Here is a 72,089-nt window from a genome sequence, read left to right on the forward strand (position 1 = left end):
TTCATTCATTATAAATGACTCAATTTTTGGAGAAATCATGCTGTGCATGATCATCTCCAGAACTTTTGCTGGTGTAGAGAGAACAGCTACCGGCCTGTAGTTTTCTACTGACGACTCTGTACCACTCTTATGAATTGGAGTCACCTTCGACATCTTCCATAATTCCGGAAAGATACCTGTCTCCATTGTAAGATTATATATATATGCAAGTGGGCCTTTGACAAAATCAACACACCCTTTTAAAAAAAATGTAGGGACGTTATCCGGTCCCAAAGAGCGCGTATTCTTAAGTTTTTTAATAAATCGAAACACGTCACCTTCATCAATTGGGAAGATGTCAACGGATTGGGCACCGCACGATCGTTTTCTTGACGTTGAGGCGACATCCAGATTCGGAATACTACTTGCGTAGACGGACCTGAAATGACCAGCAAATGCTTCTGCCATTCCATGTCCAGTCACCTCTTCGCCCTTCCAAGTCATCGAATTGGCAAATCCACCATCCTTTCTTAATGATTTTATATAATCCCAAAACGATTTAGGATTTTCGCGAATGCAATCCCTTACCGATTCCATATATGTTCGATAGGCCAGCCGAACAGCTTGTCTCACTCTCATACGATAAAGGCCAAACATTTTATAGTCATGCTGACCATGCTTAGCCTTCCAAGCTGTATGATAGTAGTGTTTGACTCTAATGTCTTTAATAATTTCCCGTGAAAACCACTTCGGATATCGTCTTCCACCTCGACATAGTGACTTCCTTGAAAAACATTTATTAAACACATTATATACAACATTATAAAAGTATTGTACCGCCTCATTCACATCAAAAATCTCACGCAACTCACTCCAATCTACTTCACTCATTAAAGAGTAAAGCAGCTTGAAATTTCCACCATCAAACTTCCATCCCCCACACCAGTTAGCTCCGTGTGAAGGAATTTCCGTTCGCAGCGGGCGAATCGTATGAAATACGTGTAAAAAAACCAATGTAGGGTGGTACACATCCTCTCGTATCAAAGGTAATGTACATCTCGAAATTGATAAAATAGCGTTACTGAAAATCCTATCCAGAAGTCCACCTTTAGAGTTAAGAATATCATTGTACTGGGAAAATCCAAAAACAGCACACAGAAATTCCAGTTCACTCTTGACCCTTTCACCGCTGCGCGCTGAGTTTAGGTTAAAATCTCCCATCACAATAACCCTCTTATCCCCAAATACGACGTTACTAGATAACATTTTTTCAACAAAAAGTTTATACGCCTCCACTTCACTTGCTGGAGGAAAATACACGACACAAACGTAGACAGTTTCTCCGTTACAGGTTAGTTTAACCCAAAGGTCCTCGTTAGAAGTCTCCAAAATACGAAAACGTTCGGCCTGCAACCCTTCCATATTTCTAACTCCCAGGAGGCAGCCTCCTCCCTGCCTGAGGCCTGTTCCGGAGTCTCGATCCCTTCTAAAGACAGCATAATCACTACCAAAATATTCACGACTGAAAACACTGCCATTAAACCACGTTTCAGTTAACGCTATGACGTCATAGTCGTCAGCTAACACGCCGTTCAAAAAATCCACAGATTTTGTCTTCAAGCCGCGAACATTCTGATAGTAAAAAAACAGTTTATCTGAACGGTGACTGTTCCGAAGTCAGCTAACCGGCAACCGTGGAGTTTCCACTCTCGACACCCATTCTTTTATGAATGAATGACGTGGCCAGTTATCCGCCTTCAAAACAGTGTCCGTGACATCAGAAGGGATACCTACCTTGAAGGATGCATAGTCCCCCCTTGATTTGATTTTCACGACTGTGAAATCAGCGGTACATAACTTATTTAAATAGGTTAAAACATCAGCCGTTGTTGTATCTCTGTGAAGCGGGCAGATGTGATACTGCTTCACAACAGTTTTTGTTCGTCCAGCGAGGTTTCCCCGAACCGCAACACGCCGCTTCCGTGCGACGGTGGCCCATCCATCAACAATCCTAGGCGTAGGTAAATCTTCAGCTGGTTTCGGTTGTGAGGCCTCAGGTGACGATGAGGAGTCCTCTTCTGGGGCGACTGCTGGGATAACCCCGAGTGCAGGATAATTTTCTTTTCCAGGACGCAATTGTTCTAACGCGGCATTTTTTGAATTTGCATCGATTTGTTGTTTCGTCGATGCTCGGCGCTTACTTTGCGCTCGCGTTTCAACAGTCGTTTTCGAACTTGCTGTACTAATTGGTTTCACCGTATCATCACTAATTACGGCGGACGTAATTGCTGGCGAAGTACACACTGTATTTACTCTATTTGAGTCACTGGGAGTTGATTTATTTAATTTAAATGAATTTATTTTGAGGAATTCCTCAATTCCCTCCACTTTATTCATAAGTTTTTCTACTTTATAGGATCAGCAAGTATATTAAAGTAATGCGGTAAATGTGTTCTATACCTACTACATGCAGATTGAATTTATAATGTTACATTATTAAAAATTCGATTAGAAAATAATAAATTTATTAATAAGAAAATTAAAAGGTAAGGTTGGTTCATTTGACAAAATAGGAACTAGGTATATACATATATATATATACAAACGATGTACCTATACAAAACATAACAATGTATACAAAAACGTCATACAATATAACACGACTCAATTATTTTCTTTTTTCTCCTTCAAGCCGCGCCAAAGCAAGTTTAATTGAAATTTCATCTCCACGCGCCATGAGTATAACTGAATACTGTTTGTACATAAACAATATAGCGTTAAATTTGATTCCATACATGCGTTTTAAATATATTTTAATTTTATCACAGTTTAGATTTTTAACAACAGTGTATTTTCTGATTTTTCATTTTCTAGAGAAATTTTAATTAAACGCTTGGATTTGATAATAATAATAATCTTTTATTTCCGATATGTTAATTTAACGCTTTTATTTTTTAATCAATCATAATAATATGTTCTATACTCGGGGAACAGGGTTAGAGTAAACGTGAAAATTTTAGGGGTAATACTTGAGACAGGAGCAAAAATGAAATCATTGAATAAATAAAATGGAGAGTCATAGGAGTAAACCGGGTGCTACTTTGGTAAAATGTAATATCCTCCCCGTCGTAAAAAAATCTGATGTAAGTATAATTAGTTGATCGGACTAATATTGACCTAAGGATCGGAGTGTTGGATTCTTACCAAGGCTGATAAGCGTACGCTCGATGTATTTGAAAGAAAGGTCCTGACCAAGATATATTATGTGCCCATACTTGAAAGTGAAAATAACTTGGAGCTCTACAACTTAAAAAAAAAAAAACTGTTTCTCTGCATTCTTAGATTTCGATTGGTAATCACTGAAGGCCATGCTGAATACCAAACCAGACGTTAGAATATATCCGACATACCTACCTATACTTCAACTGTTGAACTATGTCGATAACCATCAACTGGATGATACTAGTCCAAGGTAGGAGAATATGAAGCAAGTTTTGGAAGGAGTCTAGAACCAGGGTTGCCAATTTAGCGTTTTTCTTGCCAGATCTAGCTTGCAAAAATGCATCTGGCTTGGGGCGTTTTTACTAGCATTTTTGATGCTTCCAACAATATGCTGAAAATACGCTAGATATTTAGTTTATTTATTTTCATGCGCATCAAATTTTTGACACTATCAAATAACTACTTAATGCAGGTGGATCGATACCTATTTTAGTAGCATGAGGAAATAACATAATTTAACATATTGAAACAATAGGAGAGTTCGTGGCCTTATAGAGAAGTGGTATCATATAATTTAATGTGTGCTTAGGTATGTGACATCAGTTTGACGATTATCGGAATGACATGAAACTAAACTGACACAATATATAATAGATAGGCATTTGTTGTCAATTTTGAAAGATATTTCTGTTAAAATGTGTATTTTTTTACACCTATAGACATTTTTTATATGTTTGCACTTTTTTCGATACGCGAAAGAAAAGGTATTGACTTCGTTGGTAGAATAAGTAAATTTACGTGAAATTTTATTTTCATAAAATCTAGCATTTTTTCCTACCAAATAGCTTGTTTTCGTTCCCCATCTAGCATGTTTTTGTCAATAACAGTTGGCAACACTGGCTAGGACACGCGCTGGTTTTTTAGCCACTAATGATGGTTATAGGCCTAAAAATATAAATATATGACAAGCTATCTCTATGCATAAAATTTTGGATGTGAAAGGAATCGTGCAACAGACGAAATCCAGCCAGGGATGTACCGCCAGGACTTGAATAATTAGTCCCTAATCAAAAGGTATTATTATAATATTGAAGAGGTATTTACAGAATTATTAATCGCTAATTAGATAACTTATTTGAAACGTGTACAGATTTTTTTACCACACAAATATTAATAAATATTTCCCAACCACTTTCTTCATCGAAAAGTTTTTTTACGTTTTTAAAGTCAAGTAATTTTATTTTTAGGGTACATATTCTTCTTTATATAAGTATGTAAGTACATAATGTTATTTTTACTAAAAAATTATGGTGTAATGCACGCATTAGAAAAATATAATTTAAAAAATGTTCTAAACATGCACACCTGATGTACGTCCTAACCTAAGACGACGTTTGCGATAATAGTCTTTCAATCTAGGTAATAGTATTTTTAATGAGTCACTTAGAGAGATAGCTCGCATTATACAATTTTGTCATTTTTGAGTTAATAATACCAAGTGCTAAATGCATCAATCTATATCAAAAAAAAAAAAAAACCGTATAAAAATCAATTGCAAATACCATTAGGTATTGCGTGAATTCTATTGTGGAATCCATATTTCTTTCACTTGGCTGGGAATGCGGACTTCACATCTCACAATTCAGAATGAGTTTTATATAATATACATATATATATATATATATATATATATTTAAATAGTTCCAATCAACATAGTCATTTACTAAATACACACATGAGATTATTACGTTTTTTTGCGTTTTTATCCTTAATTTTTGAAATTGTGAGTTATGACTCCAGGCTACTCCTAATATTATAATCAATTGACTCGTTAATTTCTAAAATGACACCAGACACTGTATTACACTGTAATATGGAAGTCTATATCATTAAGTTCCATCAAGCAAAAAACATGGTTTAGTTTTTGTAAGAAACTATTTATAATATCTGTTCGCATTACGCCCAACGTGCTCCTTTCAATGCCACGAATATTTTTAGATTACTCTTACATAAAAGGTCCATATAATACATGCTTACATGAACACTGTAGCATAGGTACCTTATTTGAACATATTCCGCTTAAGGTACAATACTACTCGTCCAATGAAACGTGACTTATGAAGATACTATTCAAACGTCCAAATGCGCTCTATATAATATTATTATGTTGGTAACATTAAATGTTCTTATAAATACGATGTATTAAACAATACGAACTTACTGATGATATTTTATTTGTGACAAGTGTTTCCATTCAAAGGGTTTTTATCATTCATTTTTTTAATATTTACTTTTACACTGACATCAAAGTGAAATCAGCCAATATTTTTTTCGTAAAATTTCATCTACTCCTCGTAAGTACACAGGATAGTACGTGATTTTTTCCGCCAGCGTTGTGGACAAGTTTCATAAAAACGAACATTAGTTTCAATATTTGGTTAGTTAAAAAAGCAATCTCTATTAAATTGTCAGAGAAAATGCAATGCTCAATTTTTCATATCGTACTGATTCAAATACTGTCAAATAAAATACGAGTTGTTTGATAGTTTTAGCAAACAGTTTTATTTAATTAGTGTCCACTGAATAAATGTACGAATGTTCGATATGTAATATCGAAATTGCTAGAGCAAAAGAACTAGTTGCATTTTAAAACTTATATAAAGAACAAATAATTATTGTAAGAAATAATGATACTTATTGTTTTTGTCATATTATATTCTTCACATGGCCGATTATTATTAGCGGCACATTGTTAGGAGTAACGGTAGTAGCGCTAGATGACAGAAATGAAAATGGATTTAGATAATAATATGTAATGAATGATCTCTGTATAATTATCATTTATACCAATCACCGTATGACACAATAATTGATGTTACCAGTGTGTTTGAGACTTGCTAGAGTTATCTTACAATTAACTTGGTAGGTAGTGTGACACCCCCGTATGGTCCCCATTTGGGGATGTCTTTGTGTATCTGGAGACGCCCGAATCGGTATCAAAGCCAACAAATAATAAAGCGCTGATTACGAAAATAAATAATAATAAAAGAGCCCAGCCGGCAATGCCGTAAATTTTGTTAACCGTTGGAGATTTGCAACGTCGCTTTCTTTTCGACGACGGTTTCGTTGGAAAAAATCACGAGATGGCGCGCAGATCGCGACAAACAGAAAAATCGCGAGCACGCCGATTTCGTACGGATAAAATAAATTATTCAAAATCTAACCATATAGTATAATACCACGTTAAATAAACTCGCCGTTTTCCATCACAATTCCGGTGTCTTAATTATCCACCTTCATCCCAAATACAGACGATAAAAAAGAAAACAAAACACAAAGTGATAGTTGAGAAATTACATACCAAAATGGAGGGAAGTGATAGTAGGTACCATAATATTTTGAAAGAATGCTTCCAATTACATATTTTAATGCCATATACAGCAGTAGGTACTTATCTTTGCGGTCGTTTAGCAGTGGTGTTTTATCGCAATCTTACGTAAATCCATCTTATCTCTTCATGAGAAATACTGCGTTTTTTGATGTGAACGAAATACGAGAGCATTGTACCAGCTACCTACTATCTTAAAATTATACGTATTTTGTAAACAGCACGACTAGGAACTGTTTTTAAAGTTCGCAAATGTTTTACAGAGTCTACAAAATGAACGAAGACCTCAATTAAACATTTGTTGTAATGAATGCATTATTAAAATGACATTTGAAAGTGACAGATGAAGCAGCCATTTTGAATGACGTGTAACATTAGATTGCTTACGTCACAAACAGTGCTATACGCTATATGGTGGAAAATCGGTTAAATAGCTTATAAAGAATTTGGTAATCTCATTCATACGGCCCCTAGTTATTTATTATTTTCGAATTCAATGCACTAAACTGTTCGCAGTGCAAGTTGGTTCAACCAGCTATTAGGCCTATTGGACCGTCCGACGTGGTCGCCACAAAGGCCCATTCTATATAATTTAAAAAAAATTGCGTCGTTCTATTTCGGATGTGAAGATCTCTCCTCATATATTATAGTTTTTGTATGTCCGAATTGTTTTTATTTTGTTTAGCCTTGCATTATATATACCACTAAACTTCTTTATTGTATGTTAACTCTCCGTGCTTTTCAATCCCATATCATTTTTATTTAATTATGTCAATCAGTAAACTCAGTCAAAAGTCACTTGACTTGGGTATCTGCTCCTGAGGCATACCAGGCGTAAAAAGCTGCTGATGGTTCACACCAAACGTAGGGCTTCGTCACACGCTAGATTACGACCGAGTGTCGTGTGGGCGCGGGTTGGTTTGGAGGGGTCGTTGTTTATGTTGTTCTCAGTAAATGAAGATTTTCGTTAAAATTAATTAGCATACTTATTACTTCTTTCAATATGAAACAATTATCATGTTATACAGTTAACCATATTGCATTTGGAAAATGAGCAATAACTAGCACTACGATTGACATTCGGAAATTTCGTACCGCGGCGTAATATCTATAGTGGACCTTGATTCTTCACAAACGATCCTGCCAAAAATAATGGCGACTTCATCATAGAATATCATCTCTTGCATTGCGCACTTTTTAGTCCATGAAGGTGGTATTCTAGATCAGTACTTCTCAAACTGTTTCACATCACGGCTCCCTAAATCAGAAAAAAATAAATCCAAGGCTCCCCTCCCCAAAAATTTTAGTCTTTAGTGACCAACAGTACTTTATTTAACATTAAGTACAATATGTTTATTAAAAATAATAGAACATTTGATTTACTTGCTTGTAAAGCAAAAAATAACAAAAAAACAACTTCAAATGTATTACAGATAATTCCCTACAAGAAAAAAATTAATGGGAGGGGGTGATTGCATATTTTTTTCATATTAAATCAATATCCGGTACAATGTTTGAAATGCTAATTCGCAGGGTTTACTCCAAAGTCCAAAGTCTCCGTTGAAAGACACGACCTGTATTTATTCTTTATTACCAGTAGTGATGAAAATGCTGTTTCGCATAGGTATGTTGTCGCAGAAGGAATTATGATTAACAATGCTGCTTTTGCGATTGACGAATATTCTTGCTGTCACCTTATCCAAAATTCTGCAAGACTTCTTTCATTAAATTCGAATTCAGGAGAATTATCTGATCTGATATCAACCAAATTCTTCTTGAGTTGCCCGATTATATTTTAAAGATTTAGCTAATGGTGTTCTTATGCAATTATACTTTTGGTATTTATTTAAGTTTGGAAAATGGATATATGTTGAAAAATCGCTGTGATTCGACAGTGTTATACACTTTTAACTGAATTCGAGAGTGATAATATTTCATTGGTGGTAAGACACTCTCAATCAAGCATGAAAACATGTCAGTGCATCCTCGATTACCTTTTGACCACGAAGAAAGTTTTTTTTAGAAATCTTGAAGTTTGATATTCAGATTTAAAAATGTTGATATCTTTTCTCTGAAGAGAAAGATTCCATTCATTTACTAATCCGCCAAATATGAAGCAAACCACATCCATTTTTCATCACTAAGATCTGATTTTTTGTCATGAAGAAAGAGGTGAAGTTCTGAAGGTGAAGGCTATGTTCTGCAATTCTTATCCATATCGGATAAAGTATTGTGGTCGTGTAAAAAATCGACCTCGAGATTTTAACTAATTTGTATCAGGTATCGTCCAGTGATCACGTTATGATTTTTGTTTTATCAAATACTGAAATATTTCGCGACTCCCTGGCAGAAGCTCCACGGCCCTGGGGGGCCGTGCCCCCCAGTTTGAGAACTACTGTTCTAGATGTATTGATCTAATATCATAATAACACATTTTCGACATGACCTTTGGCTTGGCAGCTTCGATTGACAATGTTGAAGGAAAAATTAAGTAATACTTACCCTTTATTACGTTACGTTTGTTAGACATTTATTAACAAAACTTGTGTAGGTACTTGATTTAGTCATTGGTAGGTAATTCACTTGTTACAATGACTACTTAGTGGATTAGTTCGAAATTTACCTGTTAAAATATCACGACCTGTTAATGCTCGATAGTTGGCATGACAAAAAAAGCACAGGTGGTCACGACTCGAAAAAGGTTGGAATCTTTGGTGTATGGAGTCAAAATATAGAAATTAAAGAAGCGGATTGGAGGCTTTCAAGATATGTCTATATTTGCATACTATTAGGATTTCCCAGACTCCTTAAGTACATAACCAATCAGGAAAGTCAATAAACCGAGAGAACTTGTAGGTAGTTACCACAAACGCAGAGAAACTACATTTTTACAACGTTTTTCTTAGCTCGTATTCTTATTTGTCCGGTGGTTCTTTGTCCGGTACAAATCTTGCAATCGATTTTTAACTAACTTCCTAACTAGGTAGACATTTGAAACTTTTATAATATATCAGAACATGACGCCAATGGATTCTTTTAATACTTTTGGCCAGTGCTCGAAATGGAAAATTTCACGAACAGGAACGCTCGACAATTTTCCAAAAATGTGTGATATTAGATATAATAATATCTGTAACATAAAAATATCTTTTAGTTTTACATGATGTACTTTTTTCATCATCATCTTCTCCCAATACGCTATCGGCTATAACAATTAGTGGTAACATACAAATATAGTCATTTTAGTTTACGAAATCGTTTTCTAAAAAATACATTAATAATTATACAAATTAATATAAATAACTAAACGTATATGAATCTAATTGGAGTGGGAAAATTATTAAAATACATGAAAAAATAATAGACAAACTAATCACAATTTCCCATTGGTTTCTTTAGCAGTTTGAATATAAATATGCAACTAAGAGTGGATAGAAATATGAGTGAAGATACTTCGGCTTAAACAAAATACATGCCGCTTTTTTCAAAGTTCTGATTTTTCGTAAATTCGAAATATTTCGATTAAGGTAAACTATTTTTTAATCAAATTAAAATCCATCGTATACGAAAAAGCAAGGGCATGGTTTTTAATAAATTAATTAAAAAAATATCTAATACGCAAGTTTTACAAATGTAGCATTCTTTATTAAATATGAATCATTTTAAACAACCTCAGAAGTGTAGGTACATATTATTAGAAAAAAAAATATTTACATCATGTGGACATATAGGATAATTTATTCTAATAGGTTTCCAATGTTATAGAAATTGTTATATACAGGGAAATTTTTCATATATTTATCCCGTTGGATTCTGATTGATTTATTTAAATATTTTTATTTCGTATTGTACCTTAAACAATACAAAAAATTTTAACATGCATACGATGTTCACGAATATGTATCTATATTAATTATGGAATTATTTGATTTAAGTTATTAAATGTATTATTTTGTTAGTTTAACCATCAAAAACCCAGTCCATTCAAACCTAAAAATATCCATATAAAATTAAAACAATAAAAATATATGAGGAAATGTTTTTTTTTTTTGTCACTCAATGTAAAATATTATAATAGATTAGGATAAATAATTATTATCTGGCGATTCCATAACGTTGAGTAGGTAGGTAAAACAGCAAATACGTATGTTCTGGTCACAAGGGAAAGCATGACAGTATTTACTATTTAATATGAAATATTTTACCCCATTAGAAATTATTAAACAACAATTTAAGCTATTAAGTACCTACAAAGAGTTTTTAAACGATGTCAGAGCACAAGTTTTTCGGAAATTTAAAAATTTAGCAAAGCAGCTGCAATAGTTAGGTTTTTTCATGTATGCAATAATAATTATTTAGAACCCAACCCATCAACCTCGGTCGATCCAGTGCTGGATGAAGGCCTCCCTTATTTTATTCCATCTCTCTCGGTACCTACTTAGTTTTTCACTGCAAAGTATTTCCGATGAACTTTATCAATTCATCAATAATGTAAGAAATATATAAAATAAATTAGTGTAGAGCAGCAAAGCATGGGGGTTAGGTAATGGGAAACCAAAAAAACACAACTTAAAATGATTAAATTTGGAAAAATAAGGAGTCTAATTTTGTCGCTTCCTCTGATGAAAACGCTTATCATTGGCTGCATACAACTTAACCCAATGTTTACGGGCCGCACAAAATTGTGTTTTTGCTAATTACTTTTCAAATGCAAATTAACACGTTAATTACAAAATTAATTAAAAGGGCCCGTAAGCATTGGGTTAAATATTGATAAACGACCAATGAACGACCCCGATTGCATTATGAAATACAAAAACTATGAACGCGTCAAACCCATGTAAATTTTGCTAACATAATAATACGATAAATGGACAATTCGGTCAATTATGGTTGTCTCGATACAAAATTTAAAGTTTCATTACAAAAAACAATTGGCTAAGAATTTCAACCCTCGGTAGGACAGATATAGTATACCTATCTCGGTAGATACTTAGGTAGGGCACGTAGTTTTATTCACACTATTTTTACTATGTTATTTTTGTGCAATATTTAACAAATTAATTAAGTCATTTATAGAGTAAAGATAATACATGTATTTAATGTGTTTCATTTAAAAATTTAAAAGTTCCAGTGTGCATTATAACTATTACGTTATTAACTCACTATATTTAGGCATGTACCTTAACCTTAACTGTATTAAAATAATATGTATGAACTTGCAAAAAAATAAATATCTCGTTTTATAAATTAATACTACAGTAAATTTACATTCCAATGTAAAATACCTTCCAACTTTCCTTACAATCATAAAAACATTTTTTTTTCAAAATACATTATTGTCCCATAACGTGCGACAATGCAATAAATCTTACCCAGTGCATTTCTTTGTATACAATTTTATTGTTTTATCACCATTGACGCAACAGGGTCTATCTATTAGTGCATTCAATGCCAAATTCGTTGTAAACAGTATTGTCTTGAAAAAGGTTAGTTCTCAAATACGTTGTCTTACATTTACTTTATCACTATTTCAAAAAAACTTAAGTACATTATGTACGGGTCATAGAAAATTCAGTGGTTCTAAACCAGTAAAATTATTTTTTAATAAAAAAAATCTTATTTATGTTTTTGTACCTTTGTACCTATCAATTCATTTTCGTAAATTTTAAATCAAACCCGGAACGTAATAATATTAAGTATGACGCTTGAGGATTTTCCTAGACGACTCGCTGTCCGTCGGATATTTTACGAACCGGTACGCCATTTTCGAGGTTTTAACGAACAAGAACGCCATCCTTGGAAATCCCACGAACAGGAACGGCGCTCCGGGGCGTTCCGCTCCATTCCGAGCGCTGCTTTTGGCCATCTTTAAGTAGAATTGAATTCATTTTCAGTTACGGCCCCCCAGGGCCGTGGAGCTTTTGCCAGGGAGCCCCAAAATATTTCAGTATTTGAAAAAACAAAAATCATAACGTGATCACTGGACAATACCTGATACAAATTAGTTAAAATCTCGAGGTCGATTTTTTACACGACCACAATACTTTATCAGATATGGATAAGAATTGCAGAACTTAGTAATGAACTTCACCTCTTTCTTCATGACAAAAAATCAGATCTTTCTTCCCACTTTAGTGATGAAAAATGGATGTGTTTTGTATGAAAAGTTATTTCGACACCATTGTTCTAGCAACTAAATTATTAATATATACGTGCGTTACTATGTAAATCAATATGACATGTCAAAATGACAGCTAGTCAAGTCAAGTTTATATGATTCAACAAAAAATTTAAAAACGTTGTATATAAAAAGTTCTTTTTATCTTGTAAATATTCAACCTTATTGTAGGGAACGACCGGGGAGGGCAACTGAGGTGTAGGTAGAAAAATATAAACTTGGCTGCACCACCGTCAGATTTTCAAAACGTAAATGATCTGATGTCTACCCCACAACACGATATAAATATGTTCTGAACCTATCGCAATAATTGTATTAGTCTTTTTTCATAAATTGACTCTCCAATCCAGTCCAGTGTGAATCTTGACCATAGAGGTATTAAATAAAAAGAGTGGCAAGTAATCGGCTTTCTCATACAACTGAATGAAGCAAGCCAACAATAGCCGACAACTTACGAGAAATAGCGACGCGATAAAAAAAATGCAGGGCATTACGGAGGATTTACTTTAGTCATTATAACGTACCCATATAATATAATTTTAACGTGGAAATTTTGCCGCAAATTGATTACCAGCCTGCCTCGCCATACTTTTTCACCATACTTGCCTGCTTCACCATACTTTCATATAACCTGCCAGGGGCGGCTCTACCTTAAGGGTTCGTAGGGACCATCCCCACATCGTTATCATGTCAAAAATACACGTCAGATATTTTTATTATTGTCATAATATACCCACTAATTAGAAAATTAAATGAACTAGATATTTAATTTATTTTTTCCATCTAAACCTGTCGCAATTTTATAGAGATATTTATTATTATTATACAAATAAGTAAAGCGGTGATTGTAAATTATGTAATAACATAATGATGATTATGCGGTATTAAAATCATCAATTAAATTTAAAACATCCTATTTCACGGTGACTCATACCTATGTATAAATTAAGAAAGCTATGGCGTCTATTTTTCACTGACTGGGGGTGGGTCACTCAGTCCAATCCCATTGCCGCGATACAAATCTCGTTATACAAGAATGTTAATGTATCAGTGTTAGTATACGCATACTGGGGAGCGAATCAAAAGACCCCGTGAGGTAGGTGAGTAAAAACGCTCGTTGTTCAAAACTGGTAATGGTAAGTCTATAATATTTATTATCATTAATTAAGTTAATATTTTAAAGCACGTTTTTCAGATGTGATTAGGCAACGACTCAGATAATCATATTATTTATTCTGAAAAATTACACATTACCTCATTAATAAAATTATATTATTATTTGGTACATAATGTATATCTAATGTAGGTAGGTATGTATATTTATTAATTAATTGGTAAACCCCACCACCTATAACGTCGTCTAGCCGCCACTGTAACCTGCCGCCCCTAGATCTTGACCCTCTCTAGAAGAGTTACATGTAAACTGTACGTAAAACATTGATTCACCGACCGATCCACAGTTCGCCGTGAGCTTTCTTACCGGAAAAAGATGGCCGTATACTATACGGTCTCCAATTTTATTAGATTCAATATGAACATTAATTCAATTTTCATAGCTCATTTTGGCAAAATTTGTGAATTCAAGAATGAAAACCTGACCTAACTTAACAAATAATCCAGCATATCGGCTATTTTCAAAATTTGTTTGCTACTGGCTTTCTGTAAAGTGTAAACCAATAAGAACCGTGTTTTATTTAGACATGAATTTTATGTCAGTACTATACGACCCAAACAGGTTGGACGGTCTTTAATATACGACCATATATTTCCGATTCAACATTTCGCAGTGAAATGTGATACGGCGAACTGCATACGTACAAGTTTCCGGATACGCTCTGGAAGAGGTTCATCACGCAGATTATGAGCATTGTACTTGTACAATAATTTCATTTTACAAAAACTCATATTATTATCGTCATCACCATCACCCGTAGTCGATTCACTGCTGGATGGATGGATATTACATTACAATATATATTATACTAGCTGACCCGGCGAACTTCGTACCGCCTCTGAATCAAGAAATCTTATGTTAACTTATTAGCTGAATTTAACCCAATGCTTACGGGCCCTTTTAATTAATTTTGTAATTAACGTGTTAATTTGCATTTGAAAAGTAATTAGCAAAAACACAATTTTGTGCGGCCCGTAAACATTGGGTTCAGTTTTTATGAATACGCAAAATTAATTAAGTTCAATAAATGTGCAAAAATCAAATCAAAATGAAAAGTATTTTAATTACATTGAAATGAATGTAATTCACGTGGCAGCAAGGCATTAATTTGCTTTATTGAAGCGAATAAATATGATTCGCGTAGCATTGTTGCACTACTTTCTGTTAAACTATTTGGTGGATGGGTTGCACTCGTCGATTCCCTTCATTGAAGTAACTTGTGCTATACGACATTTTTCGTTTTGTTGTCAAGTGCGAGAACGAACAAAGTGGATGGTTTGCCGACACGTGATCATGCTACGTACAATTGACCGTGAGAGAAACATTCATTTTCTAGATTCAGGCCACAAACTCTCAAGGATTGGCCCAGCGTTCGAAATGAAAAAGTTTACGAACCGGAGCGCTCGACAAATTGTCTGAAGATATTTACATAGTCATCAAATCGTACGTGTATTTTATGAAAATAAGTGTGTCAGATTTTCTATTCTATGGCCTATCTAGCTCAGACGGTCAACATATTTTTTCCACGAGACGGAGCGATAATTTTACAAATTTCACGAGCCGGAACGGCGCTCCGGTGCATTCCGTTCCATTTCGAGCCCTGGACTGGCCTTGTGATTTGTTGATCGTGGTTAGCAATGATGTTCGGGAACACTTTGTTGATGAGGTCGTCCTTCGTTGGGACGAAATTGCAAAAATTCAGCGGAAACGAAATCAATCGATTCGATTCATCGACAGGAACACGGCCGTTACCGATAGTCAGCAATTGCTTGGAGAAATCTTCGGCAGATGGATCGTTTAACAATGCAACGCATGTTTGTCGTCAGATGAAGTTTCTTCACATAGCGCCACAGAGTCGATGATTTGAGGCAACGGTTTATTTCATCGGCAGCGGTCGATCTTGGAATGACTGGTAGTGTTTGGCGGAAATCGCCAGATAGTAGAATCATTGCGCCTCCAAAACATCTTGATCGCAGATCTTTCATAGTTCGATTGAATGCTTCTAATGCGCGTTTGTGCGCCATTGTGCATTCATGCCAGGTGCTGATTTTACTTGCTTCCAAACCTTTGGCCATTGCTGAGTGTTTCGCAATGTTGCATGTCGGTTTTTGAGTCGTTTGAAGGTTTAACGGCAATTTCAACGCTAAATGAACCGTTCAGCATCCTTCTAGCAACGTGGCCACTATCCTGGAAGAAGCAACTGCTACATCAATTTCGGATCTCGCACGAACAGTGGCGAAATCATGAACATGAGGAATATTTTCCCAGTTCTACCGGGCGCATCGAGGAAAAATAAGCCACCATTTTCATCATCAATTGCCTTCATTAACGTATCGTACACTTCCTTCTGTTGGGAGTTCAACAGTGGTACATTCATTCGAACTGATTGGTTCAATGCACCTCAATCATATTCACGTTCACGTTCCAATTCTAGATTGAAAGAGTCGTTTATTCCACGATGTGGCGTTGGCATTCCTTACTTGATTAATAAACTGCCGCGCATGAGGTAATACATGTCTCTTCGATCAAAAGCAAAGCCTGGTTATGTATCTACTCATTCACCCCGAGATCGGGATTTCCTGAACTGACACGAATTCAATGTACAATGTCTTCTGACATGACGTCATCCTTGTACTTGTTTCACAGTTTATGTGGATTCGATTGGAAGCATGTCGGAATAATGATAGCAAATAATGTGCGTGTCTGACTTGGATATGCAGAAACAATAATTACTTCAGCTATTGTCATGTCCCAATGAGTATCGTTTTCAAGTTAATTGAGCCGTTGACATGCAGCACGAAATATTGGGCACACTACACCATTGACAGTTTGAAGTGATTCAAATGATGTCGGCCCACGAACATTCACCGGCAACAACCGCAAGTAGAAGCATTCGTCATTCTTCGGATGAAATGTGTAAATGCGACCAAGAGCATCAGCAAAACGCACATCCGTATGATCAGGAACTGCATCGCCTTGCTTCCGAGATTGAAATGTCTTCGATGAAGCGTTCCAAGTGTAATAACGTGGCATCTCAGAGTAGAGCAACGTTCGTGCAAACGGATCGCTTTGGCAAATCGAAAAGAAACTGGTCAATGTTGTCGCTGGAGGTGTTTCAGCACGTTCAACAACATTCTATACGTTGAAATAAATTCATTGACCATTCTCCAGATGCACCGCCAAATGTACAACGGTGTGATGACGTTCATGAATGGGTAATGAGAAAATATGCCAAATCGCTTCATTTCAGCTCACATATCGACTAACTTGATAGTGCGTGATTTTATCGTTGGTATTGGGAGTTTGAACACCAAAAACCGTCATATCGCTGCCTTTGGTGACATATTTGCAGATGTATTTGATGGACTTCACTGAATTTCAATACTCCACGTTGCAATGCGCCTTAAATGTTTTGGAAATAAGTGGCAAATACGGAACAATCCAAGTGTTGTCGACCACGATATCGTTTCCTTTCATTTTCGTTGTGATAGTTCTACCGTTATCATCGGGGAATCGACGCCGATATGGTGGATAACCATCGTTCGCAGTGATAGTCTCCGCCGTCAAATTTTGTGGATAACGCTTGTAACACTTGCCGTCGACCATGCGCGGTGATTGGGGATTGATGGCGCCACACGGTCCGTGAATCATGTTAGTAATTACAACATCATGCAGGTCTGGATCGGTTTGGGGATCAGGAATCTCGTCATATATCATGTCATCTATTTGGTCTGGTCGATTTCTTTCAACTAAGCAAATAAGAATGTGTACATGCGGTAAGCCTCGTTTTTGCCATTCAATCGAATACATCCAGCATCGAGTATCCCCAAAGACGCGATGATTAACAATGTAGTTCATCAGCGACAGGATTTTTTGTTTGAAGACACGTGCGGTGATGTCGTGCTGATCATTTATTTTGATGTTTGTCCGGGGGCAGCAATTGAACAATTTCTATCCATTTTGGATTGCACGTAAAGGTGATGAATAAATCTGGACGACCGTAATGACGAACATAATATTATGTCATTGCATATTGCGCATATTCATGCATATGACACGGGCTGCCAATGTACGTCGCCCGTAGAATAGTCAATCGACCAACATTAGCTGCATCTCCTTCGGTGCTGATTGCATCGCGTAAATGAATATACTCCTCCGAACGTAGTTTGGCTTGGTTCAACCGAATGAAAGTGAAGCGCTCCGTCTCGATTTTGACATACAAAACGAACAACAAACGACGAACAAATGACGAACAAAAAAAATCATCGAAATCAGTCAATCAGTTCTCGAGATATCATCAAAAAAGCCGCTCCATACTCCATAGAAAATGAATTTTCTTCACATTTTTTTCCCGTGATTTTTTCGATGCTTTAATAGTTATTCTGGCTTATTCAGGGCGGAGACAAATCCAACAAATCAAAGATCATAAAAATCGGTCCAGCCGTTCTTGAGTTATAAATGGTGTAACTAACCCGACTTTGTTATATATATATAGATATTACCTTAGGAATCGAGATCATCCGTTGTTTGTTCTCCCAAGGTGCAGAACTAACCTGCCACTAGTGATGCCAATTGGGAGAGCAATAAACATGTTTAATGAAATCGCTTCGGAGATTGATATATTCCACTTACGTGAAGGTTAATTTAGGTGGACATTGTTTTATAAGTTTTTAAGATAGGGTATATGAATAGTTCACTGTGTGTGCTTCCATCTGCTTTTGTTTTTGTTTTATTATTTTACTTTTATTTTATGTCATGTCGTGAACCCTTTGAATTTATAATTTGTTTTGTTCATTATATGAAAAACAAATAAATTTGATTGATATAGTAGGTATATATATAATTATATATTATAAATCCGCCGGTGAGTTCTTCTATACAGTTTTACTAAATGGTTGCCTTAGTGCAGCCCTCGCGCCAAGCGACAAGCCTGACCCATTTCAATTTAATCAGCTTGGTGACTTCTATAACATCGTATACTTACTTTTGTCTGCCTCGATTGATTTATTTATATTGCAAGCTCCTGCATCCTGTTCTGGAACTATTGTTTGGTATTTTGCTAATACAACTGTGTCGTCTGTGCTAAGTATAAAGGTGACTGGGGAATTCCTCTGTTCAAGTCAAGTGGCCTAAAATAGGCTAAAATGTAAGTTATGTAAAGCTTGGTTTACTGTTGGTAACCATTTCGGTTGTAGCAACATTATTAAGACATTTTTGAGAATGTTGTGACTATTGAAATAAATATCAACTAAAAACCTATATAATTTAATATAACTTAAATTATACCGTGTGTGTATATATTACAATTTGAATAGATTGAATACAAACACAAAATATCAAATAAAATAAAATAGCTGCATAGGTACGTTCTTATGTATTTTATTTAAGTGCGCCCACTAGATATATTCCATTTGAGTAAATAAAATTACAAATTTACAAAACAGTTTTATTACTTGTAATTCACCACGTCATAAGTATAAAGATTGTTTTGTGAAAGAAAATTTTAAATATTATAACAAAAAATGTATTTGCAAACTTCAAAAATATATTAAAGTAAATCTGACAATAATATTATCATAATGCAACATCAATGTAATGTCCCACAATAAATAAAACTAATAAAAATGTGTCAAACTATTAAATTACCTAACATCTTTGTTTTTCCCATACGCCTGTGAAACCGGATGCTGAGTGAAGTTAAGTATGCACAATATGAGGGACGCGGTTTCTTTTGTGATTCATCTACCTAAAATAATAGTATGTATACACGAAAGGTGGCTCCCATTCTTCATTTCATTTAACTTATACGTATTTAAGGGCACCGCGTGCGTGCCTTACTTTCGTATGCATACTATAAGAGGCGTTCTTTTTTGGGACCCATGATACTTTTGATTTTATCTGTCTATACTGAGTGAGTTCTTTCTCATCCCCTTCAACCTTTGAGTTTATACAGATTGTCACCTTCCTTTCAGCATATTATAATATGATACTTATAGCTGGATAGAGAGAGACGCAAATCATCAGATTATCATTGGCTTCAAGAATATGTATATTGCCAGACGATTTGTTGTCGCATTAGATATGTAGGTAGGTGTTCAAAAATCATAAAAGAAACTGCGTCCCTCATACTATACATACTACTACACCCGGACTATATAACTTTCTATAATATGTGCATAAAATGGTAGTAGAATGGACAGATAAAACTGCAAAGTAAAGTATTGGTAAATAATAATATTATGTGTGACTGACTCAGTGACGTACCTAGACAAAATGCCGCCCTTAGGCAGGGCTAAAATGCCGCCTCATTTTTTTACAGTATTTTTTATCATCCTTTCATGACTCCAATATCTAAGAAATGTGTTGTATGGATACATTACCTACTAATAAAATATAATTACCACTAAATCTAATTTTATTTAAATGGCATATTTACTTCGACAGACAATTTGCTTAGATGCATTTAAAAATACACCTGATAACTTCCAAAACTCGGGAGTGACTGGCAAAAGTATTTTTGGATACATTTTAAATTAGGTAAGTAGGTATGTACCTACCGATAATTCAAATATAATTCGCAAATCTGCGCGTATCATTGCTGGTCATCAAGGACATGACGTCCAAGGACGACGGAAGTAAACTAGGCATTGCAAACCCGACAAAAAAAACTACAGTCCTGTTAAACCTTTTATGTTAATTAATATTACTAAGCTTAGGCAGCTATTTCTATATATGTATTCCAAGTGATTCTCCTCGATTTGCCGTCTTTCGAATAACTGCCGCCCCCAAGCGACGCTCAATCTGCCCACCACCACGGGACGTCACTGGACTGACTATAAATAAACTTTGGTAACAGACGGACGCAGTGAACTGGTGAATTTTTAATTTAAGCATTAAAATATAATAACAAGCCATATTTTGTATCTCTGAACCTGAGAGCCAGACTATCTCAACTCCAAAAGAACACTTTCAGGAAAACGCGATTTAAGATTTTTCATGCCCTAAGGCCTTTCGCTCATGGAGAAACTAAAATCCGACGAACTTGTTTCTGATGGAACTCATAAACTGACCAATGACTGATGCTTCGCACACGGTACTACTGAAACCCACTTGCAATAATAATCTCATAACCTCAAACTGTCAAACCCATTGTTTTTCCTACTTTATTCTAAGCTTTTTCCGTAATATTTTTACGAGAATATTCTGGCAGCCTGTAATTATTCAGGCATGGGGGTAATTCTCAACCTCTGCCACAAATTTTTAATAAAATCGTTTCGCCCATCTTTAACTTTTGACGTCTTGACTTGTTAATGCTTGTTTAGTTCAGTTCAGTACTACCATTTTTTTTGTAAGAAAATATGATTTTTCATCAAATCTACTGGTATTGGCACCACTGTTTTATGGGAGACTGGAAACTGAGAGACTGGGAGACTAGCATGTCGCGTCTCTTCAGTTTAGTAGCGAACGTTTTGAAGCTGAGAGATTCAAGTCTTGCCGTGAGCGAGCTAACATTGAAATTCATTAGCTAGATAGGTACTGGCTGAAATTTTGATTCAGTCTCGTCTTTTTTGAGTATTCTAGCGCCCATTAGCTGACTAGTCACTGCAACTTGGCGCAATGGCCGATTGGTGAGCTAACCATCAGTCGTTTTCGCCACACAGTAATCCCTTATTACGCCTTACCCTTACCTCGCCTTATTACTTCCGCAGCGGTGCTTCCACTTTAGCCCGCTCCATCTCTCAGCATACCCAGACAATATACAATCTACAGTCACGGGCTACGTGTGGTTTTGCTCACCCACCATTACGCCGTTGCGTCAAGTTGCACTGGCTAGCTGTCGTAATGAGTAGTGGCACTTATTGTTTTAAAAACTTCTAGTTTCTGTTATGAATATACTCAAATTGTAAACGTCATCATATTTGTAATATAAAATCTGTTGAATAAAAATATTGGAGTTTAAGCATTCTGGCTCTGGGGTATAGAATTATATGACCACATAAAAATATTTGTGCCTCAGGTACATCATGGATAAAGAAAAAATATATGGTCTATTCTGTGAGGTATCATCAAAATATGCATAATAACAGTTATAGCAGAAACAATGACAAGTTATGACAATATTAACAAATAATTAGTAGGTACTTAAGATTAATATCATTAACAATAAATTATTAGTGTGCTAGAATTATTAATGTATTATATATACATGTCAGATAAAAAATCTATCAAATTGGCAACTACATAAATATTATAAACTTCTAATGTTGTGCCTAGCATTTAAATTAAAACCTTATAATATTCACATTAGATACTTTTTGTTTTTATTATTTTACTGACTACCGAGCTCTAATCAGTTTCAATTTGTCAAACAAACTATAGTTAGAGTTTTCAACTATTCCAGTTTGGTCCGTAAATAATTTTACGTATTCCCTATCTAGAAACCTGTGTGAATCACAAATTACACCAGAATTTCTAATACTCAACTCGGATTGTAGAGGGAAAAGCTGCCAGGTCTGAATGTCGACGTGTTTTCTGATTATTGAAAGAAATATGCCGCTTGCGTGGAAAAAAATATTTGCGTAGTACTAAAGAAATGGTCTCGACTTTGATACCAGACAAGCGGCCGCAAATCTATGGCGAGCGTGCCACGTTTGGCACTCACGCAAAAGAATATAATCATAGAACTACAATCGGGCGACACACAAAATTACACAATTCTAGAGGACGCTGAACGAGAAAAACGAAAATTGGGAAGGAAACTGTTCGGACACTAACAAAAACTATTATTCAAGTGGATAACTTTGTTTTTGGAAAGTAAATCATAAAAAAGCTTCGGCTTTGATTTTTGGATGAACATTCATGCATTTTTTTTGGAAAGAAAATCGAAGAATGCTCTCGGCGCTTGATTCTGAATTTTCGTAGCCGATAATGCCGTTTAAATGTTTTTTTTAAACCCCTTAGCACACCACTTACAGTTTTTTTTTAGTTTTTTTGCCACCCAATCATAAAATAGTTCACCGCTCCTTTTCTAGGTATTTTATTTTTTTCAACTTGTATTCCAGACATTAAAGAAAAAGCCACTTGTATATAAAATATATAATAAAAGGTCTTGCCTGACATTCCGGAAATAAAATTCAATACCAAAATTATTTTACACTTACCCAGATATTTTTCAGAAAAGTTGGTAACCCTAACTGTAATATGTGTACAATATAATATCATTTATCTTACATTGTCTATTATAACTCACTAAACTAAAATAACTCTAAATACTTTGTTAACAGCTTCTTTTCTAGGTGGTACTTCTGAAGAGTGGAATTATAATCGTCATCCATTGAATGCACTTGAATTTCACCTGATTCAAACTGCAATACCTGCAAACCAAAAATATTAACATTTGAGTAGTTATATAATGGATTTTATAATAATTTATCCGTGTATTCATTTATGAGTAGGGATGCCAAAATCGTACCTACCTTAACATTAAGCCCAATGCTTCAATACTTTTATTTCTATATGACATCCCTACTTTTATAAGTCGTATGTTCTATCTCCGTGCTTTCCCTTATTTTTAAAACTTGAATACTTTCCGGCTTGGAAAAATAGTTCTCGCCAATACTAATAGTTTGAAATTACGTGAACATAGACAAATGTGTTGGGTTTTTTCGTTCAATGTCTATGGAACTACTCGTACATAAATACAATTTGCATAAATGCAACCTAGACAATTTCAACTCTCTAATTTTATAAATTAATGAGTATACACAGGTATCGAAATGGATCGGAGCGTACCGGATCGCCGTTCCGGTTCATGAAATCCCGAAAATCATTGCTCCGTCTCGTGGAAAAAATAATTTGACCAAATCATAATATTATAACAAAAAATCGAACAGATTTATTTTTATAAATTAACTATGTTAATATTTTCGAAATTTATCGAGCGCTGAATATACCTAACAAAACGCTGCCACATCATTGTCCTATACAGCAGAGGCTCTGAAACATGATTTATTTTCTCTTAACATCCGAACTGAGAAATATGTTCCTCCTTTAGTTTTAGTAGGTACCTATATTGTTTTGAAACCCGAAACACCTATGAACATTGACCATTCATTTTTTTTTGAATTATCAAAAACTTTGTTCACAATATACACAATGAAGGTCTACAACGTACACATTTATCCAACCGATAAGATCAGGCGCATACTGTAGATTTTAATTGTTACCACAAGTCGCGGGAAGTCGCAGGTCAAGGATTCACACTACTTACTTAAATACATACATTCTCTGCAACTCCATCCGCCATTACCTATATACAACTTTCTCTGTCTGAGTAGAGCTTGTATGACACCCATATCGTGTCTCTTCAATGAACACTAATTAATAACTGGCCTGCGACTTCTTGTAACTTGTAATAACGTCAATGGTGGTTGTCATGTGCAATACCACTAAATCAAAAATATGTAATTGTTTTGATAGCGTCCAAACATACCATATATTCTTTTTTAAGCTGCGATTCTCCATCAATTATCGGCAATATTTTAATATTTTGAATTATGCTTTCGCTTTCTGGATCAGCACTGCCGCATAGTTTTTGCGTGACATCGCTGTTGGTCAAATCCCATTCGAGAAACTTCCCGTTTCTACAGATCGCGAAGAATCGACATGGCTTACTTTTCGACCACTGCACACTGATAACTTCATTTCCTGGGAGCTTCTTGTCGCAAATACTCTCTACTTTAGTAGGTGTAGACTGCTTGCGCATTGGATATTTAGAATTTGACAGATACGTAAACTGTTCAATATTATTCAAACAAATAAAATTCTTAATCGGTCTCGGCGAGTCTACTGAATACAAGTGAACAGTACTATCATGGCACCCCACAAGAAAGTATGGTATTTGATATGGACATATTTCAATGCAACTTGTAGAAACTGCGTTATCTGAAATCAATAGATAGTAAATATTATAATATATTAGCAGAAACTATAAATTAATGTCACCTTCATCATTTGCAAAAGAAAGATGAAAAAATGACTTCATATTGAGAGGACTTTTACTGGTCATTTTACGATAAGTACATCGGTACACAAATAGGGGTTCGGGTCGAAATTACGAAGTCCGGAATCCCGAAGGCTGAAATTCCGAATGCTGAAATCCCGAATGACCGGAATCCCGAAATCCCGAAAAATAAAAAAAAATACAAACAGTAATAATTGCGCAATCGTATACCTTATACTCTTATATCTTATAACACTTATCTTGTATTTTTTTATTATTCGTGATTTCGCCCTTCGGGATTTCGGCCATTCAGGATTTCGGCCATTCGGGATTTCAGCATTCGGGATTTCGTCCGGCACCCCGCAAATAGGGACCAAATAATATAAGACTCTTCATTGGCTCTATTTATTTACACGAAGTTACAATAATATGTAATATGCATTAATTAGTCAGGGAACAAATGGTAAATTACCCCAATCGGAATAAATTTGAAAACATTGGAGGTGATTTAGGTCCAAAAAATAAAAATAAAATTGTATACAAACCTATTGCAAAGCTTTTACAACACACGCGTGTGAAAGCAACAAAGATGAAGTTTACTTATCCAATCACCTATCTTTGCGAACGAGAATTTTCTACCCTTATGAAAAAGACCGCAAAGTATAGACCACGAACCACAGCATCCAAGTTTCTGTCATAAAATGCCCTGATGTCGATGTTGTGTTATCCAAAAAATTGAAGTGGATTTTTGATGAAATGCTTCAGTTCTCCAATTCGTATTACAGAATGTGTGGCAGATGTCTTTCGTTAATTGTATTTTTAATTTTAAGGGCAATTATCTTGTGTATTAGTAAGTTGGGGGGGGGGGTAATATCATTTACTACTAATTAATTTTGGGTAGGTTGTGTAGGTATTCAAATGAGTTCCCCGTCTCTTGCCTTAGATGCAAATAGATAGATAATGTTCTTAAAAATATTATAATCTTCATTACTATGCAAAATGATTTCGGAATTCTACTATATAATATTAGATTTAGGTTTTGCTCTCCAATAAAATTGTCTTTTTGATCTCGTATTATAATAATATAACTATCCAATAGGAATAGACTATGAATACACATGTATCGACCATCTCACACACTAGCTGATGATAAAAAAATATCTAGATATACAATAAGTATTATTAGTTCAGGATCCCATAGACTTTTCGTATACATAATATGCGGAACGCATTCTGACAATTGGAATTGGTTCTAGGGGTCATAAAGATATATAAAGTCGATGTTGCCAGGCGATATTAGTAGTCAATTTTTTTTTATTGAGGTTTTAATTTTTTTTCTTATAACCCACCAAAAATTGTTCTGAATTCTTCAATAAAACCAAAACCGAATAAGGGATTGATTGAAAATGCAATAATTGTACATGCCATCGGCATGGTCGTAGAACGGTTCGATACATACAAGACAAATGACGAATGAACCTCTGCCAAATTATTTAGTTAAACCATGCAAATGTAATTCTAACTGCCGTACATTATCATGTAGTTATAAGAAATCGGCTTTGACATGTATATCATTGTGCAAATGTGTAAGTAGTGTTTGTAAAAACTGTGATTATGATACCTAAGGCAGTTTGAACACTTGACTTGTTGTTTCTTTATTTTAATAAATGTGTACTTTGTGGTTAGTGGTTATCGTTATTTCATTTATTCACCTACCTATATATGCAACCTACACTGTTTTTGGATTAACCAAAATACTAAAACTAATGTCATATATGTATATAGATATAGTAAAGAAACCAATTTGGGTGATTCTATACAAAAATGCTACTAAATACAATAATTTAAGTTAAGGAGGATCCTAAGAATCGATAATTTTGAACACATTGCACTACCCGCTATTTTTATTTTTTCAAACGGGACGAACCGTTCTACGACCATGCCGATGGCATGGTACAATTATTGCATTTTCAATCAATCTCTGATTCGGTCTTGGTTTTATTGAAGAACTCAGAACAATTTTTAGAGGGTTATAAGAAAAAAAATTAAAACCTCAATAAAAAAAAATTGACCACTAATATCGCCTGGCAACATCGACTTTATATATCTTTGTGACCCCTAAAACCTATTCCAATTGTCAGAATGCGTTCCGCATATTATGTATACGAAAAGTCTATGGGATCCTGCACTATATCCTTTAGTTTACAACTCGTATATCGAGCTGGAATCGACATCATATTATTAATATTGTACGAGTTGTACTCGCACTTTACTGCACACTTTGAAAATGACCCTAACGATTATTTAACCGCCTTTTTTCCCTTTCAAGTACCATTTTTATTAGTAGGTATTGCACAGGATGTATTTTGTCCGATTGCAACGTCATGTGGTATAAGAAAACAATATTATAATAATAGTAATAAATAAAACAAACACGGCTTTGTCTAAGGCCCGTTTCAGACGGGACACCGGTGTCGCGATCGATATAATATAGGAGGCCTTTGTATTCGAATAAAGGGGCCTTTGTATTATGTTTATGAATGCCCCAGAGCTAATAGGTTGGGTTAGTTTAGGTTAGGTTAGGTTAGGTTAGGTTAGGTTAGGTTAGGTTAGGTTAGGTTTTCATTCTTGAATTCATGAATTTTGCCCAAAATCGTCCATGACAATTAGCGCGGTTCCAGACTGGCTTTCCTATAACCAATTTGTACCTAATTCTTATGTGTGCAGTAGCCAGTGGTTCCCATTATCCTTTCAGTGTTGCCAACCGTACTATAATTATAGTATTTGTACTATAATTGTCGTCTGCGTACTATGTACGACATAAAACAGGTATAGTACGCTCAAAATACTATAATATTAAATATCGGAAAAATACGCAAAAAGTACTCAAATTTAGATATTTTCGTACTATAAATTGGTTCAAAGTAAGTAAGTACTATTATTTTGCAATATAAGAAAATTTGGAGAATCTGGAAAAAAATGCTCGAAAAAATCCCTTGACTTTGGTATAAAATGAAATTTCTTGAATCTGTCAAATAAAAAGGCGTCAGTAGCATCAGTGATAGATGGAAATAAAATGGCGTCAGTGAAAATTGTTCCCTGTAATTTAAACCATCATGTGGGGTCGTCAAGTCCACCACAAATGTATAGCTCACTTTCTTCGTTGATTTTTGCAAGTGTGGCAGCATTTTTGCAAATAAATTTAACAAGCTATAATTTATTAATAGAGGGCACACAAAAATATCTTTGCAATTAATCCACCACATCCAAGGGACAATCTCCAAGGCTTACATACAACTATTTACACTGTTTAAGGCCTTCAGCATAAGTTTATTTATGGAAAAGCTCATCTGATCCACTATTGAGCCTATTGATTTCCTACAACTTGGCTATGAGTTACGAGAACATAATTTGTATCCAAGACAAATGACGAATGAACTTCTACCAAACTTTTTAGTTAAACCATGCAAATTTAATTCTAACTGCCGTACATTATCATGTAGTTAGTAGAAATCGGCTATGACATGTATATCATTGCGCAAATGGGTAAGTAGTGTTTGTAAAAACTGTGATCATGATATTACTTAAAGCAGTTTAACACTTGACTTCTTGTTTCTTTTTTTTAATAAATGTGTACTCATTTATTTACCTACCCATATATGCAACCTACACTGTTTCTGGATTAACCATAATACTAAAACTAATGTCATATGCATAGATACAGTAAAGTAACCAATCTGGTTGATTCTATACAAAAATGCTACTAAATAAAATAATTTAAGCCAAGAAGGATCCTACAAATCGATAATTTTGAACACATTGCACTACCCGCTATTTTTATTTTTTCGAATGGGACGAACCGTTCTACGACTATGCCGATGGCATGGTACAATTATTGCATTTTCAGTCAATCCCTGATTCGGTCTTGGTTTTATTGAAGAAATCAGAACAATTTTTGGTGGGTTATAAGAAAAAAAAATAAAACGTCAATAAAAAAAAATTGACCACTAATATCGCCTGGCAACATCGACATTATATATCTTGGTGACCCCTAAAACCTATTCCAATTGTCAGAATGCGTTCCGCATATTATGTATACGAAAAGTCTATGGGATCCTGCACTATGAGTAAAGTTTATGACATTAGGTTTCAGGTGTTTGTTTTGATTATTAACCCCATTTGAGATAATGCATGCCAACAAAGAAAATTAACTTAACAAAAGATGCATTATATAAATAATTTATAACTCAAATCCCTGTCTGTCGGGAAGTCTCTGACATTCTGGCAGTGTGGTATAATTATTATAGTATTTGTACTATAATTTTGGTTCGCATGCTATATCCGATATAAAAATGGTATAGTACACCCAAAATTCTATACTTTTGAATATCGGATAAAAGTTTTTTTTTCTTAATGATTTCATTTCTACAATAAAAAAAATAGAGGAAAATTTGTCGAACCGAGAGAAAAAAAGGTTTGTGAGGTAAAAAACAGTCCTCGAAAAGAAACAGTTTTTCAGATTCGCTATGGGTGAAGAACACTAGACCAAGAAGAGTGGAGAGAGCTTGAGGAGGCCTTTAGTCAACAGTGGATTGAAACGGGCTGATGATGATAATGATCTCTCGGTGATTGTAAATGAATGAAAATAAATAAATTTACACAAAACAATCACACGCGCAACATGCTAATATGAGTTGGCTGAAAAGCAAATTATTGTACGCACAAATTACTGATTTGTTATGGCGGAACATGTTATTGCTATATTTATAAGCTATATAAGTGCGAAATGGTATCATAGTTCATAAAACAGAATGAACCGCGTATTGCGTTAGGCAAAATCGTGAGCCCGCGTGAGATGTTTCAGACTAGTTGGGTTTTTTACATTTCACATAACACATTCACGGACACATGTTAGCGATATGACACATTAAAATTTTTATTTCTAAAATTTTTGATTTAGATATATAGAAATGAGTTAAGTCTTAAGATACGACACTATCTAATGGAAATATGTTAGCACCGTGACACAAGTAGCAGGTAACATAAATTGTTTTAATACAAAATATGACTTCCGTTCCGTTCCACAGTACAGCACGTCTATGGACGTCCTATCATATCACATCTCACAAAATACAACGTCTATAGACGTCATGTCCGCGAATGTGTTACTGGCAACAACAATCGCAACCAAATAAGGATAATGTTTAGGTATGGTAAATATTTTTTTCTATAACATACTGTTATCGTTTGCTATTGTTTTTATTGTTGACACTTTCATCGCTTTAAATAAAATTATTTTAGTTATAACTAATGTAATTAATATTTCGGTGTTGTTTGGGCATATCCTGTTAACTGCATAATGTTGAATTTACAGGAGAGCCATTTTAAGCTTTGAATTGCCCACATAAATTTCAGTTCATTTTTTTGTTTAAACGTTTTAAAATAAATAACTGAAGAAGAATATGACAATACTCAGATTTTCAATTATTTCACTAATTAGGAAAATAAGGTCAGTTATCAGTGATCTAACTATGATAAGGTCTTTGGTCATGTTTTGACCAAACTAACCACTGTGTTTGTTCACATATCATCATATTATTACAATAGTGTTTTGAGCATTTTAAGTGAAATATAGATATCGGGTTATTACCAAATGGAAGATAATACTTTAGTGACCGAATTTTTACTCTTAACATAAAATGACCAAAAAAGCAGTTATCAGGTTATGCCCAAACAATACCGATTTATTAAATAGGTATATAAATATCTTGAAAGAATTTAGAGTAACGCTGCATCAACAATGCACGCCACTGTTACCTATATCGCTTTATTCATAATATAAACAAAAACATTTGTGTGAAAACAATTTGATTTTTAACATATTATTATTAATACAAATATTGATTAATTAAAGACAAATAAATAATACAGAACATACATAACCTGAAAACACCTCAGATATAAATCCACTAGAAAAAATCATATTTGACAAAAAAATACGATGCTCAACGGGATTTGAACTCATATAACCAGTGGTATCGCACCAACTGTGTATTAACCAATTATGGGTATATATCGGAGGTGTTTTCAAGTTATATATCGAGGGTATACTTGCAGAACGCATTAAGTGTGTTTTTGCTTTTTTTCTGTTTTAAATGCCAAAATGCATAAAATTTTACACTCTACGTTCTGGTAAAACGCACTTAGTCATAGGATAAAAACTGATGATAAATTAGAAACCGCATTAAGTCATATTGTTATATTTTATACTGGCAGAAAGCATGATATGATCTATAATGCGTTCTGTGTGTACAAAATACAGGACTTGTAACATGGCATATGCATTAAATGTGACATAATGCATTCTGTCAGTACACATTTTGTCAATAGATGTCACCATAGAGCATAGGCCATACCTTCGCAATTATAATTCATCTGTCATTAGTGATTGAAACAATTCATTGAACCATTTGAAGAATTTATTAGAATGGCTTCGTCTCAAAGAGCAAAACATATATTAAAGATGTGTTGGAGTTGTTCTTATGATCGCAAAAAAGATTACATTCTAAAAATCATATTTGAAAATAAATATCATGCTCGACGGGATTTGAACCCGTATAACCAGTGGTGTCGCACCAACTGTGTATTAACCAATTATGGGTATATATCGGATGTGTTTTCAAGTTATATGTTCAATATATGGAATGTTATATTCTCAAAATCTTGTGAATTATTTGTTGAATAAAAGAAATGGTTTATTAAAAATAATACAAAAAAAACATGCAGTAAATATTTTCATATTAATACTTAATTATGTAAAATACTGTCACCATATTGCATATTATCATAATATTTTATGGGGATATATGGATAGATAATAATATGCAATTTTTATGACAAACAGGACTTTTTGGTTTTATGTATTTTGATTCTAGTTCTATTGAATGCCATAAAATATCCAAACATTTATTCATAATAAGAGAAATCTCCTTTAGAGGTTAAACTTCATATTATATTATTTAATAATTTGATGTCATATCGAAACACACATTGATACTACTTAGCAACGGAATTGTGTAGACAGAATGTATCGATACCTAGGTACTGGTATCATATAGAAAAAAGTATTGACACTTGAAAAATTTACAAAAACGTTAATATTCTTAAGACAAAAATATGTGGGGGCGATATAATAGTTGCTAAAAATCCTAAATAAAAATGGGCATGACACATAGCTCTAATAAGTGACAATCGCTGGTCAAATCTAATTATCCAGCAGTACCCAAGAGGTGGAAAACGTTTGAAAGGTCGCTAAATCGACAAAATAGTTAAGTTCTCCTGAAGTATATGACAACGTAACACACAGAGCGAAGAGGAATGACATCAACTTGAAATGCATTCATAGTCCACTGCGTAAGACGCTGGCCTTTCATTCAGGGGCTCCGGATTTGATTCCCAGTGAGATCACAATGTATTTATGTAATCTTATCAAAGGCTGGGTGTACTACACTACTATTTCTCTACACCAAAGTCTACACTACTATCATTGGGTCTCATGGCCTGTTGCAGTGATATAAAGAATATAATATATATATAAACATACAAGTATATTATATATTATTTATCCCTAAAACCCCTGGATAAACAAACTCATAAAGTTCGGTGCATGTACGTGACAGCAAAGAACTAGGAACCGAGAAGAATTGAGGGAGCTAGGGGGGCCATCATCCAGTAGTGGATCGACCCCGGCTAATGACGATGATGATGATATTATTTATAATAAAAATCTCAATTTTGCAATGTTTGAATATTTATGGAACATTGATTAATATTTTAAAACAATTATTCAATTATTGACATAAAAACATTATAATATTAACTGTGGTAGGTATTTACTTTTCTTATGTGAGAATATCTATCTACTTACCGCTTAGTCCAATCGCACATTAAAAATCATCTCAACTGGGATATAGTCTTAAATCAAAGCTAGACGCAACATTGCAACTATCTTCCGTGCGCACAGGGGAGGCCATGCCGGGACAGCAATGTCACGCGGCAAGCCAAAATGAATAACGTAGTGCGACATTTTGGAATTCTACATACCTGCGCCACATGTCGGGTGAAAGTTATTGCATGCGACACAAGCTATTTTTTTTTTAAAGTTGCAACCATGTGGTGTGCAGCAATACATTTACTTACATGTGTTCTGTGAATGCCAACACAATCACATTGACAAATTCAACTGTTTGTAGTCAAGCCGAGTTTGTATATGAGCCCAGACTTATATGCCAGCAAGAGATACTTGTCAAATAATATAAATGAGGCAATCATAAAAAGCGATAAGTCACATTTATGGTCTAAACCCAACAAAAAATATGTGCAATTTATACAGAAATCGATTAATTTAAGTGATTTAAATAAATGTTGTTATACCTATCCAGTTTTACTTTTCATATTGTATTTATTGCAAAAAAGGAGTTAATTAGTTACTTAATTGAAATGGGCATTTTTTTCTAGGTGGAGAAAAGAAACTAACATTAAAACTAACCAATTACTCCTGACACAAAAATGTCATTACTACTAATATTAAAATATGGACTTATCGATTTTAGTAATAATAATTAGACACCTCAAATATTATGTATAACTTAATATTCTTTTGAAAATATTTAGCAAATACAACGCCAAAGGTAAATAATCAGTTTAGCAGTAAAATATTAGGATCTAAACAATAAAAAATGTAAAACCATAAAAAAACACTTCATATGAATGATCCTCAAATAAAATAGCATAATGATCACTTGCGCATAATTTTTATGAAGTTGAATCGAACTTAGATCGTTTAGAAATACTCGTCAGTACTTACCCCCACATGAAAACAGCATCGATTTGTTTTGCAATGATGATTGTAAATGATGCACAATTCTTCCCCCGTTGCATGCAATCAAAAAATGTCCAGCTGAATTTTTATCTATTAAATGCTTCACAGTCGAACAAATTACTTTTCCATCCCACAAATCGTTGGATATTTTTTCACAATTAGCCGGGCCTTTTGCTGAAATTGCATCGTACAAATCAGATTCCAGCTTTTTCTTTGTGTCTAGTTCGAGAAAATCCTTATCCGAAGTGTTTATCTCTTGTCCAAAAAGCGAAATTTTTGTTTTACCTATATCGAGTGGTGTTGTTTTCTTTGACAATCCATTTTTCAGTTCATCCTTGTTTTCATATTTCATTGTCGTGTCACCTTTTTTCATAGAATTTCTTCTTCGGGCAGTGATCAGATCGAATTCTGGAAATTTACTGCTGTTTCTAGTTAAATCTGACATGCAGATCTCCACGCTATTTAAATTTAACGATTTTATTAAATCAATGACATAACTTTTGTGAAGTACAAGATTTGAGCAGTATCTATCTATAGACACCACATTTTCACCTTTCGAAGTTACTGAATTAATAATAGTCCAAATAGTTAAGATTCCATACTGGTGCAATGTAGAAACCTGTTGACAGAATTAGGTTATAATAAATGTAGATTTTTTACAGTAGGTACCAACCAAAAATATTAGAGAAAACTTTCCTATACAGACAGAGCCTAAATATATAAACATAAAGGTGACTAAGACTTATGCTGTGCGCAAAAGAAAAGGGAGGTAAGTATTAAAAATTCCAAATTAACCATAGTGCATACATAAATCAGAGAAAGTCAAATCAACACCTTTGAAATAGTCAATTTCATACAGAACAATAGAACTTCCCATAAAAAGTTGTCCATAGAATATTATCTTTTTTGGCTCTCCTAAAGAGTAGTTATTTTAGACATATCTCTCTTTTCATTTTGCACACAGAATGATTAAATTAGCTAGTGATTTTGAATTGCAGATTTATTTGTAACAAATTTCATACTCTAAAGCAGTGGCTCTCACGTGAAATTTAACTGTGGCCGCACAATTGACATTGACAGTTCTATGGAAACGTCTAGTGGTCGCACCAAATTTCACTTTTGATCAATCTATAAGTTTAGACAAGTCCATTTAATAAAAGACATTTGAACATTTTATCTAGGTATTTATTTAAAAATAATGCAAATGGAAATTCCTCATAACTCTTTTTTTCCAATGCGAGCTTTACATCTGTCAACTGGCTTCGATATTTGTTTTTATGAAGTGCATTACACTGAATGATCTTTCACAGTATACAGTAGTAGGAAATATTGACAATATTAATAAAGCAATTATTGTTGCGAATTCTTTGAATTGACTTGATTCTTGGTCAACGTATAACTTCGACCAAAATTTTTCAACCGTGGTATTATTAAAATGGTTTTCAAGTACTTTCAAGTACAACTCATTTCCAATAACTCGTATTTAACATTAGCGCAGTTAATTAAATAAAACACTGAACATGATGTTGTGGTCACTTCTAAAGCAGACTATTTTACATAACATGTTTAATACTCATTATTTATTAAGAAAATCTGTGTTTTCGGTTTGTTTGAAGGAATCTTTTAATGAATTTATAATATCAGTTCGAATTTTCCTAGGAGCTTTAATTATATCATTGTATACACCATATCGTACACGGATAATCCGCAAACCGGATAATCAGAAGTTACTGTACTATGATTACTTGTACACTGACTGACCACAATATGGACCTCCACAAAATAGAGGATATTATAATAGCATATTTTTATGAGGAATGGTTATTAATCATTCAACCATTCCTTTTTTTGCATTGGATCAAACACATATTTTAAAAAAATGTGTTTTTTTTCCAACCAGTGACCCATGGCTTCATTGACGACCACTCTATCAACTCGCTAGCATGGGTGCATGAATATGCAGCCAAATTTACCAAACCTTCGTTATTTAGAATATTTAGAAGAATAATTACAAATTATGTCATACATGTCATGACAACGAAACGCCAAAGTTGCTTTAATGCTGCCATCTTTAAACGCGCAAACGCACAGATATATTTTTTTAAATGGCTACCAATTCTACTGCACTAAAATTTTTGTAATACAAGAGGTTCTTAAGACCCCCTCTAATTGTAGTGCAACTGCTTCGACACCATCGCAATCTGATTTATAAGGTTTATAAGCTTCAATAATCTTATTATTGACTACCTAACACGTCAATTCGGGAGGCTTAGGGCTTAAGAACAAGGGCGACACCAAAAAAATTGCAGTTTTGAGTAAGCCGGCTCTCACATCTAAACGCATCTCGCCTGTAAACGTGTCGAATATGTCGATGTGATGTCATCGTTATTCACAAAACACACGTTGGTAAATGGAGCTTCGGAGATTGGTTGAATACTTTTTAGTTTGAAAAAAACATTTACTGTTGCAATCGACAAGTTGTATGCTTATCGGGCTGCAAGTCGAAGACTCTAGGACACACGAATACCTACGAATTGATCATTCCTATACCGGCTCGCCGATCGCCGCATCCAAAGATCTATACGTTTCGAAGGTTATGTGCGACTGTCGCTATGTAGATGTGCTAAATACAGTCAGATTTTGATTTATAGTAAATAACAGTTTTAACACATTCGCAGACACAACGACTATAAACATCGTATTCTGTGGGATGTGATATGACAAGACGTCCTTTGAAGTCCTCTACTGTGGAACGGAATACGACACGACGTTTATAGAAGTCGTATTTTGGATTAAAATAATATGTTAGCTGTCTACTTATATCAGAGTGAGAACATATTTCCATTAGATAATGTCGTATCTAAATACTTCATTTATATATATATATATCTAAATCGAAAAATTATAAAAAGTAAGTAAAACATTACGCCCAATGCTTACGGGCCCTTTTAATTAATTTTGTAATTAACGTATTAATTTGCATTTGAAAAGCAATTAGCAAAAACACAATTTTGTGCGGCCCGTAAGCATTGGGTATTAAAATTAATGTATCATATCACTAACATAATATATTAGCTAACATGTGTCTGCGAATATTTTAAAATACTGTGATCTACAATCCCAATCAGTACTAAGCCCATTACTTAAAATTGTCAAATGAGTCCAAAAATGATCTCAAAGATGGCACGCTTGACATTAGACCGGGATTTAACATAATCTTTAAATAAAAATTTCACACTTCTTATCGAAAAACGTCTGTTAAAGTATTCTAGTTTGTTCCGAATATGAAGAGGAACATGAAAATTAAAAAAGAATTTGAACATTAATTGTTTTCATCTTATGAAAGAATTCACAAGAAACTAAAAAATAAACAATCAATCATGGGTTCTATTCTATATCAGTTCTAATACATCCAGCAAAATCCGTGGTCAATAATAATAAATTACCTAATGTAAAAATCCCAATTTGTTGTTTCATTAAATTTGATGTTTTCAATAAAATAACAGATTTGATTATAAAGAGTAGGTTTTTATGTATAAATGATATAAATTATTATTATTTCTTTCATACAAAACCTACATAACCTATGTTTTTAAATGGGAGCTGAAAATTGTTAATCACAGGGGAATGGAACCCTGCGAATATCGACAAAAGACTGTATAGAGATTTAAACCTACTGACCTGGTTATTGAATTTAAATTTTTCTTCAAATTCACTATTGTTCGATATCAAAGACTTTAGAAAAATAATATCGACTATTGATCCTGTCCATGGAGTACTTTTGTTTATTGAATTCAGCGAAACATTGGTGAAGGTGCAGCCTCGCAGTAATACTTCAGTCACTTTGCTTTTTTTCCTATCCAATGCATCATCGCCTTCACTTAACATTAAACTGTTTACAGCACCTGTTTCCTCTTCAATGGCTTTGTTTATCAACAATTGTCCATTGTCGGACTCATTCAAGTTCCAAGCATAGAGAACTCTGAAATTCAATAATATATTTATCATTTCAATGAAATACTTTGTGTCGCCTTAGACCAGTGGTGCACAACCTATTTGGATGAAGGACCAGTTAATTTATCCATTTTATAATTTATCACGGACCGCAGTGGGTAAGATATATACTAGACAAGACAAGACATTTTATTATTTTTAAATAGTTACACATTGGTGATGATGTACTTATTGTTAGTTACCACACGCAGCCCACAGGCCACGGTTTGTGCATCACTGCTTTAGACCATGTAGGTGAAAGAACTCAATATTTTTATTTACAACATTTTTCTTAGCTCGTATTCTTATTTGTCCGGTGGTTCTTTGTCCGGTACAAATCTTGCAATCGATTTTTAACTAACTTCCCGACTAGCTATACATTTGAAACTTTTAGAATATATCAGAACACGATGCCAATGCATTTTTTTAATACTTTTAGCCATCTTTAAGTAGAATTGAATTCATTTTCAGTTAATTCTGTTTTGTTTTGAAAACTTATTTCGACACCATTATTGGTTGGTCTGGGCTCCTAGAAGCTAAATTATTAATACATATGCGCGTTACTATAGAGATCAATATGACATGTCAAGATGACATTTCAGTATTATTTCTATCAAGTACAAATTTTTTTGATCGTTTAAGCTAGTCAAGTCAAGTTTACATGATTCAACAGAAAATTTAAAAACGTTGTCTATAAAAAGTTCTTTTTATCTTGTAATTATTGTCTAAATAATTTCATGACCTGCATATTATGAAACTAAAATTAAGAAAAGTTTGTGATTGATATTATATTCTCCACCTCTTTCATTTTTACACATAAGGTTTTGATGAAAGTTTCATGTATGAAAAAGAAAAGATGAAGTGTGTTTTATACCGTGTCCGGAAACTTGTACGTATGCATTTCGCCGTATCACACTTCACCGAGAAATGTTGTATCGGAAATATATGGCCGTATATTAAAGACCGTCCAACCTCTTTGGGTCGTTTAGTACTGACATAAAACCTACTTAGATGTTTATTTCAATATACTCACTTCGACTCAAAACAAATGTCAAAATATTAACTTCAAAGAGTGTATTTACTATTCAATATAATATTATTTATGTAAGGTATATATTAATGTTCGATCGGCAAACAAAGATCCAAGAATAACAAAAATAAAAACTCTTTGTTATTCATATCTACATGCTCCATCTGGAGCAAAAATTTCAAAGAAATCTACACTGATAATAATGGAAATATTGCTAATATTCTAATGCATTATAATAACTACTTGGCATTGAAAAATTCCAACAACGGATAAAGTATTATATCATGATCCGACATTGAGAAAAAAATATTTACACTGGTATCGGATCGGAAGTGAATACATTATCACTCTATCGACCAGGAGCACTTAAACTCCTTACAGAATAACTTATAAAATACCAATGTGATATTACGGCCCTACAGGAGATGCGATGGATAAGTCAAGGAGTGATGGAGAAACGAGACTGCATAATACTCTATAGCTGCCATGATAGTGAACATCGCTTTGGACTGGATTCATCGTAAGCAAACGAGTGAAACATTTAATTATTGGGTTCGAACCAGTCAACCCAAGGATCATGCGACTGCGAATTAAAGGAAGTTTCTTCAATTACTCATTTATAAGTGTACATGCCCCTACAGAGGATAAGTCGGATGAGGAAAAAGAGGACTTCTACGATGTATTAGAAAGAACGTACAACAGTTGCCCAAATCACGATGTGAAAATAATACTCGGTGATCTAAATGCCAAAATAGGACGGGAGAAGATCTACACTGCCATTGTCGGAAAACATAGTCTTCACAATGAAAGTAATGACAATGGTACCTGACTAATTAACTGTGCAGCGTCACTAAATATGGTTATTGGTAGCACAATGTTTTCCCGTAAGGATATATATAAGGGAACTTGGGAATCCCCGGATGGGTGCACAATAAACCAAATAGACCATATTTTGATAGACAACAGGCACAGATTGGATCTAATGAGCGTCCGGACATACAGAGGGGCTAATGTAGACTCAGACCATTTCCTAGTGTGTGGAAAAGTTAGAGCAAAGATCTCAAACACCAAAAAGGAAATGGGAGCAAGAGCAAAACCCTTTGACACAGAGAAACTGAAGATTCCACAGGAACTGGCTCGGTACCAGGAGAGCTTGAACACTCACCTGAGCGACAATGTTGAAGAGAAGAGGTGAATCAACACTGGGAAGAGTGCAAGACTGCCATAGTATCCTCAGCTAATGATACCTTAGGACGCCGAAAAACAGGTGAACGATCAGAATGGTTTGACGAAGATTGCCGCAAAGTCACTACGAGAAAGAATGAGGCTTTCTTAATGATGTTACAGAAGAAAACACGGGCATCAGACGATGAGTATAAAAAACGCCGGCGTGACGAAAAGAAACTACACAAGAAAAAGAAACGTGATTATTTAAAAAAGGAAATGATTTTACTCCAAGAACACTATAAAGCCCAAGAAAGTCGACTGTTCTATAGAAAGATAAGTAATGTTAGAAAGGGTTTCAAGCCTCGTATCACAATGTGCAAGGATGACGATGGCATGATACTCACAGAAAAGCACCGTATTCTTGCCCGGTGGGTGGGTTTCTTTGATCAACATTTAAATACCCCCCATAATGATGCCGGCAACACTAACATTAATACTCATGACCAGGAATCAGCACAAAGTGGCATGGATGATAACGAAGAACCACCGACATTAAATGAGGTAAAAGGTGCCGTGTCAAGGTTAAAAACAAACAAATCACCTGGAATAAATAACCTACAGAGTGAATTAATAAAATGTGGGGGAGAAAGCCTGCTCAAACATTTGCATAGCCTAATCCACCAAGTATGGACTTCAGAAAAGATGCCAGAAGAGTGGAAGGATGGGCTGATTTGTCCCCTGCACAAGAAAGGAGACCAACTAGAATGTAGTAACTACAGAGGGGTGACACTCCTTAACTCTGCATATAAACTGTTGTCGATTCTGATATTCCAGCGGCTGGAACCCATTGTAGAAGGAATACTCGGGCACTACCAAGGAGGCTTTCGACGAGGGAGATCATGTGTTACTCAAATATTCACTCTAAGGCCGATTATAGAAAAGACCGCTGAATTCAATATTAACACGTATCACCTGTTCATCGATTTTAAGGAAGCTTATGATAGCATTAATCGATACCAGTTATACGAAGCAATGCAAGAATTTGAAATTCCGACGAAAATAATTAAACTTGTAGAGATGACAATGACACCAGTAGAATGCCGGGTGAAGCTTCAAGCGGAAATATCCGAGCCATTTATATCACTGGATGGCCTCAGGCAAGGTGACGCTCTGGCATGCCTTCTTTTCAATCCTCTTCTTCTTGGTCGTGCACTCATGGCTGAGGATCGTGACCACATTTAAAATTCGCCATCCTTTGAGCGACCAAGACTTTCCATCCTTCTCGATCTTCTGCTTCTCTCAGGACAGAATGGATGGTGCCCCCAGTCAGCTCTTTCACTTGGTCGCTCCATCGCGCAGATGCTCTTCCTCTGCTTCGCCTTCTGTGGAGGCTACCCAAAACTACCAGTCTCTCCAGGTTGTTCAATATTGCGCTAGAAAAGGCGATACGGGATGCAAAGATTGATGCCCGTGGCAGTGGCACGATATTTACTAAGCCTGTGCAGCTGCTGGCGTATGCCGATGATATCGACATCATTGCCATATCAGAATTGGAACTGAAAAAGGCATTCACAGCACTAGAAGCCTCTGCCAAAAGAATGGGTTTACAAATAAACGAGGCAAAAACTAAATACATGCCTGTCTATGTCACCCCACGAGAAGTCGCACCAAAGTTAGATATTGGCGCATACAAGTTTGATACGGTCGACAGTTTCATATACCTTGGATATCTTGTAACTCGACATAATGATATTACAGAAGAAATCAACAAGAGAATCATGTCTGCGAATAAATGCTACTTTGGCCTGTTAAGACATTTTAAGTCCCGCATACTATCTCGCCAAACTAAAAGCACTCTTTACAAGACACTTATAAAGCCAGTGCTCACCTACGCATCGGAAACCTGGACATTAACTCTGCGAAATGAACGAGCCCTGAACATCTTTGAAAGAAAAATTCTCCGCCGTGTATATGGACCGATCAGGGATGGCACCAATTGGAGGAGAAGATATAATGCTGAGCTCTACGGGCTGTACGAAGATTGCAGTGCAGTTCAATCAATTAAGATTGGGAGACTGCGATGGCTAGGTCATGTGCACCGTATGAATGACAATGAACCGGCAAAGAGAGTGATGTCCAGCAATCCAATAGGACGTAGAAGAAGAGGGAGGCCAAAGATTCGCTGGTTGGATGGAGCTGCCAGTGACTGCCATATTCTGGGGGTACCAAATTGGAAAGCGGCCACACTGGATAGGGACAGGTGGAGGGAGCTGTTGGAGGAGGCCAGGACCCACACCAGGTAGTCGCGCCCCTGATGATGATGATCAGATCGGAAGTAATAAATAACCATGCCAAAGTATTCAAGTTTATTTTAAAAAGTAATGATACTTTTTCGATGTTCCTAACCTAACCTAACCATACCATATAAGATCTCAACACTAAATTGAACATTTGTCATTGAATAGGTCAAAGACATGCTTTGCTTAGCTTAATTGCTTTTTTTAGTACATAGCGTGTGCATTTTTGCGCACGTCCAGAAAATTGTACATATGCAGTTGGACATATCATAGTTCACCATGAGCTGTTATATCGGAAACCGATGGCCGTATAGCATCAAGATCAAGTTCATGTTTAAATAAAACACAACAAAAGGAGTAAAACCCACCAGAATACAAGGGAAAGACAGAAGAAAATAGGTATGTAAGTAAATTAGAAATACAATCATATATTTATATAAAATTCTGAAAGATTCAAAAGTAGGTTAAGCGTCGATCACATTGAGCTACTTTACAAGCTGCTTGTTGGCGAATTTAAAAGCGGGAGAGTCAGCTAGTGCGATTGTGATGATGACACACAAAACTTTCCACTCGCTCAGAAGCCAACAAGCTAGCGAGTTGAAACCGTTATTTTTGGTACAATTTTGACAGGACGTATTGAGTAGTTCGTTTTTTTACCGGGAGGTCGCCACTATCGCGCATATCGGTACCACACGCCAGCGTGTAGTGTGTAAAGTAGACCGGCCTTCAACTTTTCTCGGTAGATTGTTTACAAACTGCTTGTTAGCTTGTTCGATGATGACACTGGGCGAGATTACAAGCAGATTGTAAATTCGCTAACAAGCAGCTTGTAAAGTAGCTCAATTTCATCAACCCATTAGTAAGTAGGTGCTTTTAAGGTGACGCATCAGTGAAACGCCAAATAATGTTCAACTGTACGCGCGACGAAAATTTGTACTTGCTTCGCATTCTTTGAGAGAACGTGGAGTCGGACGCACGTCACTTTGCTGCGTGATGGCGACGGGCCAATTAATTCTAAAATCGTGTAAAGATGACTAAAAACTTTACCCATTTACTTTAAAAAGCAAACATGTCAATGAATATATTATTATTGATACTAATAGAATAATAAACAGAACATAAAATGGACGTATGTTGGATTTATATGAGAAATAATATTTCGTTTGACAGGCGTCATTTTCACCCGCGACCCGCAATCCGCACATCGCCCAGCAACGATCTTTTTAGACCGTGCCTCAACTAATGCATGGCCTTAAGTATAAAGTCGTATCATCAAATAATAATGACAACATTATTATCAGATATTTAATACTAATCAATACCAAATTGATGTTCTTACTAAATCTAATAAATTGAATCATTACTATCTGCAATGCTCCATGAACAAATCGTCATTTTTTGATCTCATAGCTGTACGGCCAACTCTTTCCGAAATGATAGCTCATAGTGATGTGTGATTCAGTGAAATGTAATAAAGGGTCTTTCAATAAGGATGCTCGATTTTTTTTAGGTTATAGCAGCCATGTTGTTAAAGTGACATCTGTCAAATTTGTTATGAATAATTGTTTAGTAGTGTACAGCAAATCACCATGGAAGGTTGTAGCGTTGAACAACGTGTACAAATCATCAATTTTTATAATCAAAATCAGTTCTCCGTTCGAGAAACGTTCCGCGCAATATGTGATTTTTATCCTCGCCACAACTGTCCTGCCGAGTCGACTATTTGACGTTCTCAAAAATCAAAATTGACAGATTTGGGGTGATACCAATCCACACAAGATACACCAGCACCAAATACATCCCGAGAAAGTGACTGTTTGGTGTGGATTTTGGCCTGGCGGAGTCATCGGTCCGTACTTCTTCCAAAACGAAACTGGCATTGTCTTAACCGTCAACGGCGAGCGCTACAGATCGATGATAAGCAATTTCTTTTGACCTAAACTGGATAGTATGGATACCGATAACATGTGGTTCCAACAGGAGGGCGCTACGTGCCGCACAGCGCATGCCACGATGGACATTCTGCACAAGCGATTTGAGGACATGGTTATCTCGCGCGGTGGCGACATGAACTGGCCACCAAGATCGTGTGACTTAACGCCTTTAGACTTCTTCCTTTGGGGCTATTTTAAATGGCATGTCTATGCGAATACACCGCAAACAATTGATGCCCTCAAAGTCAACATAACGAACGCCATACAGCATATTCAGCCAAATTTATGCGACAAAGTCATCGAAAATTGGACCTTCCGAATACGTGCCACCAAGCAAAGCCGCGGCGGACATTTGAACGCCGTTATATTCCATACTTAATGCCATAAAATATTCTTTCAAATAAAAAAAAATTGAGTGGATACCTCATACACAATTTGTTTTATAAACATTTAACAATCGAGCATCCTTATTGAAAGACCCTATACATACAAGTTCCACAAAAAAAAAAACTATAAACCTGATTTAGACCAGATGCCAAAACTTAAAAGGGTTCTCTTTAAAATTGATAATTTTTGTCATATTACTTCATATCAAATTAAATTTCAACCTGAAAGTATTATTAACATATAAATAATATATAATTAATATTTATTATTCTCACCCATTTTCAGATCCTGAGATAACGACACCAGTCAAACCACCATTGAAAACACACGAGCATATATTTTCCACCGCTACCAATACTTTATCAGGAGTAGTGACGACATAGTTTTGTGAACTCCAAATACAAATTAATGTTCTCATATAGAACAAACTTCTTAAATCTGGTGCGTCAATTAATTCATTCACAAAATCTCTTTCTGGGTGCACAGTTAGAAAACAGTTGGCACTATTTTCTGAGAATGATAAAATAGTTGGCGGCCGATCTTTCAAAAATTTATTGTCAAACGTATATGGCAAAAGTGTGGTGTACTTTTTACTAAATGGGAATTCAGATTTTTGTGTTGCACTCGTATCAAGCGAGTAATTTTTCTCATTTAAATAGCCAATCATTACACTTCCTGCTTTTTGCATAAACTTAACAGTTTTTGAAAACATGTTTTTGTATCCAAATATAATTTTTTTATCAATTTCATCTTTTGAATATGAAGTCTCTATGCTACAGCCCAGTCGCTGTTTGCAATAAATTTGTAAAGGACATGAAAGCTTAATAAAAGATATTCTTTCATAATTATTGTTCATTGAATGTTTATTTGGATTGTCTAATGAGATTGTATTCATGCTCATGCTATTGTCAATTATCGTGTCCTTTTTATTGGTAATACTGCTTATCATAGAAATTTCATTTTCTGAAAAGTCAACTGGAAATTGAGTCCATTTATTGTTCAAATCAGTAAAGTCTGTTTGAATGGCTTCTTCTATGCTATCATCATTTGTTTGAGATGATCCTTGGGTTGCGTTAGATTTCCCAAACGTTTTCATAAATGTGTTATAAGGTATAGGAGACATGTCAAATAAAGAATACTTCACTATGTCTAATGTTATTAAGCTCAGCAATTCCTTTACTCTTAATTTTTTTCCCTCGCTGTTTTTATCTTTATTACGTTTCACTGTTTTATCAAAGAATTGAACACCAATATCAAACATATTACCATGTACAAATTGTTCTTCGTGTTTTGACATAATAGATGTTGATGAAAATCCCCCAGAATTTTCATCAAATCCTTCATCAGTATATGAAATATGTCTTCCAGAATCTGCACTTTTTAAGTTTTCTTGCATTAAAATGTTTACATTACTGTCAATCATATCTTCTCTCATGCTGTTCGACTTAGAATTCACATCCCGCAGATCATAGTTTCCTGAATCCAAATGTTTCTCGTCGTCTTTGATTTCAAATGCTTTTTTTATTATCACAGATTTTGAAAGTATATTTTCGCTAGTATTATCAGATTCTATTTCAGAATTATCAGAATTCGTATTATCACTACTACTGAGTTTTATACTTACTGTTGAGCTATATGCCTCAAAATCTGATTCATAAGACTCAAAATCATCATCATAACTAACAGAATTATTATCTTCAGGAGAATGAGATATTTCAGGACTCTTTCTGTTTACTTGTGATATATTTTTCTCTTCCAGTGGAATATAAAATGCTTTAGGTTCTTTGATTATGGATTTCTCCATATTTTTGACACCACTCATAAGACTTTTCATGCCAATTTTGTTAATTTCTAAATTTTCTGGAACTCCCATTACTTTTACTTCATGTGATTTTAACGTCCTCGTTCGAAATCGTTGATGTTTTTTTGATTTGCTTTCCTCTGTAGCATCAAAACTATTACTCTTTAGTTCAGAATCATGTACGTTAGGACTGAAAATTGTATTAGACGTAGAACTTATAGACTCAGAATCATCAATATTGCTGTTGTTTTCAGATCTCTTATGCACAGGGGAATTTATTGTAACGTTTGTGGGAGAAACTTTTTTAGGCTTTTCTGTAACTTTTTTATCAATTTTAAAATGATCAACTGTTCGCTTTGGAGGTAATCCTACTTCAGCAGTTTTTGTAGATAATTTAGTAGTTCTTAAAATCCTATTCTTAGTAGTGTCGGGGGAAGGCTTTATTGATTTAGCTGGCTTTGAAGCAAGTAACCTTCGTTCTGACTCACTGACTCTATTATCTTTTATAATTTTCGAAGACACTGAGGATGTACTTTTAACCTTTTTAAGAATATCATCTGGTGAATTTTTATTTACTTTACTAGAATCTTTCTGTAAAACACGAAGTTTTGATTTTTCAATGTGTTTATTTATTGAATCCTCACTCCGGGATTTTAATGTTTTATTATTGACTTTCACTAATTTCTTAGTTACACTAACAGGAACGTTGTTTGTATTTACACTGGACATAGTTTCTTGTTTTGCAATTTCTTTAGAAATTGTCTTTTTATTCTTGTATACTTTCTTGTCATCATTTATTTTTTCTGAATTAATCTGAGAATCTCGAATACTTTTATTATCAATAATTGTAGTCATCTTTTTTTCTGCAAATGTTTCTACAGTTTAAAAAAAATATTGATTTAAAATTACATTGAATCTTGATTATTAGGTAGGTAGATATATTATTATACATAGAAAATAGATAATAAAACAACTATTAGTATAATATTCTCTTCCAAATCATTGTAATAATATGTCAAGTCAGTGGCATGAACAATTTTTCAAAAGATATTTTATTTTTTCATTGAATCATTTTTTGTAGGACTGTTTTTATCAATTTCAACTGCAGCTGATCAATTTATGTTGGTCAATGTCACAATATTTAAACACGAGTTATAAATCTGTTATTATTGTAAGATGAACTGGTGAAGCATTATACCTACTAATTATATATTTTCAATATCATATCATTTTTATAGATTTTAATATTCCCAATTCATTGAACAGAACACTCATCAGATAATTACACTTTTGTAAGGAATGTATTATGGACAGTCTGATTTCATATGACATGTCATTGTTGTGTACAATACTGTAACCATGGCAACCACTATTAACATAATATTTAGATTGCCAATTTTTAAATGGAAAAATCCATTTATAACATTATTAAGATTAATATTATTATTTCTTGGTTTTTTTTTTAATTATACCTACGTAGATATTAATAATATTATTTTAGTCTAGTAGATATTATTTTCTATAGATTCCTCTTCTTCAACATCTTTGATGAAACTGTTTTATGATTCCATAATGATTATGGATTAGGTAGGTTAATAAAAAGCTCCACAGACCTACAAACTTATCTGGAGAATGGCCAAAAATGAAACTAGGAACTACCGTAGGATGCCGTATTGAAAACGTCATCCGAATGTCATATTTTTCCAGTTACGAGTTGTGATTGGGTAGTTTTCGACAGTGGCTCCCTCATCTCATTCTCCAGATAAGTTTGTAGGTCTTTACATGCCCAAGGTAAGGAATTATATTCTAAAGCAGAGGTTCTTAAAAGTGTATGCGTGGTCAGTAGCGGGTTTAGCATGGATGACCGAGGCACTGACTGATTTGGATCCCTAATGAACGCCCCATGATGAAAAAATAAAATAATTAAGTACCATAAATTCCAACAACCAACGTTCCTAATTAAACTATCAATGTAGGTACTTATATTCCTTTTCCTTAAATCACATCATGTAACTAAAAATAATGATTATTGAAGGTGACACATAGGTAATAATTTTAATGTTTTATATATTATCACCGGCCTTCTGCGCGCTCTGAAGCGGAGATAGCAGGCCGTGATAACGTCAAGGCCAAAGCGGGGGTGGGAGACAGAAACGCACGGTGTATGGTGTTGAGGCTGGTATATTTTATATTGTCGCAGATACAGGGTATTGTCGTTGGCGGTCGGTTGGTAATTGGCGCTTTGGCGGGCTGCAAACGTGGTGTCGCGGCTGGGCTGCTGATTGATGCTTGGCATCCGAGGCGAGAGTCAGTGCTTGCGGCGTGGCGATGCAGTCTTTTTGACGGGAAATGCTGGCTAGGCTGCAGACGCTTGTGGCTCCGCATCCGAGGCGAGAGAAGAGATCCTGGCTGGTCGACGTCTGATACGAGAGATGCTGGCTGGTCGACGTCTGATGTAAGAGAGAGATTTTTCGCACGCGTCCAACTGTCAGGCGGCGACATGTTCATCCGTCGGTCGGGAACCTCCCTGTTTTACCGACGGATTGACTAGTGGCGGCGCGAGCGGCCGTTTTCGACAGACCGCGTCTGTTTTGACGGGAGCGCTGACGAATTTGAATTTACGATTCTTTGAGGCGGGTTTCGCACGGCTGAGGGTTGCGAGAACCGCGAAGAGTGGACGTAGGCTGAGGGGTATGGGAAAGTTGATGGTTCGGTCCGTCCTTTGAGCTGGTCTCCTGTGGGAGACTTCCATCTGGTGTCAATATGTATTAAATTTGTTTACAATTACGTTTTTTTGAGCATTTCTCTAATATCACCGTTGTTGCAAATATTTGGTTATGTTTTGGGTAATATTTTATACCAACCTGTAAACTGTAGGGACCAAAGGTTGGTATGACTTCAGTGGGGTATGCCTTGATGCCAGATCAGGTGTGCTTCCATTTGAAATGCTGAGTATGTCGACTATCCATGATAGCTCTGCCAACAAATCCTACCTCTAACCTCTCCGTGGGGGTCCCTAGGCAATGCAGCATGCTGTAGCAGATAGAGGAGGGTGCAAGGCGAATCACCAGCGCCTAAAAACTGGTACATTCTGGCTACGGGAAGGAAAACCCCTACAGAAAACCAGGGCATGTTCACGGGCCCTAAGGTGGCAGCCCCACCAGTGAACTCGGGTGCTGTGGGATGATCACCTGCACACCCTAAAACAACAGATTAATCCAAGCACAGGGAAGCCTCGGACCCCCGTTTCCATCTTGACGACCTCGCCTGAATTCGGTAAACGATTTTGTTTTGGAACCTACAATATCCGTACTCTAAATGTCCCTGGAAAGGCCGAGCATCTAACAGAAATACTTTCTCAATACAAGTTAGATGTTCTCGGGATCAGTGAGTGTCGACGCACTGGCATTGGCGAGAAGTTTATTCGTGGGTTTCGTCTATTGTACTCCGGACACGCCACATTGCGACGTAGTGGAGTCGGATTGCTGATGTCCAAGGAAGCTTGCAAGTGCCTCACCAGCTGGGAACCTATCTCCGAACGTCTACTCCGCGCTACTTTCAAGACCAAGTCGGGCTCCATCACTTTTCTGCAGTGCTATGCTCCCACAGAGGCTGCTAGCGATGCAGATAAGGATACATTCTACGAAAGTTTGGCGGAAGCCGCTGGAAATATCCCCAGCTGTGATCATGCAGTTATCCTTGGTGATCTTAATGCCAAAGTAGGATCTGACCCCTCGCGTGGACCCTTTGTGCTGGGAAAACATGGCCTTGGCCAAATGAACGATAATGGTTCCCGTCTGGTAGATTTTGCCTCAGTGAATGGTCTTGTGATTGGTGGTAGTCTTTTCCCTCATAAGACCATCCACAAATATACATGGACATTGCCAGACGGTAATACAAGAAACCAGATCGACCACATTTTGGTCAAAGCGAAATACCGGCATGAACTGCTAGACGTGCGGACATATAGAGGTGCAGACATCCACAGTGACCACGAACTCTTGGTCGGGAAATCCCGTATAGACCTCAAACGAGTCCCAAAACCCAAAAGGACGGTCAGACTCGATGTGGAAAAACTGAAAAGTACCCGTGTGCGTGCAACCTATGAGCTGGAGCTGCAGAAGCGCTTATATGATGCTAGAACTCTCACGTCTTCCATCGACTCGGATCCTTTGGAAGGAAAATGGATATTATTCCGGGATGCTATAATGAGCTCCGCAACTACTGCATTAGGAGGGCGGCATACGCACAGACCGGACTGGATGTCACCTCATACATGGGAGATGATTGAGAAGAGGAAGCTCCTGAAAGAATTGCGAGACAATGGTACATACGACCCACAGCGCAGCGCGGAATACCAGACAATGGACCGCGTGGTAAAGCGTTCTGCCCGCCGCGATAAGCGCCGACGCCTGGATAACCTCATTCGGGATGCGGAATCTGCTGCCTGCAAGAATAATCCAAGTGCTCTCTTCCGCATCACCAGAGCAATTTGCGGTAAGAAACGTCCAGTGGTCACTGCATTACGCAACTCTGACGGAGTGACAGTCACCGAACCTGCAAAGGTCCAGGAGCTATGGCGCCAACATTTCAGTGATGTCCTGAATCACCCACCTCCATTGCATCCCTTCGATATTCCGTCGGAGATCACCGCCCTCGGAATCACTACTGCATCGGGATTCTGCGAAGATCCTCCGACAACTGCTGAAGTTAAAGAGGCTGTCAAAAGACTGAAGCGCAGGAAAGCTCCTGGAGATGATGGCATCCATGCAGAATTTCTGCTCTGCGGACTGAGCGCTGTATTGCCGTCCTTGTGTGACCTTCTGCACGAGGTGTGGGAAAGGGAGCAGTGCCCCAAAGCCTGGAGGGATGGTACCGTTGTTACTCTGCACAAAAAGGGTAACCCACAAGACTGTAATAATTACAGAGGAATCACTCTCCTCAGCGTTCCCGGGAAGGTGTTGGCGCAGATTCTCCTGTACAGGATTAGAAGTCCCATGCTGGACGTTTTGCGTGCGCAGCAGAGTGGATTTGTCCCGGGGAAGTCCTGCTCAGAGCATATTTCAACTCTCCGAAGCCTTCTGCAACAGTACCAAGAGATGAATATACCTGTCGCCTGCTGCTTCGTGGACTATGAAAAGGCATTTGACAGTCCTCATCGTGAATCTCTGTGGCAAATTCTGCTAGGATATGATGTCCCACGGAAACTGGTTGCCGTGATAAGTGCTCTCTACACCAATACAGAGTGTCGCGTGAGAGCAGCCGGAACATCCTCTGACCTCTTTGAAATCACGTCAGGAGTCAAGCAAGGATGTGTACTTGCGCCCTTTCTTTTTATCATCATGATGGATTTCATAATGCGTAAGACGGTTTGCCCCGACAGTGGGATACGCCTACATCATGATGACACAAGCGATCTATGCGAAGAAAGACTGTGCGACTTAGAGTATGCAGACGACGCAGTCGTGTTTGACTCGACGATCGAGAGGTTGGAGGTGACCGTGAACAGGCTAGCCGCGAACTCGATGCGTGTGGGTCTTCATCTGAATGCCGCTAAGACCAAATCCATGTGCAGTGCTGCTTGCATCGACGCCGACACTCCTCTGCGGGTTTCTGGTCTGCCTGTCGAGCTGGTGTCCAGATTCAAGTACTTGGGTGCCACGGTTGCCGATGATGGAGGTATTTCTAGTGAGCTTGGAATCCGCATGGGTGTGGCGGGCTCTGCGTTCAACCAACTTGGAGTCGCATGGAGGTCAAGGCTGTATTCTGTGAGGACCAAATGTCGTTTGTTTAACGCGTGCGTGCTACCTGTGCTCCTGTATGGCTGTGAGACATGGCATCTTACTAAGCTTCAAGAGTCACGGCTTTTGAGCTTTGAGAATCGATGTCTCCGCAGAATCTTAGGGGTACATTGGTACGACCGCGTTACAAATATCCGAGTTCGTGAGCAGACACAACAGCCTTCGGTGATTGAAGTTATCATGAAGAGACGATTCACGTGGCTGGGACATGTATTCCGGATGCCGCCAAAGAGTGCGGCACTTCGTACCCTTGTGGCACAGCCTCAAGGGTTCCGTCGCCGTGGCCGGCCCTCCCTCACCCTGCAGCGATGCTACAAAAGCGACCTACGTGCTGCAGGTCTGACATGGCGGGAGGCACAGGAGTTGGCGATGGACCGAGGGAAGTGGCGCCAACTTGTGCTTGCCCTATGCCCCAATGTTGGGACGTGACAGGGTGAAAGAAAGAAGAATTTATAAGAAATACTCTTTTTTAAGATAAACCTTAATAATTGTATGGTTTGGAAACCCTGAAATCCTGGAATCCCCTAAACTACTTTTAAAAACTTTTAACAAATCGATTGCTTCATCTGCGTTAAAGAAAATTGCTACTGTGCGCCGCCAAAATGTTGATAAACAAAATAAAATAAACATCTCAAAGACAAAATATTTTATTATTGCAAACAAATAGTTACATAATATTATATTACATTGAGAATTTTATAGAAAATTGATAAATTATTTAGGGAATCAATAATAATAGGTAAAGCCGCGTTGACACGGTCCAAGTACGATCCAAGTACACTTGGACCGAATGCCATCCTAACGCATTGGTATGAGATAGCTTCATACAAATTACTCAGATGCGCACTTGGGTGACGGCGTCCGATCCAAGTACACATGGATCGAGCACCATCCAAGTGCACTCGTACGGGACATCTTCATACTAATTAATCCTATCCAAGCTAGCTTGGATGAGTAGGACGCGGTCCAAGTAGCTTGGATCGTACTTGGATCGTGGCATTGACACACATCCAATTTCAACTCGCTGTCATTTCATTCAATATCACAATTTCAACATGACATCTACGAATCTGTTGCTGCAAGGTGTCGAAGTTGTTGCAGATATGATAATAGAAGAGTTAGAAAACCACTACCAGGAGAAAAGAAAGTCACGTAAGAGAATTTGGGCACGCAAATGGATTTTAAGGCGTGATAAGCAGGGTGCATCTAACAATTTCCTCCGTGAAGTAGAATTGGAATATAAGGTTACGTTTAAGAATAATTTGAGGCTGAATAGTGAACAATTTGAATACCTGTTACAAAAAGTTAGGCCAAAAATACCGAAGAAAGATACCCTCATGAGAGCTGCCAATGCTTCTAATTGCTCTTCTAATGCAGTATTTTGTACCTCGAACGATGGTGCCATTTCTTGGGTTGTTGTATCAAGCGGAGAATCCATATTGTCGAATGCGTGGTCTGGAATTTCAATGATGTATATTGCTAGGGAGGAAGAATCTTTTTCCATCTGCATTCGATGTACGTGCTGTCTTCTTCGTCTTACAATATCCAATATGTTTGCTTGAATGTCGAGAGCATCCATGACAGGCAGTTGTCTGAGCTGACTGGCAATATTTTTTGCGAAATAAGAGAACTCGTCTTCTAGTTCTTTATTGTTTAACACTTGGTCTTTTATCAACCAAAGTGTGTCGAGAGACTCTTCAATGTGCTTAGGTAGCGATGTTCGTTTAAGTCATTTTTTGTTGAATGATTGTGGTTTAGTAAATATTTCACTATTCGACTGTTCTGGTATGTCTGGAGAAAGATGTTCTCGTATGTCTGGAGAAGAATGTTCTGGTATTTCTGGAGAATGATGTGCTGGTATGTCTGGAGAATTAATCATATCAGGTGAAGCTATGCCCAAGTCCGAGTCCAACTGTAAAAAAATTAATGAAATTATTATTTATCATTTTCAGATCCCAAAATCAACCGAAGAATGGACTTCAATTGAAAGAGGATATAATAACCGTTGGAACTTCCCTGGTTGTTGCGGTGCGTTAGACGGAAAGCATATTGAGAAAGCATAGTGGAAGTGATTTTTTTAAGGTTACTTTAGTACTTTTCTTCCAGCCCTTGTTGACAGTAATTACTGCTTTACGTTTATTGACATAGGCAGTCAGGGAAGAGTTAATGATAGTTACATATTTAATAACTCAATACTTAAAAAGAGACTGGAATGGAACACTGAATTTCCCAACTTGGGGTGTCATATTGGGAGATGAAGCTTTCCCCTTAAAAAATTATCTAATGAAACCATATTCACGTCGGTTGCCTTTAACAACCGAAGAAAAGATTTTTAACTATCGTCTGTCTCGTGCCAGGAGAATTGTCGAGAATGCTTTTGATGTAATGGTAATGAAATTTAGAATTTATCGTACATCAATATAAGTATGCCCTGATAAAGTTGACAAGATTGTAAAAGCAACCTGTGCACTGCACAATTGGCTAATAAAGACATCATTACGTTACTATGCACCTACTGGAACAATGAGTATCGACAGAATATCTGGTTCATGGAGACTATAATCCAGGTCCAATTATATTGCTGATCTTGGAAATCAAGGTAGCAATAATTATTCTCTGGTAGCAGATCAACGAAGGCAAAAATATAAAAAATATTTTATGAGAGAAGGTGTTGTCGCTTGGCAAAATATCATCATCATCATCAGGGGCGCGACAACCCGGTGTGGGTCATGGCCTCCTCCAACAGCTCCCTCCACCTGTCCCTATCCAGTGTGGCCGCTTTCCAATTTGGTACCCCCAGAATACGGCAGTCACTGGCAGCTCCATCTAACCAGCGAATCTTTGGCCTCCCTCTTCTTCTACGTCCTATTGGATTGCTGGATATCACTCTCTTTGCCGGTTCATTGTCATTCATACGGTGCACATGACCTAGCCATCGCAGTCTCCCAATCTTAATTGATTGAACTGCGCTGCAATCTTCGTACAGTCCGTAGAGCTCAGCATTATATCTTCTCCTCCAATTGGTGCCATCCCTGATCGGTCCATATATACGGCGGAGAATTTTTCTTTCAAAGATGTTCAGGGCTCGTTCATTTCGCAGAGTTAATGTCCAGGTTTCCGATGCGTAGGTGAGCACTGGCTTTACAAGTGTCTTGTAAAGAGTGCTTTTAGTTCGACGAGATAGTAAGCGGGACTTAAAATGTCTTAACAGACCAAAGTAGCATTTATTCGCAGACATGATTCTCTTGTTGATTTCTTCTGTAATATCATTATGTCGAGTTACAAGAGATCCAAGGTATATGAAACTGTCGACCGTATCAAACTTGTATGCACCAATATCTAACTTTGGTGCGACTTCTCGTGGTGTGACATAGACAGGCATGTATTTAGTTTTTGCCTCGTTTATTTGTAAACCCATTCTTTTGGCAGAGGCTTCTAGTGGTGTGAATGCCTTTTTCAGCGCCAATTCTGATATGGCAATGATGTCGATATCATCGGCATACGCCAGCAGCTGCACAGGCTTAGTAAATATCGTGCCGCTGCCACGGGCATCAATCTTTGCATCCCGTATCGCCTTTTCTAGCGCAATATTGAAAAGAAGGTATGCCAGAGAGTCACCTTGCCTTAGGCCATTCAGTGATACAAATGGCTCGGATATTTCCGCTTGAAGCTTTACCCGGCATTGTACTGATGTCTTTGTCATCTCTACAAGTTTAATTATTTTCGTCGGAATTTCAAATTCTCGCATTGCTTCGTATAGCCGGTATCGATTAATGCTATCATAAGCTGCCTTAAAATCGATGAACAGGTGATACGTGTTAATATTGAATTCAGTGGTCTTTTCTAGAATCTGCCTTAGAGTGAATATTTGAGTAACACATGATCTCCCTCGTCGAAAGCCTCCTTGATAGTGCCCGAGTATTCCTTCTACAATGGGTTCCAGCCGCTGGAATATCAGAATCGACATCAGTTTATATGCAGAGTTAAGGAGTGTCACCCCTCTGTAGTTACTACATTCTAATCGGTCTCCTTTCTTGTGCAGGGGACAAATCAGCCCATCCTTCCACTCTTCTGGCATCTTTTCTGAAGTCCATACTTGGTGGATTAGGCTATGTAAATGTTTGAGCAGGCTTTCTCCCCCACATTTTATTAATTCACTCTGGAGGTTATCTATTCCAGGCGATTTGTTTGTTTTTAACCTTGACATGGTACCTTTTACCTCATTTAATGTCGGTGGTTCTTCGTTATCATCCATGCCACTTTGTACTGATTCCTGGTCATGAGTATTAATGTTAGTGTTGCCGGCATCATTATGGGGGGTATTTAAATGTTGATCAAAGAAACCCACCCACCGGGCAAGAATACGGTGCTTTTCTGTGAGTATCATGCCATTGTCATCCTTGCACATTGTGATACGAGGCTTGAAACCCTTCCTAACATTATTTATCTTTCTATAGAACAGCCGACTTTCTTGGGCTTTATAGTGTTCTTGGAGTAAAATCATTTCCTTTTTTAAATAATCACGTTTCTTTTTCTTGTGTAGTTTCTTTTCTTCACGCCGGCGCTTTTTATACTCATCGTCTGATGCCCGTGTTTTCTTCTGTAGCATCATTAAGTAAGCCTCATTCTTTCTCGTAGTGACTTCGCGGCAATCTTCGTCAAACCATTCTGATCGTTCACCTGTTTTTCGGCGTCCTAAGGTCTCATTAGCTGAGGATACTATGGCAGTCTTGCACTCTTCCCAGTTTTGATTCACCTCTTCATGATCTCCAACCTCAACATTGTCGCTCAGGTGAGTGTTCAAGCTCTCCTGGTACCGAGCCAGTTCCTGCGGAATCTTCAGTTTCTCTGTGTCAAAGGGTTTTGCTCTTGCTCCCATTTCCTTTTTGGTGTTCGAGATCTTTGCTCTAACTTTTCCACACACTAGGAAATGGTCTGAGTCTACATTAGCCCCTCTGTATGTCCGGACGCTCATTAGATCCGATCTGTGCCTGTTGTCTATCAAAATATGGTCTATTTGGTTTATTGTGCACCCATCCGGTGATTTCCAAGTCCCCTTATATATATCCTTACGGGGAAACATTGTGCTACCAATAATCATATTTAGTGATGCTGCACAGTTAATTAGTCGGGTACCATTGTCATTACTTTCATTGTGAAGACTATGTTTTCCGACAATGGCAGTGTAGATCTCCTCCCGTCCTATTTTGGCATTTAGATCACCGAGTATTATTTTGACATCGTGATTTGGGCAACTGTTGTACGTGCTTTCTAACGCATCGTAGAAGTCCTCTTTTTCCTCATCGGACTTATCCTCTGTAGGGGCATGTACACTTATAAATGAGTAATTGAAGAAACTTCCTTTAATTCGCAGTCGCATGATCCTTGGGTTGACTGGTTCGAACCCAATAATTAAATGTTTCACTCGTTTGCTTACGATGAATCCAGTCCCAAAGTGATGTTCACTATCATGGCAGCTATAGAGTATAGTGCAGTCTCGTTTTTCCATCACTCCTTGACCTATCCATCACATCTCCTGTAGGGCCGTAATATCACATTGGTATTTTATGAGTTGTTCTGTAAGGAGTTTAAGTGCTCCTGGTCGATAGAGTGATAATGTATTCCATGTTCCAAATCGTATTTCCTTAAAGCGTTTGCCAGGTTGTCTGAGTTTAGTGTCCGGTTTCCGAGGCTGTTGGTGTGGTTTCGTAACAATGTGCTTTTTTACGGGATGAGGTTGTTAGCCCTACGCCCAACCCCCTTTTCGGAGGGCCATTTCTTCCTTCTCCGTTAGCCCTGACTACACCTTCCACCAGGGTTGACTACCTGATCTTAGGTGTAGTTGCTCAGGTTTCCAGGGTTCACCACGTGGAGGTAGAGATAGGAATTGAGTAGGAGAGGCTATGCGACACTATCAGGATACAGTGTCGTGCGGTACGCATGCACTACCCCGTTAGACCCTTGGCAAAATAACTGCATATTTTAGAATGTAAAAAATACTTGACGACTTTATTGTAATACCTATTTGTTTGTTATTAATAAAAGTTTAAAAGCCACCTAGCAGTTTCATTTAAAACACAATCATAATTAGCATTATAAAAATATAAAGATAAGTTACTTACATTTGTAAATGATTTTCTGCATTTGATCGCATTGGCCAAAAATCGGTCCGCTATATCGAACCACGGAAGTGAAGATATATAGACATCATCAGCACCTGATCCTGTACTATGAGAATTCTTAATTTTCATCTTTTCTTGACTGTAGGTAGTTCGGATGTTGTTGATCTTTTTGTTTGCTTCCTCTATAGTGCTGTTGAAATTTAGATTGTCAATTATATGCTGCAATGCCGCGTTCTTTGCGTCTTTATTTTAATAATCGCGCAATGTTATGTTCCATAGAACCTCTTCCGCTTCATAAATTTCCACGAATCTAACTGTGTCACACTGAGACCATTTATGTTTCATGCGAGATTCTTGTGGGGCCACCATGTTGTTTATTACTCCCATACAAGTATATTTGGATGAGTAGAACGCGGTCGAAGTTCACTTAGAATGGACGCCATCATCCAAGTGCGCTTGGATGACCGGTTGCTATGTTACGAGTTACGTCCAAGTAGGTATCCAAGTGCTCTCGGTCCAAGTCAACTTGGATGGTACTTGGATCGTACTTGAACCATGTCAACGTGGCTTAATAGAGTTAAAAAAAAGTAACAATAGGTGTAAAATTAAACAATATAAGTACATTCGTCGCCGTAGATGTCAAGGGAGCCACAAATTTGGTGAAAATGAGTAAAGTACACAAAAGCATTTTAAAATCATCAAAGATGTAGTGATCAATGGGATTTAAGGCACAAAACTCTTTTGACTACATTTTTTGAACATTTCAATATTCAGTGGTCAAAAGATATAAGACACATAACTTCTAAAATACTATTTTTTTTAGTTATTTGTACAAAATAATAAAAAGATAACACCTCAAAGTATATTCTATGTTGAAAGTTTCACTGTTATATCTTTAAAAACAAAAAAATTCAAACAAGTTACTTTTCTTTGTCACACAAAATCTTTGAATGCCTGTTTCTCAGCAATATGATTTTGTGTACTGTATGAATCCCCTGACCATGTCCTATCCTAATAGGATCATATGCGCCTCCACAGAGTGGAGGTTTGTATTAACAGATTTTGTTTTTACGAGAAATAGATGTCAGCCACTAATTGATCAACCTATTCAGTCCATACTCTAACACATACACAAATTGAAAAACAATATGTGTACTTGAAGTACATATATTATATATATTGATACCAGATGAAGGTCAACCACAGGAGACCACCTTAAAGGGACTGACGGAACAATCGACTGTCGCAAAAACCACAGCCTGCCACAGCCTATTTCCACTTCAACATCAAGAAAACATCACAGCCTACGTCCACTCTTCACAGCTCTCGCGACCCTCAGAAAGCAGAGCCTACTTCCACCCCGAAGTAGAAACCAAAAAAGTAAGCACCAAAACTTCTGGCCTCGGACGTCCTATAGCTAACATCTCTCTTGCGTACCACAGCGCAACAACGCCACAATTACCTACGTCCAGCCATGCCGCATCTCACAGCAAACCAAGTCAAAAATACCCAAAAACAAAAAAAAACAACACTGGAAAACCACACCGTGATCACCTCCAGCCAGCGACACCGCGTCTGCAGCCGGACAAAACGCCATTACGAATATGTACTAAAATACCCTACAAATAACTTCAAGATAATATAATAAACACCTGCCAAGCCACAACATGCGTTTCAATTTCACCCTGTTTCTTGGCCCTGTCATTGTCCTCAGTCTGCAATCTCCGCTGAAGAGCGAAGAAGGCTGGTGTCAATATATATACATATATACCAATAAAATAATAATTATAAAATTATTGATATAGGTACTAGGTTTCCCCGAGTATATAAAAGACCTCCTCCAGTCCCTTGGACATCTCAAGAGTACCTAAAACAGCGACAGCATTACCTCTTTGAATGTCCATGCTTTAAATGTTCCAAACTTTTTGATAGCTGAAAAAATTTTCCTCGTAGATACCAAATCGCAATGGTCGACCAGTTGAACTGAGGATCGGACCGACTTGAAAAGCTTTGGATAGTGTATTATTAATTAATAAAAAAAATTTGTGCTGTTGAATATCGGTAAATTGTTATGTTCACATGCACCTGGGGGTCTATTCTATACGCAAGCCTGCTTTTGGTCTGCTATGGCAGCTAAATAGTGTAGGAAAGTACCGAATTATTAACACTTATTCTAACAATTACAATAAGTTAACCGTCTGAACTGTCAAAATTGTCTATCTCGGTCTAAAATCTATCACAGCTAAGAGAGGTGCTGTTAAAACATAGTACTTATTGTAACAATTATAACGAAATTATTGTAATTGGTACAATAAGAGTTTAGTGTTAATAATCGATACTTTCCTACCCTACTTAGCTGCCGTAGCGGACCGAAAGCAGCCTAGTGTATAGAACAGACCCACTGGAGAGGGTTTGTGAAAATATTGTTTAAAGTATAGCTACTTATATCTCTTGAATCATCATCATCATCAGCCTGAATCTATCCACTGCTGGATGAAGGCCTCTCCAAACTGATTCCACTTCTCTCGGTTCTGTGCGTTATGTTGCCACGTACTTCCGCAGAACTTTATCATTTCATCGATCCAGCGGCTTCTAGGTATACCTTACGGACGTTTTGCACCTCTTGGATACCACTGGACGACTAAATTTGACCAATGATTGTCCCTTCTTCGAGCTATGTTTCCAACCCATTTCTATTTGAGGTTTTTATATAAAACTATAATTTTTAAAACATATATATAACTACATACATTAGAGACAGCAAATTTAAACAAAAAGTGCAAATATTATAATATACTTACAGATTTAATTATAGATTATGTGGGCATGATATTTTTCGCTGACCAGTCATCCTGCATCATTAATAATTGAAGTTATTATATCTATCTACCTGCCTGTATTTTTTTAAGGTTTTGATTAATGGTACCTATATTATTGTCATTCACCTACTAACGTTTTGTCCGTGTTATTAGCCAGATGCTAAATTGCCAGGTATATTGCTAGCTATACATATGATAGTATTGTGATCTGTAAAACGACGAGTCTGTTCACACGAATAAATAAATTTCTATTTTCTGTCGAATATAGGACGTCATTTTGGAAATATTGGTGTCATCCAAGAGAGAATCAATGTCTTTCAAGAGGATCAACGGTGCAGATGATACTTGAGGCAAAATAGAAACCGACAATACACAGGAATGATCTCTACTATAAGAATCGCAAGAATAATTAATCCTCCTTCTCTAACATGTAAAGTGTACCTATGAATCGCAAACGATAAAGCGAGAGCAGCGATCTTTCCGATCATCTAAAAATGCAACTCGTGTAGTTAATTCCCCCTAAGTAAGGCTCATCAAAAATTTCCGGGTTAATAAAAACTCGGAGGGATTTACACATCGTCAGAGACTAAAATAAACCAAAACAATGCATTGAAATAATCAATTGAAGAAATTAGATTTATGATTTTTTGAAATTGTATAATTAATATTACTACATAATATTGTGTACTAGCAGTATCACCCGGCGCTGCCCAGGAGTGAAATGGTTTAATATTTGAAAATTAAAAATTCTAAATTTAATTCGTAGAGTGCAAAGGATTGAATTTAAAAAACACGGAAACACGATGGAAATGTTTATGCCAAATCATCAGATTATCAAATGCAATCTGTCAGAGCTGAAAATTGCACATAGTAATATAACATAATCGTAACATAATCTTTGAGCCTTTTTGAATTGGATTTATTAGAAAATTTGGCAACACTGCGTCGCCCGCGCCGCGCCGGCTCGGTTGGCTCCCTAACGATTAGCGATTCTAATAAAACAATTATTTGCATCTAACTTTGCCATTTGACCTCCGATCGAGCTGAAATAAATGCCAATATTTTGGCATTTGTACACATTCTAGCGACATTTTCAATAAAAAATGGGGGTTGCAGCATTAACTTCCCTGTTTCAAGGACCTGTACGTAAACAAAATTAAAGTAGTAAACCTTTCCGGCGGACACTGTATAATACTGACCTACAAACTTATCTATAGAATGGATAGGGAGGAGCCACTGTCGAAAACTACCCAATCAAGACTTTACAACTGGACAGAATCTGACATTCGAATGACGTTTTAAAAATGGCGTCCATATGGTAGTTCGTAGTTCCATTTTTGACCGTTCTTTAGATATAGTCACGTTTACACGGTTCACTTTTGACGATCATCGCGGAGGAATCATCCGCAGTGACCCGTGTAAAAGCACATTCATCCTCGAAATCGAATAAAGTTAAACATGTTCTACTTTTCGATCATCGCGAATGATTGCAAAAGTGGCACGCATGCGCACCACGCCACTGCCCATGCCACGCATGCGCCCCTGAGTTTTGTCATTTAACTGTCATTTTTAATAATTGAAAACAAACAAACCGTATATAGATGTTGCAGTCCACATAATATTTACCTACTGATTGTAATATACAAAGTGTTGTTTTGTGGTTCTTGGTTGCTGTTTCTGTGATTTCTGTGTCTATTTAGTTTGAAAATGGTGTTTAAATGGAACGAAAACAATATGATAAACATTTTAACATTACTTCATGCACATCCAGCCCTTTGGAATAATGGCTGGCAGTGGAATATATAAACCAAGTTTTAAAAGACACAGCCCTACGGGAAATTGTTGATGGGCTTAATATTCCCGAACTGACGGTAGAAGACATTAAATCAACAATAAAAACAATTCACACTAGATATGCGTCTATCAAAGGTTATGAAGTCGCTAAAAAGCGGCGCAGGAACCGAAGATATTTATGTTCCTCAACTGTTTTGGTTCAAACAAGCAAATGCATTCCTACGATCAGCGTGTGTCCCAAGAAGCAGTCACGCAACTGTGGTAAGTACAATTATTAATTTATATGATAAATACACCAACAACGCTATTGGAATCTCGGTTTCAATAGAGATATGAATGATTAACGGCAAGTACCTATATCCCACATTATACATCCCAGAAAACGGAAACTAAACTTATTAGTAATTGAGTTAGCATGTACTTGGTAAAATTCCATTGTGCACAATGATAATATTCATTAACCAACCTGTAGAATTTGATGATTTATATTAACATTGTGTGATTTTATTAGTTGGTTTTAGATTTGGCTAGGGAAGATTCAGGTTTCACTGAATAAATACATGTAAATGATAAAACAAGTTGTTGCAAAACCATAATATATTTGACAAAAACATATAAACAAAACAAAACTATCAATATTATAAAACTATACATAGAATAATGGAATGAAATTATACATAAAATTATACATTTAAATCATCTTCCATCGCCAAGGTACAATCTCAGTCGAGCAAAAAAGGCGTCATAATGATCATGTAATCACCAGCTAATCTTGTATGGTTGTTACTTGAAATAAGTGTGATATCTTTGAGGCCTTCATGCACAGTTTGTCTCCAATTTCCTTCGGAAATTTTGCCCTTTTCCCACGATTCAGTATCAATCATTTCCTGGGATATATATGGAGACTTTGTGCTAGAATTTTTTCTAAGCCAATTATGAAGACAACAAGCAGCTTTAACAACTAAGTAAAACACACGAAATACTGAGACAAGTATGCCAAATGTATTTTCTGATATATGGCGTGCCCTAGAAAGTCGATAATTGAATACCCTTTGTTCCTTTGTCAGTACTCTTTTACTGTAGGACTTTAAAAGGTAAAGTCTTATAGGGAAAACGTCGTCTCCGACAAATACACCCTCAGGAGGTATGCCCAACATGTTTTCTTCTAAGGCATTATCAAAGATACTTTTTGAACAAACCAAGGCATCGTTAGCTCGACCATGCGTTCCGATGTCAATATATAAAAAGTTGTAGTTTGCATCCACAATTGCAAAAAGAATTACACTAAACGTTTTTTTTATAATTAAAGAAATATACCGCTATATAAATATAAACCGCTGTTTTTAGGACAACGGATAACAACGTGTTTTTCATCCATCGCTCTACAGCTGTTGGGGAAGTTTCATGTAGTATAATAATCATGCAAAACTTTCTTCCATTCATCGGCGATAGTGAGCACCTAAAACGGAAATAAAAACATTTCAGTTTTACATGTTGGTGCTTTTTAACACGATTTTTTTTATAAAGTAGTCGATTCTGGTACTGGATTTTGATTTAATAATTTTAATAAGCCTGTGCAATTTCAAACATTTTATAGACAAAACGATTTCCATTTGTTACAGGTGGCAAGCCCCAAATCACCAGAAATAATTTATGTCGATGCTAATGATAGTGACATCGAGGATAAAGGGGAAAACGAAAGCAGTATATATAGTGTACCAGCCTACTAACTACAACTTCCCAATGCTCAAAAACGCCATCCAGAAAGCGTCCGTTTTCTGCGATACATTCTGTTGAAAACGCCATTGAAAAATTGGAAAAACTATCAACTGATAGTCAGATGAGATGCAAGAATAATGAAAATGAATTTGGTCTATTCTGCAAAAGTTTAGAAGTCCAGCTAAAAAATATGCCTCTTGATAGAGCCTTAAATTGCCAAGTAAATTTATTAAACGTCATGAAAGAATAACGCGCAAACAAAATACATGCCTGCAAGTGAGGCTCCTTCAAGCTCACCACTCACGATTGACATGTATCAGTTCGAAAGGGTCGACGAGTTCATATATCTGGGATCACGCATTACCCCTCAAAACGACATCAGCCAAGAAGTTAGCAGAAGGATTACTCTAGCAAACAAATCTTACTACGGTTTACACTGTTTACAGAGACACTTCAGATCATGACTCCTCTCAAAGAAAACTAAGATAAAGTTATACAAAACCCTCATCAGACACATAATAACCTATGGGTCGGAATCCTGGGCTTTATCAAAAAAAGATGAGAAGAAGCTGGATATCTTTGAAAGAAGGATATTAAGAAGAGTCTTCGGAGCTGTATATGAGGAGGATGGCACGTGGCGAGGAAGGTACAACCATGTACTATATGCGTTGTATGAAGATCCCCCTTTAGTCTCACACGTGAAAGTGGGGCGACTTCGTTGGGCAGGCCATGTCTCAAGGATGGAAGACACCCAACCACCAAAGAGGCTTCTCTTCAACAGACCAGAAGGGAAAATGAGAGTCGGGAGACCTAGACTGCGGTGTCTGGATTGTATAGAAAGAGACACAGCATCCCTGAGACTGAGACGGTGGAGGGAGCTTGCAGCAGACAGAGGGGAGTGGAGACGTTTTCTGGAGGCGGCCAAAACCCACATTGGGTTGTAGTGCCGATGATGATGATTATCACAAACTACGATTATATTAGGTAATATTAGGTTGGAGTAGGTTAGAATAGGTTAGGTTATGTTAGTTTAGGTTAGGTTTGGTTTGGTATAAAAAGAAAGTTATAAAATCTCATGACGGCAGCTGCGGCACATTTACCAGCGTTTTTATCAGGGGCTATACTGCTAGTCATTCTACAGTAGCGCCATGGGTACGGCAAAAGTGATTTGTGGTTGTATTGGTATTGTTTGTGAGCATTGAAATAGGCATTGTAGCAAACTATACCGATACAACTGCGAATCACTTTTTCTGTACTCATATAATAATTGAGGCGTCTAATTCTAAAAAACGATAAGTCCACATTTGGTCAAAATCGAGAAAAAAATACGCACGTATTCTTTGTATAATTTTATACAATATTATATTGATCTATAAATTCCAAAACGCGACATAACCCTACGAAAAATAATATTTTAAGTCTCGATTTATTACAAAAAGCGCCAAGTCCGTGTTTCATATTATTTAAAGCTTGGTTGATTTCGCGCGTGTTTAAGTCAACCAATAAGGTAACGTTCAATATTGAAAAGGGCGTCTCCCATGCTGTAGCATCTGGTAAACTCATGACAGTGCCACGGAAATATGTGCCTTATGCGGGTAAATTAAGAAGTGAGCTACAAATAGCGCTACGTCCAATTTAATTTTGCCTATATTTATTACATTTAAGAGTTTATCGGCTGAAACAAATTGCCATTTGGTTCTAATTTCGACATAGAATACAACGGAAAAAATAATCTCATGTTAAAACAAATAATTGAAGGAAACATAAAAACGTTGTTTCCTGAAAATATTGAATTGTGGACTTGTCGCTTTTTGTAATTAGACGCCTCAATTATAAGTATAGGTAGTGGCTTTTCAAATTTAATACCCGTGTGTTGCAGACGGACCTATTCAAAATCTGTGCATCAAATAGAAAGTATGTAATTCCGCGACTATTGCATATCGTTAAATTAAGTATGATAAGTAGGCTTCGGATTCTTAGGTATTTAAATATTTTTTTGAGCGGCCCGGCCCCACATCCAAATATCAATAATATCTATCTGTTTCAAAAAAGTTTGAAACATTTAAGCCCTATTTTATTACATATTTTTACATATTCTAAGTTTAAGCACATTTTTTCACATAAACACAAAATTTCAATGTTCCTGGACCAATTAAATAGTGTTTTAAATAAAAATAGATGTTTCAATATTTTCTACTTCAGAAATAGTTTCATTTACATACGCAATAATAATAACATAGAAGTGGAAAGAAGTTTTTCCAGGTACCATGTAAAAATTTAATAAGATCAAATCGTCAAAGATTTACTTTCGAAAATTTGAAGCACTATTTTATTATTTCGTCGTTGATTCTGCAATACTGCTATATGCACATTTTGTCAGTTTTGAGTTATTTACATCGTTCGATAGGTTATTTTTTTCTCCATCTATCTATAATACCTTCAATGTGATTGGAATTACCAAAATATTTTAAATAAATAAAAACAAAAGCTGTCATCAGCTGTCAGTGTTGAATTCAGTGATGGTAATATCTGTGATATAAGTGCACATAGCAGTAATTCAAACAAACATTGATATGACTCATCACACATTTTAATGAGTCAAGTTAATACTTGTCAGCACTTGTCAGTCACATGATAGTGATTATCCATTGATTTGTTGCATGGTAAGAATTACATTATTTCTTCTACTTACTATAATTATTGTATTCAAGAATTAAAAGTGTATGAAATTTAGTGGGTACAGTTGAGGTAATTTTTATTATTTACTCTGTTAGGTGAAGGTTATTGTAACATAGGTAGTTGAAAACACATTTTGCCATTATTTAATTTCAATTTATTTAAAAAGATTAGAGCCGCTTCATTAAGGTTTTATCCGAATTCAGGAAGTAAATTAACAACCACCAACTCAATAGCCAATATTTAAATATTACTTACATGTTTACAATAATTAAAAGTGTAACGTTTTATCTTTACTGTTTTTTTGACACGTAATTTTCATAACATTGTTTTTTACAGATGTCGTATCGAGGGAAAAATTTTTTTTTATAAATTTATGTTATATAAGATATTTATTTTAATGAAGCTCCTCCATCAGATAATAGCGATGTTGGAGATCTTATTTTAACTCCTGTAGATGTTCATAGAAATTTAAATAAATTCACAAATTCAAATGCAGATACCTTTGAATTTCTAGACTATATTACATTGCTACCCCTGACGACGGACTTACTTATATTTTAAATGGAACATTCCGTTCAGGTGAACAACATGATATTATTACACACAAATAATGATCCTTGAATCCATGTTGAAACAACATTCGTGCCTTCAGATATTATAGAACAAGCTGAGTTGTTGGAACCTTGGGTTGAAACTCTTCGGAAAAACACTCTTATAGGGCTGCAAAAAATGCTTCAAAAGAGAGTGCAATTTCTGAAAAACTGGTATTGACAATGGATCTCCAAAGTATACTGTTGTCCCCCAAAACAGATGCTTCTGCCATGTATTACAAGCAAAAACTCCAAGTTCATAACTTCACCATATATGAATTAAATAATAAAGAAGTGACATTGTACGTATGGCATGAAGCAAATGGGGGTGTATCAAATAACGAGTTTACGTCATGCATTATGGATTACTTCTTCTTCTTCTTTGGCCATATCCGCCCCTTAACTGGAGCATATGGACACCACGCAGCGCCTCCAAGAATCCCTGTCGCTCGCCAGTCTTCTTGCTTTGTTCCAGGTCAAACCAGCATCCCATAGCTCCGCCGTATACACTTGTATTTAGCGACCTTCCAGGTCGCCGGAATCCAGCCAGCTTGAAGAACAGGCAAACCAGGTTAAATTTCTCTTTTGGCATCTGCAGCACGTGACCGAGCCAGGTCCAACGTCGCCTCTTCTCTCCTCGTTGCTCCTAAAGTCATACCACCCCACCGCACACCCAGTATTCGTCGCAAACATCTGTTTTCGAAGCTCAGTATACGGTTGCTCTGAGCCTTCGTAAGGTGCCATGATTCGCTACCGTAAAACAGCACCGTCAGAATGCAAGCGTCGAATAGGTGGCATTTGGTTTTGACCGATACAATCGTGAGTCCCAGACATTTCGCATCGAGTTGAATGTTGCTCCAGCCATTCCCATTCGGAGAGCAAGCTCTTTCTGCAAAATCCCATCTCCCATGATGTCTACCCCCAGGTACTTGAAGCTGTCGACGCTCTCGATATTTTGTCCATCGCTAATCAGAGGAAAATCTGGATCAGGACAGGTGCTATTGCACAAGACGTTGGTTTTCTTCGCGTTGATTTTCAAACCAACGCGAGAGAAGTTGTTATGCAACCTGTCGATTGACTCTTGAATGCCCTCGATTGAGTTGTCGAATAGGACAGCATCATCGGCGTATTCCAGGTTGCATAGCTTCACCGTGGGGGTAACAGGTATGCCTCGGTCGGGTGGTATCGACTTCCGTAGTATGATGTCAAAGAGAATGATAAAGAGAAACGGTGTAAGGACACAACCCAATGATTACTTAGTGGTACTTATATCAGCTGATAGATGTAATTACCAGAATCGCAATAAGGTGTTAGGCAGTGCTCTTAGCGATATGGCTAAGAATAAATCGATAACAATCTATCCATATATTTTGGAAAAAGGACACACTATGGTGGAGGCTGACAGTGTTCAAGCGACGCTGGAACATTATTTCAAACAATCAATAAATTCACCATTGGATTACATAGCACGGATGAGATTAGCACGACAGAAGCAACAATATCAGGTGAAAGTACTAAATTTAGATTTTTTTTTACAATATGATTAGTTACAAACAAATCTCACATCACTCAGACCAGGCAAGAGAGCCGGAGACCCTACTGTCAATGATATTCGTCAATTAAAATATTTACCGAATGGTGATAATATCAACTATTGTTTGAGCTATTCAAGTGAATGGCTACCTCTTTTGCAATGAAGAAAATCAGGCAGTAATATTATGTCTAAAAATGTATATCGAGGATATACCCATTTCTGCATCCAAATATCGTCACCTTCAAGAGCTGAAAAACGTTATTGAAAAGGATCATCACTTATTCTATGATAATTTGCGACATACATCAAATTCCAAGAACTAATAATTAAAATATCATAACAAAATATTATGGGCAGATGATCTGGCAAAGGAAGCTGGCCATTCAGGGGTACTATATCAGTGGATACCAGAAAACCTGGACTGGAATGAGGCTATAAAGAAAATGTGCCAAAGTATGTGGATAGATTTTCACCATAGGGCATCATTAGAAAAGGGGAAATGGAGTGTAAGTCTATTCTACCATCACCACGAGAGGTGCCCTGGTTTGTAGAGTCTTCTTTGACGAGGAATGAGCTTAAGTTAATACTGAGGCTAAGAACAGGGCACACCATGGGCAAAAGATTTGATGTCCTCATGGGAAGAAGCAAATCGCAACTCTGCGATGAATGTCATGTTTTAGAGGACATTGTACATATAGCACTACAATGCTCTAAATATGAACTTCACAGAGTACAGCTGCAAATTGCGGATATCTATGAGAATGTCGACGAATTGAAGGGTGTCCTGGCGGTGGGTAAGACGGAAGAGCTAGGCAAAATTGTAAAGTTATTTAACAGAATAGGAGTGAGGACCTGATCGACGGATCCCCTTCTAGAAGAGAAGAGGCAATATGACAGCGAGTCGCAGTCAAAGCCTCGGTAAAATCATAAAAAAAAAAATATTATAAAAATAATTTTGATTGTTATATGTTAGTATGTTCTTTATTTGATTCATTTTATTTTCTATAAACTTGATTATAAAATACTATGTAAGTATAATATTTTTTCATGGATGTTTTCATTTTTTTTAAATTGATTATGAAAATTTGTTCACAACAAATACCTGCTATGTAATCAAAAAGATGCTGACAATATCTGTCATAATATGCTAATAAAGAGAATAATCAAGGTTTATTGTTTATTTCTTTCCTTTTCAATTTTTTTTTATTATTCAATCAATGTAAAACTATTAATGTCATCAAATTGTATAGTCAACCGACTTCAAACATATTTTTTTACCTATTTTTTAAAACAGTTTTATTTGTTTCCTGGATAATATGGTTTTGTACTCATTGCAGGTATTGTAGAATTAACAACGATTATTGTAATAAAGCGTTTTCTGTTTGTGAATAAATAATAAATTAAACTGTTGAAATGTAAATATGATTTATTATAATAGGTACTTATTTAAATTTTTAGCACCTATTTTTGGTTTTTTAGCACATATTTATGAAATTTTAATAATATATTTTCCAATTATATCTACATATTTTAGGTACCTATTATTCATTTTTAGCATCTAAAAATCCTAAGCCTAATGATACGAGGGTAGTCCCAGAAGTACCCGACCTAACAAAGAATACACAAAAAAATTTGGAAAAAATATCTTTATTTCTCTACATAGTCTTCTTTTAGGTCGATACACTTTTCCCAGCAATATTCAATAGCTTCGATACCCTGTTATAGTGAGAATCGTCGAGCTCCTCAAAATAGTCTTCAACCGCAGACTCCACCTCTTCATTGTTGGTAAATCTTTTACCACCGAGCCATTTTTTCAAGTTTGGAAACAGAAAATAATCCAAGGGGGCTAAATCTGGCGAATAGGGTGCGTGAGGAGGCAATTCAAACTTTAGCTCATTGGTTTTGGCCATCGCGATAACGGATGATTTGTCCTGATGAAACGAAACTTTCTTTTTCGCCAAATGCGCTTGTTTTTTCTTGATTTCATCACTCAAACGCTGCAATAAGTTTGCATAATACATGCCGTCGATTGATTTTTCCTTTCTGAAGATAATCAATGAAACTCTACGCGCATCCCATAAAACTGACGCCATGACGTTGCCTGCAGATGGAACTGTCTTCGTTTTCTTTGGAGTCGATTTTCCCCTTTCAGTCGATTGTTTTGACTGTTCCTTCGTCTCAGGTGTGAAGTGATGGACCCATGTTTCATCCATAGTTATGAATAGACGCAAAAACTTTGCTTTATTGCTGTGAAACTTCGCCAACCACTCGATTGAAACATCCTCACGATGCTGTTTTTGTTCCATTGTGAATAATCGCGGCACCCACCTTGCGCACAGTTTTCTCATGTCCAAATTTTCAGTCAATATGTGATGTACAGCACTTTTTGAAATACCTACTATGTCTGCTGGCTTCCGCAATTTCAGTCGACGTTCATCCAATACCATTTTCTGGATTTTCGTCACCATTTCAGGTGTGGTTACCTCATTTGGTCGGCCACTGCGATGTTCGTCTTGGCAGCTCGTCCTGCCCCACTTAAACTCAGCCACCCAATATGTTACTATTGTAAAGGAACAGATACCCTCAGAGTAGAAT

General features: G+C 36.4%; 2 protein-coding genes across 2 annotated transcripts; one reads left to right on the plus strand and one right to left on the minus strand.

Annotated features, from left to right (window-relative positions):
- The first annotated feature begins 49,924 nt into the window (after positions 1-49,924).
- On the plus strand, positions 49,925-54,300 carry LOC147079470 (uncharacterized). Its single transcript, XM_085960740.1, has 3 exons — positions 49,925-51,308; positions 53,321-53,613; positions 54,190-54,300. The coding sequence occupies exons 1-3, from the start codon at positions 49,925-49,927 to the stop codon at positions 54,298-54,300; spliced, it is 1,788 nt and encodes a 595-aa protein (XP_085816866.1).
- A 1,792-nt stretch (positions 54,301-56,092) lies between these two features.
- Positions 56,093-59,956, minus strand: LOC147079471 (uncharacterized). The gene is made up of 3 exons (XM_085960752.1): positions 59,905-59,956; positions 56,457-57,553; positions 56,093-56,164 (listed from the first exon to the last, which is right to left on the minus strand). The coding sequence occupies exons 1-3, from the start codon at positions 59,954-59,956 to the stop codon at positions 56,093-56,095; spliced, it is 1,221 nt and encodes a 406-aa protein (XP_085816878.1).
- Positions 59,957-72,089: the final 12,133 nt, after the last annotated feature.

This window comes from Rhyacophila brunnea, unplaced genomic scaffold (genome assembly GCF_057557595.1).
Source record: "Rhyacophila brunnea isolate RB1 unplaced genomic scaffold, BYU_Rbru_1.0 scaffold_1, whole genome shotgun sequence".
Classification (NCBI taxonomy): Eukaryota; Metazoa; Arthropoda; class Insecta; order Trichoptera; family Rhyacophilidae; genus Rhyacophila; species Rhyacophila brunnea.

Excerpts from the sequence above, each read along its gene's own strand:
- LOC147079470 (XM_085960740.1), top strand. The coding sequence starts at position 49,925 with ATGTCCAAGGAAGCTTGCAAGTGCCTCACCAGCTGGGAACCTATCTCC. Across the intron at positions 51,309-53,320 it reads CCCCAAAGCCTGGAGGGATG|GTGTCGAAGTTGTTGCAGAT; the intron begins GTACCGTTGTTA and ends TGTTGCTGCAAG. Across the intron at positions 53,614-54,189 it reads CTAATTGCTCTTCTAATGCA|ATCCCAAAATCAACCGAAGA; the intron begins GTATTTTGTACC and ends TATCATTTTCAG.
- LOC147079471 (XM_085960752.1), bottom strand. The coding sequence starts at position 59,956 with ATGGCGTTTTGTCCGGCTGCAGACGCGGTGTCGCTGGCTGGAGGTGAT. Across the intron at positions 57,554-59,904 it reads GCTGGCTGGAGGTGATCACG|AGGATAAGTCCGATGAGGAA; the intron begins GTGTGGTTTTCC and ends ATGCCCCTACAG. Across the intron at positions 56,165-56,456 it reads AACCACCGACATTAAATGAG|AAGGAATACTCGGGCACTAT; the intron begins GTAAAAGGTACC and ends AACCCATTGTAG.